The sequence below is a fragment of the Hemiscyllium ocellatum genome, chromosome 20 (assembly GCF_020745735.1).
Source record: "Hemiscyllium ocellatum isolate sHemOce1 chromosome 20, sHemOce1.pat.X.cur, whole genome shotgun sequence".
NCBI lineage: Eukaryota > Metazoa > Chordata > Chondrichthyes > Orectolobiformes > Hemiscylliidae > Hemiscyllium > Hemiscyllium ocellatum.
In genome coordinates this window covers 59,771,042-59,843,130 of record NC_083420.1, presented here as the reverse complement: position 1 = coordinate 59,843,130, position 72,089 = coordinate 59,771,042, and the positions used below count along the sequence as shown (strand labels likewise).

Sequence of the window (72,089 nt, the reverse complement as noted above, 5' to 3'; positions counted from 1 at the left end):
CGGTTAATATGACATAATGATCTGCAGTGAAGATCGCTCACACACAATATCCATCAGGAAAACAAACACTACTGCAATTTCAGTCCAGAGCCCAATCCTGTTTTCTGTTCCTTCCTCACCTTTCAAGATATCTCTACCCTTAATGCAGGAGAATGGAATCTCACAGCTGTTGTAGCTGTAACATTGTTGTGGAATTGACTAGTGCGCATTGTCTTCAGTTCCTGAGTCTCAGTTTGAATCCAGTTAATAAGATGAATGCTCCTCTTTCCTTCCCTGGCTATAGTTGAAAATGAAATCTGGTACACACTTACAGCAAAATTAAGCAATGCTTATCCAATAATTAGCAGTATATTGGCAGTTTCATGAGATAAAAACCCTGTGAAGTGTCATGTTGGCTGTGAGACAGGAATGCTTAACTAGCCAATGGTTCTTTTGACTGTCAGTATGTTCCTTAGCCTGAATAACAAAGAACATGTTGTTCAACCAGGTTTAAGTATGAAGTGAAGGTACAGGCCATACAAAATTAGGAATTAGCACAATGAAGTTAGATAAAATGATCGTATCAGTGACGTTTTCATCTTCAATGTACAATATGTGATCTGCAATGAAGCATGAAACACATAATAGCACAGAAAGTAGAAAAGGTCTCTCAGAAGCTTAACCTGTCAGTCTGCTTTTGTCCCTGGGTTTAACAGAAGTTAAGCCATGCACAAATCCCCTAGCTGTTAAACCTTTAAGTTTCAGATGGGGACATTCTCTTGAAGTTGCAGAATACAGTGCCTGTATCTTTTGCTGTATTCACCAAAGAAGAAATAAGCAATAAAAAGAAAAAGATTAAAAGACTATTGAAATGGAGGATAGAACGTAGTAGGAAAAGATACTATAAAGGGGGTCATATATATAGGAACAAAAGTAGAACATTCAGCTCTTGGAAGCAATCTTAGCATTTAGTTGGGTTGTGACTCTGCAACATCTTAATTCCATTCATCTACCTTGGTTCTGTCTCCCTTAATATCAGGTACAGTAACACAATGTTATAAAGCAGGATGAGTCATCCAGAGGCTGAATTAATGAGCAGGGACCTGAGCAATATTCTTTCTTATGGCTGCTTTGGTGATGGGTGGGAAGGGCATTTAGTCAATGGGAGGGTAGCAGATGGGTAGCTGTCGCCTCTGTCCAATTAAGTCTATGGCTGGAAGGCTCATAGATGACCTCCCACACTGCCACAAAGTAAAGCCCTCTTAGGAACCTCATCATGTCATCCTGCACATTACCACAATGCCAGACAGGGTCTCATCAGGCAAAAAGGCCATACAGCAAATCCTTCAGTGTTGCTAGTTTGTTCTCGGAGGGCTCCCTCGTGCAAAGACACTCAATGCCTGATTGAGGCACCTGGCATCAGGAAAGAGAAAACTGTTGAGAACCACTCGATATCACCTTTTAAAACTGGGGAAGATATAGTGAGAGTGAAAACTACAATGTGAATGAGAGCCTGCATTAGTTGACCTCATTCACATCGATACTGGCACTGCTGTCACTGTGTGCGCACAGGGAACATGAAAACACTGCTTACCCAAATATGCCTGGTCCAGGCCAACTGCAACAATGTTTGTTGCAGGATTGCTAAAGCTATAAATGAGAATAAATACAGTCCTGGAGCAGAATGTAGTGACTCGTCCAGTGTAGATGGTAGGGTACCCCTCTGGGTTGACTTGTTAATCGAGGGTGATGGAGAGAAGGTTGAAGTTATGGAAAGTAGGATTAGGGTGATAGAGGGAGGGTGAAGGTGATGGCTTGAAGCTTCCACGATCCTCAGATTTGGAAGGTGGAGTATGCTGATAGCAGCATCCTCTCTGATGGACAGACTGGCATTACTGGGTCACAGAGAGTGGATTCCTGTGTATTGCAGCTTGAAGATGGCATCCATACCTTTAACTACCATGAGCTGCAGTGGGATATGGTTGTTAGACAACTGGCTGCTTCTCTCAGCTGTGAATAGGTAATTGATAGCGTGATTCAGTGAGGCCACATTTGCACCCCCCCACCTTTCAAGCGGAATGCCACCAACTTCTGGTACCAGCATGTACATGGTGAGCCAGAGATTTCAAGTATAAGCAATCCGTTCTCTCTCTCAGCTCAATGTAAGAGACCACTTATGGGTCTATAAACTGAAATTAAAATTGGACTGCTATCGCTGAAACACCAGGAGAGTTTTGCAACTTGAAAAGCAATTGCTGCATATTGTTGAGCTATTCAATTCAATGTGGCTTTTTGGATGCAATAAAAGAGAGAGACCTTGAGACTGAGCAGCACTAAGTTAAGGATTCTGCCTGACAATGGCCCTCCAATTACTGCATTATATAAAAAAAATGAAACTGCCAAGAGCAGCAAAGGAAAGGAAACACTCAGAGCCTGCAAATAGAAAGCTTCCATCTCTCCCACTCTCCCTATCTCTGTGTAGGGAAACAACAGAGAGCGTATGCAAGTTTAAAGGAAAGAATCCTAAAACAAGAAGAGACCACGGACCACCTAATCAACTACTGAATCAACAAACAACCATCACCTACACAGAACAGCATAACATCATTGCTAAAATCACAAAGACTGTGAAAACATGAAATTCTTCCTTGTTGTTTGGACTTCAAATCTTTAAAATTTTGTTGACTCTGCCTATTCTCTTTTTCCACCCATAGCATATGCTTTAAACTATCGATCTTTTATCTGTATTCACAGAATCACAGTATCATTATGGTGCAGAAGGAGAGCATTCAGTTTACTGTACCAGCACTGGCTTTATTCCTTAGTGCCAATCTCCTGCCTTTTCCACATATCCCTGCACACCATTATTATCCATGAACCATCTATTGCAATCTTGACAATGCCTCCATTGAACCTGACCCCACCATACTTCCAGGTTGTACATTCCATACTCTAACTGCTTGCAGTGTGAAAAAGCATGTCTTTCCCTCACATCACTTTTGCTTCATTTGCACATCACTTTAAACTTAATTAGGACTGAGTGTCTGTTTGTATCTGTGTGTGTGTATTTGGAGTTTTGAGGGGATATAGTTTTTTTTTACATAAATAGAAATCCTTTATTTTCACAGATCTTGTTAGATTTAAATATAGCACAATAAATAGTTGTTTTCCTGTTCCTGACAAAACATACTGTGAATTGCTTTGGTCCTACACAGCAGTCAGGCAGGTAAGTTAGTCATTTGAAGTGATTTCAATGAGATTTTATATATTTATACATTTTGTGACAGATTGTGCAATAGTGTGTGATTATTGGCGCACTCTACCCATTAAATTATGACATCAGGGAGCTAATGAAATTTTTGGTCTAAATTTTATTCTCTACTATGCCACTCTCTTCACCATCCATTCCACCAGCTTACCCAGGATTCGGTAGTCACCATAGATTCGATTCACATGTTCCAATAAGCAATACCACATTCCTCTTCCAAAAGCCATTGCCTATATGCATGCAACTCTTTAGACACTGCTTTTGCCAGTGCTCTTCATGTTAATGTAACATAAGTCATTGGGTGAGGCAAGAGAGGGTATAGCAGGGGCCCTTGCAAAAATGTTCAAATCCTCTTTGGCCACAGGAGAGTTGCCGGAGGACTGAAGGACAGCCCATGTGATACTGTTATTCAAAAAGGGAGCCAAGGGATAAACCAGGAAACGTCAGTCTAACCTCAATGGTGGGGAAACTATTGAAACATTTCTGGGGGACAGAACTAATCTGCTCTTGGAGAGGCAGGGATTAATCAAGAACAGCCAGCATGGTTTTGTTAAGGAGAGGTCATGCTTGACCAACTTGACTGAATTTTTTAAATAGATGGCCAAGTGTAGATGAGGGCAGTGCTTTTGATATTGTCTAGTTGGATGTCAGCAAGAATTTGATAAGGTCCCACATGGGACACTTATAGCAAAGGTCAGAGTCCATGGCTGAGTGTCAAGTGAGGGGTAACTTCTCATTGGAAGGTATTGTACTATGGGGTCCCACAGGGGTCCATGCTGTTTGTGGTCTATAGAACATAGAAAAGTACAGCACAGGAACAAGCTCCATCATCCACTATACGTGGGCCAACAATGTTGCCATTTCTAAACAAACCCATTTGCTTGTATATGGCCCATATCCCTCTATTCCCTGCCTGTTCAATGTCTGTCTAAAAACCTCTTAACCTTTGCTATCATATCTGCTTCTAGCACCTCCTCAGGCAGCATGTTCCAGGCATTGACCACTCTCTGTGTAAAAAACTTTCCTTTAAATATCTCCTCTAAACCCACCTTAAATTGATACCACCAAGTATTGAACATATACCGGAGAGAAACAGATTCTGCCTACCCTACATAGCACTGCCTTAATTTTATATATTTCCATCAGCCTCTGTTGCTCTAGCAAAAACAATTCAAGTTAGTCCAATATCTCCTTATAATGAATATGCTCCTATCTGGGTAATATCCTGGTAGATCTATTTTGCACTGTCTCTGAAGCCTTCACATCTTCCCTATAGCGTGATGACCAGAACTGCTCACAATGTAAGAATGATTTAGACTTGAATGTAGGAGAGTTGATCAGTTATTTGGGGTGGGGGGGGCGTGCAGGATTTCTGAGGACAGGTCACTTGATCCGAAATGTTAGCTCTGATTTCTCTCCACAGATATTGCCTGACCTGCTGAGCTTTTTCAGCAATTCCTATATTTTGTTTCCTCTGTAATATGTTAATTTGCTCTCTGCGGGAAGGTCAGATGTTAATTATCACAGAATGTCCAATTGTCATCTGGGCCTGGAATGGAAGCAGATATTTGAGTTGCTCACTTGCAGTGGATATTACTATACGGGTACTGAGGTTTGCTGAGGGTCACCCAGTATTCCCCTCCTTCACAGCGTGCCACCTGCAATGGCTCATGATGCTGGTAGAAATTTCAAGGTTACAAGTTAGGGTGGTACTGAAAAACATTTACAGCTCTCATCCTTCTCCTGACAGATGACATTATTCTCTTAAAAAATCAGAAATTGCAGGAGAAACTCAGCAGGTCTGGCAGCATCTATAGACAGAGAAATGGGCAGCATGGTGGCTCAGTGGTTAGCACTGATGCCTCATAGCACCAGGGTCACAGGTACGATTCCAGCCTCTGCCGATTGTCTGTGTGGAGTTTGCACATTCTCCCTGTGTCTGCGTGTGTTTCCTCTGGGTGCTCTAGTTCCCTCCCACAGTCCAAAGATTAGGTTAGGTGGATTGGCCATGCTAAATTGCCCATAGTGCTAGGTGCATTAGTCAGAGATCTGCATGGGTTACTCTTTGGAGGGTCGGTGTGGACTTGTTGGGCCAAAGGGCCTGTTTCAACACTGTAGGGAATCTAATCTAATCAAATAGAGTTGACATTTGGAGTTCACTGTCTCTGAATGGGTTTCTGTGGCAATTTCTGTTTTTGTTTCAGATTTCCTGCCTGAGCAGTTCTTTGTGGCATAACAATATTCTCTACATCTATTCATAGAGTCATAGAGATGTACAGCATTTAAACAGACCCTTCAGTGCAACCCGTCCATGCCGACCAGATATCCCAACCCAATCCAGTTCCACCTGCCAGCACCCAGCCCATGTCCCTCCAAACCCTTCCTATTCATATACCCATCCAAATGCCTCTTAAATTTTCCAATTGTACCAGCCTCCACCATATCCTCTGGCAGCTCATTCCATACACATACCACCCTCTGCATGAAAAAATTGCCCCTCAGGTCTCTTTTATATCTTTCCCCTCTCACCCTAAGCCTATGCCCTCTAGTTCTGGACTCCCCGACCCCAGGGAAAAGACTTTGTCTATTTACCCTACCCATGCCCCTCATGAATTTATAAACCTCTATGAGGTCACGCGTCAGCCTCCGACGCTCCAGGAAAAACAGCCCCAGCCTGTTCAGCCTCTCCCTATAGCTCAAATCCTCCAACCTGGGCAACATCCTTGCAAATCTTTTCCGAACCCTTTCAAGTTTCACAACATCTTTCTGATAGGAAGGAGACCAAGAAAGGAATATTCACGCAATATTCCAACAGTGGCCTAACCAATGTCCTGTACAGCCGCAACATGACCTCTCAACTCCTGTACTCAATACTCTGACCAATAAAGGAAAGCCTTCTTCACTATCCTATCTACGTGCGACTACACTTTCAAGGAGCTATGAACCTGCAATCCAAGGGCTCCTTGTTCAGCAGCATTCCCTAGGACCTTTCCATTAAGTGTATAAGTCCTGCTAAGATTTGCTTTCCCAAAATGCAGCACCTCGCATTTATCTGAATTAAACTCCATCTGCCACTTCTCGGTCCATTAGCCCATCTGATCAAGATCCCATTGTAATCTAAGGTAATCTTCTTTGCTGTCCACTACACCTCCAATTTTGGTGTCATCCGCAAATTTACTAACTATACCTGTTATGCTCTCATCCAAATCATTTACATAAATGATGAAAAGTAGAGGACCCAGCACTGATCCTTGCAGCACTCCACTGGCCACAGGCCTCCAGTCTGAAAAACAACCCTCCACCACCACCCTCTGTCTTCTACCTTTGAGCCAGTTCTGTATCCAAATGGCTAGTTCTCCTTGTATTCCATGAGATCTAACCTTGCTAACCAGTTTCCCCTGGGGAACCTTGTCGAACACCTTGCTGAAGTCCAGATAGATCACATCTACCACTGCCCTCAATCCTCTTTGTTACTTCTTCAAAAGACTCAATCAAGTTTGTGAGACATGATTTCTCATGCACAAAGCCATGTTGACTATCCCTAATCAGTCCTTGCCTTTCCAAATACATGTACATCCTTTTCCTCAGGATTCCCTCCAACAACTTGCCCACTATCAGCATCAGGCTCACTGGTCTATAGTTCCCTGGATTGTCCTTACTACCTTTCTTAAACAGTCCCACCACGTTTGCCAACCTCCAGTCTTCTGGCACCTCACCTGTGACTATCGATGTTACAAATATCTCAGTAAGAGGCCCAGCAATCACTTCCCTAGCTTCCCACAGAGTTCTAGGGTACACCTGATCAGATTCTGGGGATTTATCCATTTTAATGCGTTTCAAGACATCCAGCACTTCCTCCTCTGTAATATGAACATCTATTTCCCTACATTCTATATCTTCCATGTCCTTTTCCACAATAAATACTGATACAAAATACTCATTAAGTATCTCCCCATCTCCTGTGGCTCCACACAAAGGCAGCCTTGCTGATCTTTGAAGGGGCCCATTCTCTTCCTAGTTACCCTTTTGTCTTTAATGTATTTTTAAAAACCCTTTGGATTCTCCTTAACTCTATTTGCCAAAGCTACTTCATGTCCCCTTTTTGCCCTCCTGACTTCCCTCCTAAGTATACTCCTACTGCCCTTATACTCTTATAAGGATTCACTCGATCTATCCTGTATATATTTGACATATGCTTCCTTCTTTTTCTGAACCAAACCCTCAATTTCGTTAATCATCCAAGATTCCCTATACTTACCAGCCTTTCCTTTCACCCTAACAGGAATATGCTTTCTCTGGACTCACCTTATCTCATTTTTGAATGCTTCCCATTTTCCAGCTGTCCCTTTACCTGCCAGGTAGATGCCATGAGAAGGAAATTCCTCTGGGACATGTATTTGAGAGCAGGGATGTCCTTTGGTAAATTGTTATCTCCCACGATTCTTGGATTCTTAAAGTGTTTAGCTACTCATGTTTGTTAAATTTGAATCAAACTTAAAATTTCATTTGAATATAAATATCATTATGAAGTCAACAAGCTCGTTTTGTAAATAGTTGTAGTTTGTTAATAAATACTAATTATTCTGGCAATTCAAAATTTGTTTTCTTTACAAAGAATTGAATAGGTAACTCCAGTGACACAGACCAACTATGTAGCTAGGCAATGTGTACATTTAATGTAGTTTAACAGCTTGCCTTGTTCAGGCTTCAAGCATTGAACAGATTGATTGCATTCTAATGTCAGGTAATGTTCATAGTAGGCAACCAATTGGACAACAAAGAACTCAAAAAGTGCTTAATCAAGCACAAGGTATATCCAAGAACACTGCAAGAAGCTAGAGAAGATATTATGGAGGCCCTGGCTGTTATTTTATCATTGTTAGCCACGGGTGAGGTCCCAGAAGACTGGAGGTTAGTGAATGTTGTGCCATTATTCAAGAAAGATCTGGGAACTACAGACCAGTAAGCTTAACATCTGTGGTAGGTAAGTTGCTTAAGAAGATTCTGAGGGATAAGATATACATGCATTTGGAAAGAAAGGGTTTGGTTAGGAATACTCAGCATGGCTTTATGTGTGTGAGATTATGCCTCACAAGGAAGATTGATGAGGGCAGGGCCATAAACCTAGTCTATATGGATTACAGTAAGGCCTTTGATAAAGTTCCACATGGTAGGCTGCTCTGGAAGGTTAGGTCACATGGAATCCAGGAGAGCTGGCAAATTGAATACACAATTTGCTTGATGGTAGGAAACAGAGGGAAATAGTGGAAGGATGCTTGTCGAACTGGAGGCCTGTGACTAGTGCAGTGTCTCAGGGGTTGGCGCTGGGCCCACTAATGTTTGTTCTCTATATCAATGATTTTTTAGATTAGATTAGACTTACAGTGTGGAAACAGGCCCTTCGGCCCAACAAGTCCACACCGACCCGCCGAAGCGCAACCCACCCATACCCCTACATTTACCCCTTACCTAACACTACGGGCAATTTAGCTTGGCCAATTCACCTGACCCGCACATCTTTGTGACTGTGGGAGGAAACCGGAGCACCCGGAGGAAACCCACGCAGACACGGGGAGAACGTGCAAACTCCACACAGTCAGTCGCCTGAGTCGGGAATTGAACCCGGGTCTACAGGCGCTGTGAGGCAGCAGTGCTAACCACTTTGGATGAAAATGTATGAGGCATGATTAGTAAGTTTGCAGATGACACAAAAATAGATGGTATCGTGGACAGTGAGGAAGGTTATCCGAAATTGCAGCGGGCCCTTGATGGCTTGGGCAATGGTCCAAGAAATGGCAAATGGAGTTCAATAGAGATAAGTGTGAGGTCTTGCATTTTAGAATGTCAAATCAAGGCAGGAGTTTCTTGATGAATAGTAGGGCCTTAAGGAGTGTAGTAGAACAGGGGGACCTAGGAGTTCAGGTGCACAGGTCTTAGAAAGTGGTGTTGCAAGTAGACAAGGCAGTGAACAAGGCTTTTGACACACTGGCCTTCATCAGTCATGGCATTGAGTGTAGAAGTTGAGAAGTTATGTTGCAGTTCTACAGGATGTTGGTGAGGCAACACTTGGAGTATTGTGTTCAGTTTTGGTCACCTTGCTATAGGAAGGATGTTATTAAACTGGAAAGCTTGCAGAAGAAATTTACAACAGTGTTGCCAGGACTCAAGGGTTTGAATTATAGGGGGAGGTTGGACAAGCGAGGACATTTTTCTTTAGAGTGTAGGAGAATGAGGGGAGATCTTAATGAAGTGTATAAGACCATGAGAGGCATGGATAGGGCGAATGAACTCAGTCTTTTTCCCAGGGTTGGGAAATCAAGGGCAAGAGGGCCTCAGTTAAAGGATAGAGGGGAAAGAATAAAAGGGAACGTGAGGGGCAATTTCTTTTACACAGAGGGTGGTCCGCATATGGAAGGAGCTGCCAATGGAATTGGTTGCAGCAGCTACATTAACAACATTTAAAAGGCATTTGGACAAATATATGGATAGGAAAGAATTAGAAAGATATGGGCCAAGTGCAGGGAGATGGGGTTAGCGTGGAGGGACATATTGGTTGGTAGGACCAGTTTGGTCAAAGGGCCTGTCTCCGTGCTGTAGGACACAATGACATTACATGGCTACATACTGCTATAGTATGGTTTATATAGTTTAGCCTGCAGTGAACGATACGCTAGATTTATGTGTGACTATTTTAAGTATAAAGAAAATTATCGTGTCTGTGAATTGCAACTTCAGCTACTGTAGTTCCCCAATCCCAACAACCCTGAGCTACAACTTGGCCATACTAGTTTGTTAATCATGATATTTAAAGTTCTACAATCCTGAATACAAGTGTTCCTACTGAATAGGCTCTCTTGGATCCCCTGGTTAACTGACTCATTTCTCTCTGCAGCCGCAGCTGCTCATTATATCAGCAACACTGAGAAAACACAACCAGCAGCAGTTGTCATTGGTCAGTCTTTATGATATTTTGTATTCCTGTACTCTTTGACCTGTGTCCAGTATTTCCATCAGCCATTCCTTTTCATATTTAAACAAGCATATGCCACACAAGACCATTGACAAGGAATTGCCAACCCTGGTTTGGAAGTAAGACCTAACCATTCCTTGAATACAGGCTATAAAGCTCCACATTCAAACACAAACATCACACACAATATAATCTGTTTCTCTCAGACAGAGAGAAAAAAAAAGCACATATTCTGAAGGAAGGAATACAGAAATAAAACAGTTATGACACACTAAATAACATATTGCTTTAAAACTATGCACAAAACTCCACAAGAGGTTAATTCATTTTTAATGATTACAAACATATGCAACTATAGAAGTTGCTAACCCAGTCTGTCTCTCTCTCTCACTTCAAAATGGAACAAAGCAATTCTTTCAACACAATATTACAGATTCAGTTGCAGTCTTTTCACAGTTAGCCTTCAGCGAATGTTCAGAACAAATTGATACATGTTGCCTTTTCTAAGACCAATTGCCCTTGATACTCTGATTTCATCCCAGATGTCTTTCCTCTGGTAGGGCTGAGCCTAGGTCTGTCATCAACAAGTTATTCTCTTAATCCCATTAAAACTGTGGCACTTTTAATTATTCTGGAAAATGGCCATCAAGATCTGCCCTTCTGACAATTACCCTCTCCATAAGATTAGCTATGATGCATTTTGGGAAAACAAATCTCAGCAGTACTTATACACTTAATGGTAAGGTTCTAAGGAGTGTTGCTGAACAAAGAGACCTTGGAGTGCAGATTCATAGCTCCTTGAAAGTGGAGTCGCAGGTAGATAGGATAGTGAAGGAGGCGTTTGGTATGCTTTTCTTTATCGGTCAGAGTATTGAGTATAGGGGTTGGGAGGTCATGTTGTGACTGTACAGGACATTGGTTAGACCACTGTTGGAATAATGCGAGAATTCTAGTCTCCTTCCTACCGGAAGATGTTGTGAAACTTGAAAGGGTTCAGAAAAGATTTGCAAGGATGTTACCAGGGTTGGAGGGTTTGAGCTATAGGGAGAAGCCGAACAGCTGAGGCTGTTTTCCCTGGAGCGTTGGAGGCTGAGGGGTGACCTTATAGAGGTTTATAAAATTATGAGGGGCATGGATAGGATAAAGTCTTCTCCCTGGGGTGGGGGAATTCTGAACTAGAGGGCATAGGTTTAGGGTGAGAGAGGAAAGATATAAAAAAGACCTGGGGGAACCTTTTATACAGAGGGTGGTACATGTATGGAATGAGCTGCCAGAGAAAGTGGTGGAGACTGGTACAATTACAACATTTAAGACTCATTTGGATGGGTATATGAATAGGAAGGGTTTGGAGGGATATATGGAGGTGGGACTAGATTGTGTTGGGCTATCTGGTCGGCATGGACGGGTTGGACCAAAGGGTCTGCTTCCGTGCTGTACATCTCTATGTCTCTATCATCAACCCTATTGTCTGTCCTGGATATAGAGCCCTTTTCCAACTGTGCAATCTCCCTCTCTTTTGCTATATCTTACCTTCGAAACTACTAATGCTTCTATAAGATAATGAATGGTCTGTCTGAATCTAGTACTCTGACTGTAAAACCCAGTAAATGGCCTTAATATCCTTGGTCTCTCTGCTCAGCTTCCCTACATTTCTCTTCAACCATTTCTCATCTGCCATACTCTTTTCCCCTTCACTTGAAACATCCATACAATGTGCCCTCAGGGACTCATACTCCCTAGCCCACCAACCCGTCTTCTCTGTAGGTCTGTGTAAAGACATTTCCATTGCACATTTGTGGTTGAGATTATGGTGGGGGGAGGGGGGGTGGAACACCCATTGCAGGCTCAGCATCTCTGTCTGGTGATTCCCCCACATCTTCAGATTCCCTTCTTCCTTGATCTCTGTCTCAACCCTATCTGCTTAGTTCTTCCCCATGTTCTCATCCAAACCATTTATTCAAATGTCCATTCCACCAGTTTGCCCTGGGCCCCTAGAGCCATACCAGACGTGCAAGATCCTCTTATTGAAGCCAGGCAGTGCTGTTATCTATCCTGCCTCCTGCAACATTTTCCCTGATCTGTTCTAGTGTCTCCCCCACATTTATAGGTTGTATTACCTCCCTTCACATTTACTATCCCTTCTGCGTACTAGCATTCAGCTTCCAATCCAATAGGGGAGCTCACAACTTTCATACCACAGCAGTGGTCTCTAACAGTCCCTCCTTCACTTTCAGTGGTCAGACCTATGGCAGTGACCACAGCCCAGTCCTCTGATTGACTTGAACAGACAGTCCCGAAATCATGAGTGCCTGGTTCCCTGACTGATCTCTGTGAAATTTCCCAAATGACTGAGCATGACTCCCCAGACCAGTTGAACTGAACATACTGGACTGAATGTGGCCCACTTTCCTGATGAAGGGCTCTGGCCCGAAACGTCGAATTTCCTGTTCCTTGGATGCTGCCTAACCTGCTGTGCTTTAACCAACAACACATTTTCAGCTCTGATCTCCAGCATCTGCAGACCTCACCTTTTACCTGAATGTGGCCCACTCCCTGGACTTAAGTGATATGGGTCCCTTGACCCCAAATAGCCAACTGACTGTATCCATGTCACTGGACTGATACAATATCAGTTGCTGCCCGTAATTTACTATGCTGGAATCCCCTGCCTGAAGGTTGTCTCCCTTGACCTGACTGAGGACTACTCATCCTCAACTTTGAGACATAGCCATTTGGCTAAAGCACATTGAGAATTTTTGCCGCATTTGCAGATGGTGCAAGTGTGAGATTGACATAGCACTGTGCGATACTAACATATGCACCTTTTTACTAATCACTGCTGCGTAATATGACAAGCTGCTTGGGTCTGTGACCACAGTAAGGTGAGACAGAAGTGTTGTGAACTTTTAACGTTTGGTTAATTGGACAAAACTGAGAAAGCAAGGGAAGGTAGCGATGCAGTGAGCATCCGAACAGGCACAAAGTGAAAGCGAAAAGAGCAAGTGAGTAGCCATGACATACACGCATTTCCAATCTGAGAGATGGGTGCCTGTCCCAGCACACAATTTATCCTGGCAACAGCATTCCAAATAAAGGGGGTGGAGTTCTCCAAATGGCAGCACTGACATGCCAATCTGTACTGTAAATGGATTAAAGATGTGCTATTAAAGTTTGGTAAGGATGGTACATGCTTGATGCCAAGCTTCATGGCTGGAGGAATGCAATTCGCCCACTGCCCATGGACACATTGGTGCTGGGTGTCCAAGGTTAAGCTCCAGATGAGCTCGTGTTGCCATGTTTCAGATATGAGGTCCGTGTTGTGATTTCTCAGCATCCACTTTCCAGCCATCTGCTGGTTGGTGTTGGTTCATCTAAAGTGACCTTAGATCAATAATTAACTTTTCTGTATCACTTCCCAACAGAAAGCATCTGTCTTTGTTCTCTTTTAAAACAAACCACTGTTCCAATCTCAATTCTTAACTTCAACCAGTCCCTGGCTGCCATAAATGCTTTCCATTGTAAGAGTAATCCCGCTGTTGCTGTGCACATGTCTAGTGACCATGGTCCCCTGAAATGCAAACAGGTTCACATTTGCTGCACATGTGCATAAAGATAGTTGCCAGAGCCACACTAGACTATAGGCCTGCTCTCACATTCGAGAGAGATGATTGATGGCATTGTAACCTGAGGGTCCCCACACCTCAGGTGAGGGTAGAGATTGAGAAGGAGAGTCCATCAGGTTAACCCTGGCTAGTGCAGGAATTGAATCCACACTGTCAGTAGCACAGATCCATTATATATATCGACGTGGTTGTGTCTCCTTTTTTGCCAAACAGTTCATTTCTCCTCTAGATCTGAGCAGTTCTGAATTCAGCTTCCATTTCTATGTCATAGAATCCCTACATTGTGGGAATGCTCAGTTTCATTGCTACAGGTGTTAAATGGCTGTAAGATCGATTGCAAGTTGGTCTAATGGTCTCACAGCTACCAAGGATCCCAAGCTGAGCGGCACAGTGGTTAACCATGCTGCCTCACAGCATCAGGGTCCCAGGTTCGATTCCACTCTCGGACGACCTGTGTGAGGTTTGCACATTCTCCCCGTGTCTGTGTGGGGTTCCTCCCACTGTCCAAAGATGTGCAGGCCAGGTGAATTGGCCATGCTAAATTGCCCACTGTCTTAGGTACATTAGTCAGAGGGAAATGGATCTGGGTGGGTTACTCTTCAGAATCTAGATATCATTTCCTCGCTTTGGCCAAAGGCAGTGGTCATCAGTAACACTATTTTCTGTTCAGAGCAGTCATCCTTTCCATTGCCTGGTGTCCTGCTTCATCATGAACTGCATCCCAACTTGAGGTTGCCAAGAAGGAGGAGATGCCTGCCTTAATCAGCTGAAGCTATACTGAGGTCCTCTTTTAAGATAGTCTACAATATACTAAAAACGTGCTGTATGCCAAATTTGCAGACAGTGCAAAAATAGAATCATAGAATCCCTGCAGAGTGGAAACAGGCCATTTGGACCATCGAGTCCACACAGACCCTCTGAACAGCATCCCACCCTATCTCTGTGACCCTGTATTTCCATAGCTAATCCACCCAGCCCACACACATTTGGACTGTGGGCAGAAACCAGAGCACCCAGAGGAAATCCACACAGACATGGGGAAAATGGGCAAACTTCCCTCAAACAGTCCCCCAAGGGTGGACTCAAACCCAGGTCCCTGGTGCTTGTGAGGCAGCAGTAGTCATCACTGTGTCACCTCAATGACACAGAAAGGAACTGTTCATTTTGTCGAAATCCAGAACCAAATCAGGGACCTTTTGATCTTCAGTCTAACACTCTCCCAACTGAGCTCTTTCAGCTAATACTTTTTATTTTAATCCTTAAAAAGCCTCAGCCAACTTGTCACTTCTACTCCAAGTTCTGCCTGCTGGATACCTATATGGTCTTCTACATATCTGTCTAGTTGTATAATTAACTTCTGTATCCATGTGCACCTACAGGTTTTGTTGTGAAGATCAAAATGAGATTAACATCTTTGTTAAGTAAAGATACTAAACGTTGTGAACCAGGATATGTTAAAATACGTCTCATCAATGGTCAAAGTAAATGATGGAAAGAGATCAAAAGAGTAAATCTCTTCCCTCTTCCTATTGCCTTAATATTGTGTCTCATTCCCAGCTTATCCGTCAATATTTTCTGGAAGGAAGCTGTTACATCCCATTAAGTGTTACTGTAAATGGTTTTGAGGTTTGCAAATTATTTTATGGCACCATTTAAAAAAAGCCTTGTCTCCATACAAATCTGCCTAGTGTCATTAACATCGAGGTTTTATGACTTAATTATCTAGGAACTTTCATGGTTTGAACTAGCTTTGTTGTAGCCATTTGCAAGTATTCTGTTGCACTATCGTGCCACTGACAAAAGGGGAATGGAGAAGAATTTAAAATGTAAATGTTTTCTCCTTCTTAAGCTTGAGACAGTGAGGTATTGTTTGAATTACTCCTTTCTGTTTTTATTTTCATCACTGACAGAGATAGGCCAAGTGTGCTGTCCATGGACATATAGAGATGTACAGCACAGAAACAGATCCTTCGGTTCCAACTTGTCCATGTTGACCAGAACTCTTAACCCAATCTAGTCCCACTGGCCAGCACCCGGCCCATATCCCTCCAAACCCTTCCTATTCATGTCCCCACCCAGATGCCTTTTAAATGTTGCAATTGTACCAGCCTCCTCCACTTCCTCTGGCAGCTCATTTCATACACATACCATTCTCTGCATGAAAACGTTGCCCGTTAGGTTTCTTTTATATCTTTCCCCTCTCACCCTAAACCTATGCCCTCTAGTTCTGGACTCCCTGACCCCAAGAAAAAGATTTTGTCTATTTACCCTATCCATGCCCTTCATGATTTTATAAACCTCTATAAGGTCACCCCTCAGCCTCTGATGCTCCAGGGAAAACAGCCCCAGCCTATTCTCTTCCTATAGTTCAAATCCTCCGACCCTGGCAGCATCTTTCTGAATTCTTTCAAGTTTCACAGCATCCAGAACCCTAGTTTTTAGATACCAATTTTTGAAATAAACCCACAGCAAACATTTCTAGATAAAACCAATGATAGGGTTATTAATAAACAGCTTCAGTGAAGAGAAATCAGAGTTAACGTTTCAGATCCAATAATCCTTCCTTCAAACAGAATTGCTGCCAGACCTGCTGAGCTTTCCCAGCATTTTCTGTTTTTGTTTGATTTCCAGCATCTGTTGTTCTTTCATTATTATTTAGTTCAGCAGATGTTGTTTCTCTTAGAGCAGAGAAGGCTGACAGAGGATCTGATTGATGTGTACGAAGCTCTGCAGAGCATAGTAAGGGAGACAGTAAAGGGGTCGATAACCGGGGAGCGCGGTTTTAAGGAGAGAAAGCAAAGTTAAGATTTCAAGACCTGTGACTCTTCTTCAGAACTGTTCTCTTCTCAGATGCTGCCAAACCTGTTGAGTTTCTGCAGCAATTTCTGTTTTCATCTCTCAGCCCTTTGCTTCAGCCTCAGCTGGAAAGTCAATACAATGCAGGGGCTTCCAAAATTCTGGAAATATGATAATGAGATCAGCTTTAGCTATTTTGTGAGTCCAATAACATTGTCAATTTTAAAAATAACCAGAAGTTAAACATGGAAATGTAGAATACAGTTTTCTCTGGGATTTTCCTCCATTCCTTCAGCCATAAGAGAAAACTTCCACATGAAGCAGGAAGCTTTCAAGCTAAAACTTTCAGTACAATTGTTGAGCAAACAATTAGATCTACTCTGATACTTTTGGAAAATTTACTGGATGTAGTTCTTACGCGATTGATGTATTGGCAATGCTGACATGATTTAAGAGAAAGAAACATTTAATGTACACATTTTATCTCAATCCATATGCATTGCTTCTAAGGTACAGATGGATGCTTGATGCAATTGATTTAGTGAGCATTTTAATTCTGTTCTAGTAGCAATTGATTTAAAGTAGAATATTTTTAAAAAATGAATTGTTCAACAATCCTTTCCTGTGCAATTTCTGAGAAGCAAAAAGATGGATTTCTTGCCCGAGTTTATTTGATTTGATTTGACTTATTGTAGTCACATGTATCTAAACTTTTCGCTGTACTTTGTTTTGCAAACAGTACAGGCAGATCATGGCATACCAGCACATACAGATCCTAGGGTGCTTAACTAAAGAGGCGCGCAAAGCAAGATCAACATTATTTGAAGTTAGAGAGTCCATTCATCCATCTAACAACGGCAGGGTAGAAGCTGTTGGTGCATGTGTTGATGCTTCTGTATTTTCTGCCTGATGGAAGAGATTGTAGGAGAGCATTACCGGGGTGGGAGGGTTCTGTAATTATGTTCACTGGGACAACGAGAAGTGTAAATGGAGTCCATGGATGGGAGGGTGGCTTCTATGATGGTCTCTGCTGTGCATACCACTTTCTATAGTTTTTTACAGCCCTGGGCAGAGCAGTTGCCGTACCAGACCATTATGCACCCAGATAGTGTGCTTTCTATGCTGCATCTGTAAAAGTTGGTGAGGGTCCTTGTGGACATACCATATTTTCAAAGCCACCTGACGAAGCGAAGGTGTTGCTTTGTCTTCTTGACTGTTGTATCTACATGGGACGTCCAAGACAAATTGTTGGTTATTGTCATTCCTAAGAACTTGACCTTCTCCACCCTCTCAACTCCATTGAGGTAGATGGAGGCATGCCCTCCTCCTTTCTTCCTGAGGTCAAAAATCCATGAATCTCAGGGGATTACAGCCTTATAAAATCCTTGACCATAAGAAATAGGAAAGGAGTAGACCCATTCAGCCCCTCAACTTACTTCACCATCCAATAGGATTATGGCTGATCTGACACCCTTCATATCTACTTTGCTGCCTTTCCTCTAAATCCTTGGTTCCCCAACTGATCACAAATCTATCTATCTCAGCTTTGTACTCTGTCCCACAGATTTCTATGGCAAGGAACTCCAAAGATTCACAACCCTCTGAGAGAAGAAATTCTTCCTCACTGAGGTCTAAACTGGCACCCCTTCACTCTGAGACAGTGCCCCCCTGTCCTAGACTCTCTCATAAGGGGAAACATCTTCTCGGAATTTACCCTGTCAAGCCTCTTAAAAATCTTCTATGTTTCAATGAGATCAACTCTCATTCTTCTAAATTCCAAATAGTAAAATCCCAAATTGTTAACATTTGTTCATTAAATAATCCCTCCATACCAGGAATCATCCTAGTGAACACGGTCTGAGCTGCTTCCTATAATTTTTTTTAAGAATCCCTACAGGGTGGAAACAGTCCACATTGACCCTCTCGAAGAGTCTCAAATCCATTACACTATATTTACTCCCAACTAATGCACCTAACCTACACATTCTTGAACACTATGGGAAATTTAGAATGGTCAATTCCCCTAACGTGCATGCCTTTGAATTGTGGGAAGATACTGCAGCACCCAGAGGAAACCCACTCAGACACATGGAGAATGTGCAAAATCCACGCAGATAATCCCCCAAGGCTGGAATTTGAATCCGGGTCCCTGGTGCTGTAAGGCAGCAGTGCTAACCACTGAGCCACCCATGATAGCTTTCTTTAAATAAGGGAACCGAAACTGCTCGCAGTACTCAAGATGTGGTTTCACCAGTTGTGGTAAGACTTCCCTACTCTCATACTGGGGCTGAAGAGACATATGGGTGGCATGTTTAGAGAGGTGATCACAATTTAGCTGGAGGGCCTAGATGAAAGGAAGGAATGGGTCACTACCCGGGCAGTCAAGGAGAAACAGGCAGGTAGTGCAGGAGGCCCCTGTGGTCTCAGTCTCAAATCAATTTTCTATTCTACAAGCTGCGAGTATGCTGGTACCTCAGGGACTGCAGACAGAGCCAAGTTTCCAGTGCCACAAGAGCCTGACTGTACAGGAGGGAAGGAAGAAAAAAGCAGGAGCCATAGTGATGGAGATTCTTTAGTTAGAGGAAAGACAGGTGTTTTCTAGGTTAGAGATGTGACTCTGGAATGATGTGTTGCCAAGATCAGGGATGTCACTGACGAACTACAAGGCACCCTGAAGGGGAAGTGTGATAAGACACAGTTTGTGGCACACATTAGCACCTATGATATAGGCAGAATAGAACATAGAATAGAGAACAGTAAAGTATAATACAGGCCCTTTGGCCCTTGCTGTTGTGCTGCCCTTTTATCATCTTCTAAGATCAGACTAACCTACATACTCTTCATTGTACTATCTTCCATGTGCGTATCCATGAGTCACTTAAATGTCCCCAATGTATCTGACTCAACTACCACGGCTGCACCCACCACTCTGAGTAAAGAAACGACTTCTGACATCTCTCCTAAACCTTCCTCCAATCACCTTAAAATTATGTCCTCGTGATAGACATTTCTGCTCTCAAAAAAAGTCTCTGGCTATCCATTTTATGCCTCTCTACATCTTGTACACCTTTATCAAGTCGCTTCTCATCCTTCCTTGATCCAATGAGAAAAGTCCTCGCCCCCCTCAACCTTTCTTCATAAGACATACCCTCCAGTGCAGGCAGCATCCTGCTAAATCCCTATCTTTCCTACAAAGAGGTTACCCGAACTGAACACAATACGCCTTCTTAACGCTATCAACTTGTGTGGCAACTGTGAGGCATCTATGGACATGGATCCCAAGGTCCTTCTGTTCCTCCACACTGCCAAGAATCCTGCCTTTAACCCTGTAATCTGCATTCAAATTTGACCTTCCAAAGTGAATCACTTCACACTTTTCCAGGTTGAACGCCATCTACCACTTATCAGCCCAGTTCTGCATCCTGTCAATGTCCTGTTGCAACCTACAACAGCCCTCCAACTTACAACTACCCATGACTCCACCAACCTTCATGTCATTGGCAAGCTTACTAACCCATCCTTCCGCTTCCTCACCCAAGTCTTTATAAGTATCACAAAGCGCAGAGGTCCCAGAACAAATCCCTGCGGAACACCACTGGTCACCAAGCTCCAGGCTGAAAGCTTTCCATCTACCGCCACCCTCTGTCTTCTATTGGACAGCCAAATCTGTATCCAGACAGTCAGATTTCCCCGTATCCCATGCCTCCTTACTTTCTGAATGAGCCTACCATGCGAAATCTTATCAAACGCCTTGCTGAAAGCCATGTACACCACATCCACTGCTCTGCCTTCATCACAACCTCAAATAATTCAATAAGATTTGTGAGAAATAACCTATCTCTCACAAAGCCATGCTATCTCTAATCAAACTATAATTTTCCAAGTACCATAAATCCTCTCTTTCAGAATCCTCTCCAATACTTTGCCCACCACTGACATAAGACTGACTGGTCGGTAATTCCCAGGATTATCTCTATTCCCTTTCTTGAACAAGGGAATAACATTTGCCACCCTCCAATCATCTGGCACTACTCCAGTGGATAGTGAGAATGCAAAGATCATCGCCAAAGGCGCAGTAACCTCTTCCCTCGCTTCCTGTAGTAACCAAGGGTATATCTCGTCTGGTCCAGGGGATTGATTTATCCTTACGTTTTTCAAAATTTTCAGTACATCCTTCTTCCTAACATCAACCTGTTCTAGAACATCAGTCTGTTTCATGCTGTCCTCAGAAACATCAAGGTTCCCCTCAGCAGTGAATACTAAAGCAAAGCAAAATACTCATTAAGGACCTCCCCCACTGGGTGGCACAGTGGCTCAGTGGTTAGCACTGCTGCTTCACAGTGCCAGGGACCTGGGTTCAATTCCTACCTCGGGCAACTGTCTGTGTGGAGTTTGCACATTCTCCCCGTGTCTAAGTGGGTTTCCTCCGGGTGCTCCGGTTTCCTCCCACAGTCCAAAGATGTGCAGGTCAGGTGAATTGGCCATGCTAATTTGCCCGTAGTGTTAGCTGCATTAGTCAGGGGCAAATGTAGGGGAAAGAGCCTGGGTAGGTTGCTCTTCATAGGGTTGGTGTGGACTTGTTGGGCCAAAGGGCCTGTTTCCATACTGTAGGGAATCTAACCTAATCTAATCATACATCTTTCGCTTCTAGGCGCAAGTTTCCTGATCGAGCCTATCCTCAAACTGGCCATCCTCTTGTTCTTCATATAAGTGTAGAATGCCTTAATCCTACCTACCAAGGCTTTCTCCAGCCCCCTTCTAGCTCTTCTAAGTCCATTCTTCAGTTCCTTCCTGGCTACCTTGTAACCCTCTAGAGCCCTGTCTGATCCTCGCCTCCTCAACCTTACGTACGCTTCCTTCTTCCTCTTGACTAGATGGTCCATGTCCTTGTCACCCAAGGTTCTTTCAAACTACCACTTTCCTTGCCTCAGTGGGACACTATCAGCTAGTGCTTCCTAATGAGGAATAAGGTCTTGCATCAGTATTTCAAAGAGTTAGGTAATAGACTAAGCTGCCTCAAAGGTAGCAATCTCAGGATTATGCCCAGTGCAAGTGTGAGTACAGAGAGAGGAGAAAAAAGCAGATGAACGTGTGGCTCAAGAGTTAGTGCAGGAGAAAGGGTTTTAGACTCCCGGATCTGAGGAACCATTTCTGAAGAAAGTGGGACAGTCTGTACCTGAACCAGCATGGCACTAACATCCTTGCAGGATGGTTTGCTGTTGCCTTGACAGGGGCAGGGGACAGAATTTGTTCGTTCAATAAGGCAGCATGGATTTAGCCATGTAGTGTCCCTAGGGACTAAGGCTGATCGCCTCTACTTTAATGACAGGAGTTTTTGAAGTAAGACGGGTGAGTTACAGTTTGGATTGACATATGAAACTGCAATTTGTTGCCATCACAGAGACATGGTTGAGGGAGGAACAGGACTGGCAACACTCCAGGATCTAGAATCTTCAAGTAGTTCAGGAGAGGGTGTAATAGTGGAAGTGGTGTCACATTATTAGTGAGTCAGTTTCTGCAGAAAGGAAAGATGATATCTTGGTAAGATGATCAAACTAAAAATAGGGTATCCTGGATATCAGTAAAGAGAAAGCAGAGTAACATTTCAAGTTCAGTGACCCTTTTCCAGAACCATTTTTAAGACAGCTTACTATGTTTAAAACATGAGCTCTGCTTTTTCTCCCACAGATGCTGCTAGAACTGCTTGAGTTTCCCAGCAATTTCTGTTAATGTTTCAGATTCAAAGATGTGCGGGTCAGGTGAATTGGCCATGCTAAATTGCCCGTAGTGTTAAGTAAGGTGTAAATGTATGGGTATGGGTGGGTTGCGCTTCGGCGGGTCGGTGTGGACTAGTTGGGCCGAAGGGCCTGTTTCCACACTGTAAATAATCTAAAAAATTTCCAGTATTATTTCAATATTTCAATAGCTCCTGTAGAAATCAGCAGCTATGACAGTGCATCACTTTCTAAGTACTGTATTTAAATGTCAATATATATACATGATTTGCTCCAGAGTGTGGCTGAACCTACAAACATTGATCTTGGAACAAAATAATACAATTAGAGACAAGCAGCTGACACTATAACGAAGAATATGGTGGCACAGTGGTTAAGCACTGCTGCCTCACAGCTCCAGGCACCCAGGTTTGATTCCAGCCTGAGTCTGTGTGGAGTTTGTATTTTATTGCTGTGTCTGCATGGGTTTCCTCTGGGTGCTCCAGTTTCCTTCCACAGTCCAGAGATGTGCAGGTTAAGGATTGGCCAAGGTAAACTGCCCTATAGTGTCCAGGGATGTGTAGGCTAGGTGCATTAGCCATAGTAAATTCAGGATTACACAGAGATAGGGTAGGGGGTGGGGCTCACTCAAGGAGCCAAATGGCCTCTTTACACACTGCGGGATGTGTGATTATAAGAATATGGTCTGAATGCTTCTGGAAAAAAGGTGTTTTAACAACTCAATCTAATGTAATGCACAAATTAAACCAAAACCTCACTGAATAAAGAGATATTCTAAAATCACAAACCTCCAGAATTTTGAAATATTTTTTGGACTTTCACTTCAATTGCTCATTAAATGCTTCCAATCTGAAAATGCACACTCCACATTCCTTGTCACAATGTTGTTTCCATGGTATCATTATCGCTTATTGAGCATGGGGAAAGCTTGGCTTAGAATTCTATTTATTACCACTTGATCAAACACCTTTCAGTATTCCATGTTCCACGTCAAACATGTTGCTGTTATGAAACCCCTCTCTTACCTCACAAAAAAAACCCCTCAAACTTAACTACAACTTGCCTTGGACAAACCCTTAATTCATCACGTCCAAGTGGCCATTAACTTTGTCCCAGATTATCATCTTCCCCTACACTAAAGTTAAACTAAGAAGTTGTTGAGCTATTCCTCACAGACTTTCTGAATAAAATTGTTTTTTTGCAAATCAACAGTCCTGATTCACCAATCTTGTACCTATGGAGAATTAAAAGGCATGATCAATACCTCCTCAATTTCCCTGCTGTCCCATATCCTCTGGTCAGTCTTCTGGCAAAATTTAACATTCAACTTTTCCAAAATATTGTGAATCCTGGATATGTGAGATAAAAGCAAAGTTTAAAAAAATCACACAACACCAGGTTATAGTCCAACAGGTTTATTTGGAAGCACTAGCTTTCAGAACGCTGCTCTTTCATCAGGTGGTTGTGGAGCAGGACCATAAGACACAGAATTTACAGCAAAAGATTATGCAACTGAAATGATATATTGAACAAACCTAGATTGTTATTAAGTCTTTCATCTTTTAGAATGAGTTGCAGGTTTCAGTTCATTAATATGTAAATCCCAGAATTTCTTGAGATAACTTTAAAAACAAGTAACATCTCAGCTCAGACAATACATCAAAGGTGTGAGGCTAGAGTCTGTCTGTATTCCAATCTTGAGTAAGATTGGTTCTATTTCCAAAGTGGAATTTATGAAATACTAAATAGATTGACTGCCTGCAGCATGTGCATTTTTAAGCAAAATAGAATGTATCTGGAAATATAATTCTGCAAATACAAATTCACCCCAGTGCAACACCAGCTCCTCTACATCAGAGATAAAAACAGAAGAGGGAAGCAGAGAATATTCAGAATGTTTATAGAGAGAGAAAAATAGAGTTAACATTTCAGATCATCACCTTTAACTTGAACTGAAAAAAATATAAATTTACACGTAAGATCTGCCTTGCATTTCTAAATCTGTAAAGCACACTTATCAACAATTGCAGCAATTGATGTCTTTTTTTCTTTCATAGTACATTGTCATAGCAATCAGGGCCAGAGTTTGTTGTCCATCCCTAAATGATCTTGAATTAAATGCTTAGTAGGCAAATGCTGGAATCCAAAATAGTCAACCAGGAAGCTGGAAATACACAGCAAGCCAGGCAGCATCAGGAGATGGAGAAGTTAATGTTCTGGATCTTCTTTATCATGGAGGAGAAAGTGAGGACTGCAGATGCTGGAGATCAGAGTCAAAATGTGTGGTGCTGGAAAAGCACAGCATGTCAGGCAGCATCACAGGGGCAGGAGATTCACGTTTCAAGTGTAAGCCCTTCATCAGGAATGTGGTGGGGGGAAGCCTAAAGGGGCTGAGAGATAAATGGGAGGAGGTGGGGCTGGGGGGGGAGATAGCTGGGAATGCAATAAGTAGATGAAGGTGGGGGGATGATCATGATAGGGCGGAGTGGAGGGTGGAGTGGATAGGTGGGAAGAAAGATGGTCAGATAGAACAGTTCAAGAGGGCAATGCCAAGTTGGAGGGTTAGATCTCACTGATGCCAACTCATGGACACGTCCTCCTACTACCCCTTCGACCAACACCTTACCTCCCATCACCAAACTATTATCTTCCAGACAATGCACGACCTTATCACCTCAGGGAATCTCTCATCCACAGCCTCCAGCCTCATCGACCAGGAACTCCGCACCATCTGGTTCTACCTCCTACCCAAAATTCACAAACCTGACTGCCCCGGTCGAGCCATCATCTCTGCCTGCTCCTGCCCCACTGAACTTATCTCTGCATACCTTGACACTGTCCTGTCCCCCTAGATCTAGGATCTCCCCACTTACATTTGGGACTACATCATGCCCTCCACCTCCTCTATGACTTTTAGTTCCCTGGCCCCAATGCTTCATCTTCACCACAAACATCTAATCCCTGTACACATTCATTCGCCATGATGAAGGCCTCCAAGCTCTCTATTTCTTCCTCCGCCACTGAAGCAACCTGAACCGTTCTACCAACACACTCATCCGGCTGGCTGAAGTGTTCCTCACCCTCAACAATTTCTCCTTTGAATCTTCCCACTTCCTTCAGACCACAGAGGTAGCCATGGGCACCCGCATGAGCCCCAACTATGCCTACGTCTTCATCGGATACGTGGAATAGTCCATCTTCCGCAGTTACACTGGCATCATTCCCCAACTTTTCCTCAGCAACATTGACGATGGTATCAGCTCACTTTGGAGGTTGAACAGTTCATCAACTTCACGACATCTTCCACCCTGACCTCAGATGCTGGAGGTTAGCGTCAAGAGTGTGGTGCTGGAAAAGCACAGCAGGTCCTGGAGAATCAACGTTTCATCAGGATTCATTTCATTTAATTTCATTGATTTAATCTGCCTGGCTTTCTCAGCCGAATGGAAGACTTTCCTTTAAATGTTTTTTCAGCCCTTCGCCTTTCCCAGCTCCACACTGTTTCACTGACCTGGAATAAAATCTGTTCCTCTATCCATAGGATACCACAGTAACTGAGTGTTTCCAATGTTTGTTGTTCCTAATTATGAGAGTTGATGTTATTTTACCTTTGGTGAGGTTTAACAGTTGATTTGTCAACGTTATTCTACCCGACTTCAGAAATGTTGAAAGTACTCTGCTGCTGCGCCTGTTATACACGATAAAGATTCCCATCGGGGGCAACCTGAGGCGGCGCACATCTCCGGAAGTGACGCGACTGTGAATACGGTCTATTCCCTTCAGTGTCGCCGGGTGATGACGCAGGGCGAGGGGATGGCGGCTATGGCGACAGGTTCGGGATCAGGACCAGGATCAGGATCGGGATCGGGATCGGGGACGGTGTCGGTGACAAAGAAGACCCTGATCAAACAGGAGGACTGCTCCTTCCTCCCCATCGTCCACGACATCATCAAATGGTAACGAGCCGCTTTATAGTCACATGGCCGAGAGTCTGGGGACGGAGTAAGGGGGGGGAGGGGAATGGGGATTGGATGGAGGAAGGGGGAGGGGGAGAGGGGGATGGGGGATGGGGGATGGGGGTTGGGATGGGGATGGGGATGGGGATGGGGATTGGAGTTTGGATGGATGGATGGATGGATGGAGTGAGGGAGTGGATGTGAGGAAGATGTTTCCATTGGTAGGAGAGACTAAGATCTGAAGGCACAACCTTAGAATAAAGAGAAGGAATTTTAGAACAAAGACAAGGAGAAACTTATCTGGCCAGAGAGTGGTGAATCTGTGGAATTCATTACCACAGAACGCTGTGGAGGCAAGGTCATTGAGTATATTTAAGACTGAGATAGGTTCTTGAGTATTGGGGGGATCAAAGGTTACAAGACAATGGTGTTGAGAATCCTACAAGCCACAGTTGAATGACTGAGCAGACTCGATGGGCAGAATGGCCTAATTTCTGCTCCTCTGTCTTATGGTATGGCGAGGAAAGTGTGGGAAGAGGCAGGGGTGGGTATAGGGAGGAAGCTGGAGGGTATGGAGCGCGGGCATGAATGTTACAGTGGGATGGAGGGTACAGAGGGAAAGAGGTTGGGGTGAGGAGGGGGAGGAGGTTAAAGGAAGTGTGGGGATGAAGGTTGGGGGATGGAGTATTTATATGGTATGCAGGCAGAGGAGTGGAGGGTGTGAGCAAAGGAGGTGACGCATGGCTGGGGCAGGGGGAAGAAGAACGAGAGGGAGTGGTGAGCGCAAGAATGGAATGGTGGGTGGAGGGGGCAATGTTGTGAAGGGAAGCTGAATTCCCATATTTGTCCCTCAATCAATGTCATCTAAAACAGAGGCCTGGTCATTACCAAATCACTGGTTGTCTATGTTGCTGAGTTTAAATGTGTTTCCTACATTCCAGTACATTTGGCAGTTGAGTCTCTGACCATCTGAGTTTGAAGGCTTGAACCACAGCATATGGATTTTTGCTCAGTGTGCTGTGTTGTTTTCAGTAGCTCTTTGCTTGTTATTTGGTATTATAATCTGGATAGGAATTATTCACAAACCTTCCTGTTACCTTGTAAATGTACTGGACAGTTGCAGTATTTTATGCATCAGCCTGAAAATTCCTTTGAAGCAAAATGCTATAATAAAGTCAGGTGGTGTTGTAGTAATATTGTCACTGGGCTAGAAATCAAACTCCTAGGTTAATGTTCTGGGGACCCGGGCTCAAATATTCCAGTGCTGAAAATGTGTTGCTGGAAAAGCGCAGCAGGTCAGGCAGCATCCAAGGAGCAGGAGAATCAACACTTTGGGCAAGGGGTGAAGTTTGAATTCAGTTTTAAACTAGCTAGCCTAATGGTGACCATGTAAACACTGTCAATCATCATAAAAACCCATTTGGGATCACTGTTCTTCAGATAATGAAATAGGTCATCTTTTCTTAGAAGATGTCACAAGCAATATAAACAAATAATCCTGTAGATGTAGTGTATTAGGTTAAGATGAAACCTAACCTTTCAGAAAGCTCTGGTTAGGCCCCATTTAGAATACAGTGTTCAGTACACCTTCCTGTACACCTCAGGAAGGACATACAGGTACTCGGGCGTGTCCAGTGGAGATTCACACGCATGATCCCTGGAATGGTAGGCCTAACATATGATGAATGGCTGAGGAACCTGGGCTTGTATTCATTAAAGTTTGGAAGGTTGAGGGGAGATCTAATAGAAACTTATAAGATAATGCATGGCTTAGAAAGGGTGGAAGCTGGGAATTTGTTTCCATCAGATGGGGAAACTCGGACTTGTGGGCACAGCTTTAGGATTAGAGGGGGTCAATTTAAAATGAAATTGAGGAGACATTTCTTCAGCCAGAGTGTGGTGGGCCTGTGGAATTCATTGCCACGGAGCGTAGTGGAGACTGGGACATTAAATGTCTTCAAGGCAGAGATTGATATAATTCCTTGTGAGATTAAGGAACTTGGTATATGGGGAGAGCACGGGTAAGTGGCGATGAAATGCCCATCAGCCATGGTTGGATGCTGGAGTGGACTTGATGGGCCGAATGGCCTTACTTCCTGTCTTATGGTCTTATTTGATAAACTGCTGCATGAAAGGTTAATATACAAGCGAAGATCGCATGAGCTTATGGGGGTTGAGGGAGTTGAGATAAATTTCTGGTTGGCAGGATGTAACTAATGGGGTTCAGCCCTCTAGCCTCAATATTTACAATCTAGATTCATGACTTGGATACGGAGTTAGAAAATACTACAGCCAAATTTGCAGATGACACTGAAACAGGTGAGAAACTAAATTGGAATGAAGAAATAAGGAACATAAGAAATGAAAGTGGATAGGTTAGGTGAGTAGGCCAAAAATTGGCAGATGATGTTTTTCATAGATAGGTGTGAGTTTATCCATTTTGGTCAAAGTATTTAACGGCAACTTATTATCTAAATGAAAAGAAACTTCAGAGTGCTTCAATGCAGAGGAATCTGGCTGTCCACAGAGAACTAGTGTGCAGCTACAGCAGGGAATAAAAAGGGCAAATGGAATTTTGGCATTTATCGCTAAAACAATAGAGCATAAAAGTAGGGAGGTGTTGCTGCATTTCTACAAGGCATTAATGAGGCCACACTTGAGTACTGCATACAATGTTGGTGCCCTTAATTGTGTTGTATTGGAGGTAGTTCAGAGGAGGTTCACTAGATTAATTCTACAATTGAGGGTTCTCTCTTATAAAGAGAAATTGAACAATTTAGGCCTAAATTGCTTAGCTTAGAAGAATAAGAAATCTAATTGAAATACTTAAGATGCCAAAAGGGATTGACCAAGTAGACGTAGAAGAAATGTTGTCTCAGGTCTGGCCTACAGTGACTCCAGAATCAGAACAATATGGTTGACTTTTAACTACCCCCCTGCCAACTAGATCAAGGGGCACTTAGGAAAGGGGAATAAATTCTAGCCCAACCAGTGGTTCCCACATGCAATTAACAAATACAACAATTATGGGCAATGTCATCAATCCAATTATTCTGTAGCCCTAGTCAGTTTGTCTACAATTGCCGTTATAAATACTTTGTAAAAGTATTAACATTGTATGTAATGATTTGTTTGTTGGTTTTTATTGTTGAGTGCAGCATGGACAAAGACAGCCAAGATGTACACCAAGAGCTCAATAAACTGAAAACGAAGCTGCAGGAGACTCGGGAAATGATTTTGGCAATGCCTGGCATTGACCTCAGTCCTGAGCAGCAGCAGCTTCAGCTTCAGAATTTGCGAGACCAGGTTCGCACAAAGAATGAACTTTTACAGAAGTACAAGAGCCTTTGCATGTTTGACATCCCCAAAACATAGGAAATGGCCAGCCACCAGCATCAAGGGACATATCCATTGTAAATCTTTTTTTATGCCTGAGTTCATGACGACAGAAATACAGGCAAGCCTGTGTGCTTAGTAATGGCTTATTGAATATACCATCTTTAAATTATAAGCCTAATGTTTAATTTACTACATGGAGTTATCTATTGATTTATCGGAATATTTGTGCATTGTTTTTCTAGTCACTAGTATATCTGATATGAGCAAATATATTTACTGAAGGAAAGCTTATTACTGGTAAGGCTTCCACGAGTAATGTATGAAATGAAAAATTTACTGTCTGTAATGCATTTGTCCATGCAATAATATATTGTTTTAGCAGTAAACTAATATGGATTTAGTTAGCTGGTGTACAAATGCAGATTAAGTATATCCCTTCAACCCAAGAACTGGAATACAGAAGGTCTAGTGTGGTGGAACCTCATTCCCATATTATCTTTTGACAGTAGATTTGTATTTTTATTTAAAGTTAAAAGAACAATTCTCTTATGCTTCCAAAACTGGGTGTTACGAAAATGGTTTGACATTCAAAATTGATGAACAAATAATGAATTCAAGAACAATTCATTGGTGTTGAAGTTTGACTCTGGTCTATGTACTCAAAGTATATGCTAAATGTTCTGTAAAACATAGTGAAGTGCAGGTGTCATGTGTATTAAATTTCTGTTAATGATTAACACAGTGTCCCAGTCCCATTCATGCTTTTCAGCAAAGTGTATTTTGAACATTTTTACGTGTGTGATACTCCAGATACTGTTTGCTGTTATGTGTCACTTACTCTCCTGAGTAGTGTGCTGTAATGTCTCTCCATAATAAATGGAATGTAGTACAAACATGTTATCCATGAGAGAAACCTCTTTAATTTTCAATACAGGGAAAACATTAGGTCACCTCGTATTTTTGTACTGTAAAACCATGTTAATTGTGCTTGTCTTTTCCCCTTAATCTACCCAGACTATTGGAAATTTAGAACAATTTTTTAATGTCTTGAGAGACTGGTGAATGAACTAAGTTGTATTTTATATTTTGATTTTATAAATCTATATATTTTTAGTGAATATATAGTGATTTGGTGTCTAGTTAGTGACTTAATTTATGATTTGGAGATGCTGGTGTTGGACTGGGGTGTACAGAGTTAAATATCACACAACACCAGGTTATAGTCCACCTGATGAAGGAGTGTCGCTCCGAAAGCTAGTGCTTCCAATTAAACCTGTTGGACTATAACCTGGTGTTGTGTGACCTTTGGCTTAAGTTCAGTAGTGATGTTTTAGATATTAACCTTGTCTCAGTGATAACACTTATTGTCTTGCCAGAAAGCCCAAATCTTACTCCAAAAATTTAATCTATGCAGTAGTTACTGTATTGCAGTATTGAGAGAATACTCATTGTGTAAGTGTTTTTTTGGATGAGGTTATTAAGCAATCCATGTCTTTGCTTCCAAACACTTTCCAAAATAGTGGGGTTCTCAATTGTCAATAGACATTCCAGGATTTATTAACTGTATAATAAGCGCTAACAATAGTTAAAAATAACAAGAACAACACATGGTAAATCCTTGAGTGAACCAGTGATGAAGAGATGATTAAAACCAGTTTAAATTTCAGTGCTAGCTTCATTAGACTTTCATAAAAAAATTTAGATACCTTGCTAAACACTTGTTTCGCTATTTCAATATTGCAATATTCCTGGACTACTGTCCTCCTTTATCCCATGTCAAAACCTTGGTTTTCAACTTCCCAGTGTAGTTTCCATTCTGAGTGAGCTATTTATCAGTGATTAGGTTGAAGCTGTTCATATTTCATAACAAACTATGTGAATCTCTTATCACTCGAAACATATTCCTTTGACAAATGTGGTGTTTGTTTCTCTGATTAATCCATTGCTGTCCTGTCATCACCTTTTGTAACCACTCTTCAACCAAAAAGGGCATTTTCTCCTTCCTTGTAAAGTTGAAAAATAAACAAGATGCTGCATTGTTCAAATACTAATGTCTATAAACGCAAATTGTTCTGTTTCAGGTCAATTACAAAATCTGTCTAAATTGTAAGGTTAATTGGCCTGGTTGTGAGCATAAATACAATGGTGTAGAGAAGTACATAACAGTACCACTCAATTAACCTTTTGCTAACAAGGATCTTAAACCGCAGCCTGTTCTCAGCTGGATGAAAGAAGTCCCTTTCGCATTGTTCACAGAAGGTCTAGATCAATATCCTGATCGATATTTATCCATCACGTAGTATTATTAAAATCAGATAATCTTTGTATTTTATCTAAAAGTTGCTTGCAGAATTTCAACATGTGCTGTTTACTGTTACTTTTTCCTGCATTGCAACAGTGATCACACTTTGAAAGTGCTTCACTAACTTCAGTAAATTTGAAATGTTCTAAGGTTGAGCCATGCTGTATAACTTCCAAGCATGTACTTCGTCAGTGCATTTTGTAAATAGATGTCTGGTGAGCTGCTCATGAATGGGGTGGCACGATAGCTCAGTGGTTAGCACTGCTGCCTCACAGCACCAGGGACCCAGGTTTGAATACCACCTCATGCAACTGTCTGTATGGAGTTTGCACATTAGAACATTACAGCGCAGTACAGGCCCTTTGGCCCTCGATTCTCCCTGTGTCTGGGTTTCTTCCAGTTTCTCCAGTTTCCTCCCACAGTCCAAGGATGTGCAGGTCAGGTGAATTGGCCACGCTAAATTGCCCACGGTAAATGTAGGGTAGGGGAATGGGTTGGTGTGGACTTGTTAGGCTAAAAGGTCTGTTTCGATACTGTAGGGAATATGTTGAAAATGTGTCTTATCAATGATTCTATTAGTCACTGTGGCAAAGGAGATTTGTTAGAGATAAGTGGATGGGTTTAAGCTCGTCTGGCAGGGAAGTGGAATCTTCAACAGGAGTGAAACAAAGGGAAGGAGGAGGCTAGCACAGAAGCCTCTCAAGAAAGATATCTAAGAATACAACAGAATCTTGTCAACTGGGCTGAGGAATAGCAAATGGAGTTTAAAGCAGATAAATGTGAGGTATTGTATTTTGGTAAGACAAACCAGGGCAGAACTTACATTATTAATGGTAGGGCCCTGGGGAGTGGTGTCAAAGAGGTAGAGCCAGGGATGCAGGTAAACAGTTCTTTGAAAGTGATGTCACAGGTAGACAAAGTAGTGAAGGAGTTTGGTACATTTACCTTCAGAGCTTTGAGTACAAGAGTTGGGACATCGTGTTATAGCTATACAGGGTGTAGGTTTGCTCACTGAGCTGTAGGTTTGATGTCCAGACGTTTCATTACCTGGCTAGGTCACGTCGCAGTGATGCGAAGCTGTTGTGTCCTGCTTTGTACACCTATGGAGAGGTTCCCTAATTTATGACAGTTCCAGTCAGGATTCTCTATGTTATGTTTCCAGCTGTAGAGAGATGAACTGGCATCATTTCTTTATCCACTCACCCCTCGGTTAGTCACAAGGTTAGTTAAAAGATTCTCTTCTCTTGTGGCTGCCTTGCTGTCTGACCAAGTTAATTTATGTTTTCAAATGAGCCAGTTTAACCAGGCTTTCTTAAAGAGTGAGTTTATTTGGTACAAAATTTGGAAAGGAGTCATGAAATAGGCATTTGGTATGCTTTATTTTATTGGTTAGAGCATTGAGTATAGGAGTTGGGAGGTCATGTTGTGACTGTACAGGACATGGGTGAGACCACTTGGAATATTGTGGGCAGTTCTGGTCTCCTTCTTATCAGAAGGATATTGTGAAACTTGAAAGGGTTCAGAAACAGTTTACAAAGATGTTGCCAGGGTTGGAGAGGCTGAATAAGCTGGGGCTGTTTCCCCTGGTGGGGGGAAGGGGGAACCTTATAGAGGTTTATAAAATCTTGAGGGGCATAGATAGTGTCAATAGACAAGGTTTTTTCCCTGGCATGGGACAGTCCTGAACTGGAGGGCATAGGTTTAGGGTGAGAGGGGGAAAATTTGCAAGGGACTTAAGGGGGTGCATGTATGGAATGAGCTGCCAGAGGAAGTAGTGGAGGCTAGTACAATTGCAGCAATTAAAAGCCATCTGGATGGGTATATGAACAGGAAGGTTTAGACAGGTATGGGCCGAGTGCTGGCAAATGGGAATAGATTAAATTAGGATACCTGATCGGCACCGATGAGTTGGATCAAAGGGTCTGTTTTCGTGCTGTACATCTCTATGACTGAGTAAAAATGTAGCACCTGTAACACAAATTAGCAATGAGAAAATGATGGAAGTGAAAAGACACATGATCAGTCTCTGGGTTGTTGATGAAGTGTAGATAGTGGCATGTTGCAGCTATTACATTGAGAGATACTGGAAGTGTTGACATTGGTGGTTGAATAGCAGATCTCACCATTCTTGACTTTGCAGGTTCTTCTGTCCTGTTTCCTCTCAGTAGTGACTGGCTTTCAGTATGCAAAGTAAATAATGTATTTTATCTTGAACTGCCATGCAAGGATGTTTAATGACTGTCCTCAATTTATGACATTCATAGCACATTAGTCTCCTAAAACACATCGATTAGGGATTGAAGTTGGTTTTAATCCCTATTTGCATATTGCTAGAAAGGTATAAAACAAATGTGTCCTTTGACTCATCCACAATCTGAAATATCAGCCAGAAGAGAGGTTTTCCTGTTTAGAGGAGATAAGTAGATTGCCTTAACCCTCTACATTTTGAAGTTTATCTCTACCTTGAGCTCTATCTCACAGAGCAGGCTCAAGGAGCCAAGTGGCCTAGTCTTGCTATGTTTTTTTTCCCCTAAATTTCTCTTTGAAGAGTCCTTGGCACCCTACAAGGTACACCATTCAAGGGGTTTACACAAGAATCTTTTGGCAGTCAGTAAAATCCATGCTTAGAATTTACATTATGAGCCAGACTTGGCTTGCAATCTTTGTTTTTCAAAAAAGCAAGTCTTGTCCAGAACTTCAATACACTTATAAGTCATTCAGGGCTCTAATTTGTCATCATGATAGATACAACCTAAAATGCTCAAATGGAGTGTCCACTATTACCCTTGAGAAGAAAGTCAGCCTTTGATTGGATGCATTCTCAGGGCCTCCAAAACCATCGAGATCTAATGGTTTAGAAATGAAAATGCACACAGCTCACAGGGGGAGAAATGAAGTAACTGTTGCAGATCATGACCCATCTTCCTCTGTAAGAGTATTTTTCTTGTACATGGCCAAGTGAACTAATCACTTCCCTCATTGAAGAATGGGAAATTAGTGGGGAGTGGATCTGAATGCTGTGTGTATATCATCAGGAAGAGGAAAACTTGAACATGTTACCATAGAGGAACAAATAAAATATATTTGTATTCTGCCAACTCAACTGGTTTACTGATGGCCCCTGGGAAGAAATCCTGTTCTACTTACCTGGTCTGGCCCATATTGTTCCAACATGGCTTATTTAACCTGTCTGCTGATGTAGCCTCAAACTTTACCTCAGTGGTATTAAACATCTGTCAGCATCTTGGCCTAAAGGACTAACATCAACTAGGAATAATAAAAAGTCAGCCTGTCAGAGATGCCCACCATCCTGAGAATTATTTTTTTAGAAATTGATGAAGAGGTGAGAAAGGAAAGGTTCAACAAAACAAAATTAAGGACCAATCCTGGTGATGTGTGAAAGTCTTTACTGAAAGAACATTGACCATTATCAATATCCAACTCCTATATGAGCTGAACCTCAAAACTGACAAGTTGCTATCATGTTTCCAGTTACTTTGGTCAAGTGTTTGGAGGAACCTTATAACAAAAGTAGACTCGTGATCAGAGTAAAAATACTTTATACTAACACAACTATACTCTACTGCACAGAGACAGGCAGCTTAACACATGACAAATTCAGGAGAGTACAGGAGATGGCCATTGTCTGTTCCCTCAGTACATCGTAAGGTCAGAGTAGTGCAATGAAAAAAGACAAATGATTAGTAGTCTGGTGGTATATGGAAAATATATCAGTAGTAATGGCTAAACATACCCTTTCATTCACTCTTACTAAACTAAACATACCATAAGATATAGGCGACAGAACTTGGCTCATCCTCCATAACCACCTCTGAAGGAACTTGGAAATTTCAGCACACAGCATGATCACTAGTTATTTGGTCAGACTAGAATTTCAGACCTCTTTGACATCATAACCAACCTATTCAACACATCTCTTAAAATGAGTGATTTTAGGCATCAGTTTCTCCTATAAATGTAACTTAGTAGCTGGTCGGTTAATTCGGGTTGGCTGGATGTTGCATGATACCAACAGCGTGGGTTCAGTTCCTGAAATGCCACAAAATCCAACCATCCTAACCTTGCTCCTTGCCTGAGACATAATGACCCTCAGAGTTGAAGAGTGTAGTGCTGGAAAAGCACAGTCAGTCAGGCAGCATCTGAGAGCAGAACAGTCAACGTTTCAAGCCACCATTACTCTTCTGTCTCTCTGTAATGTGAGTGGGACTCTGGAGATTTAACTGATACAGTACAACTTAATGGAATCCATACATCTTTAGAAAGCATAAAAGAGGCTGGTCCTCCATCATCTATTTTCATGTGAGTTGGGAGCAGGAATAGGCTGTTCAGCCACTTGAGCCTGTCCCTTCATTCGATAAGATCATAGAACATAGAAAAATACAGTGCAGTACAGGCCCTTTGGCCCTCGATGTTGTGCCAATCCAAGCCCACCTAACCTACACTAGCCCACTATCCTCCATATGCCTATCCAATGCCTGTTTAAATGCCCATAAAGAGGGAGAATCCACCACTGTTACTGGCAGGGCATTCCATGAACCCACGACTCGCTGAGTAAAGAATCTACCCCTAACATCAGTCCTATAGCTACCACCCCTTAATTTAAAGCTATGCCCCCTCGTAATATCTGACTCCATGGATGATCTGATTGTAACCTCAAAGTGGCACTCCTGCCTATCCCTGATAACCTTTCATCCATTTGCTTAGCAAGAATCTATTCACCTTGAAAATATTCAAGGCTTCTACTCCCTCCATCGAAGACTTTCTGAGGACTTGTCTTGCCTCATTTTTGTTTGAACTGAGTGATACCTGAATTTTACATAATGATCCTTCTGCTTATAGATTTTTCCATAAGTGGAAACATCCTCTTATTCTATGCAATGGGCTTAAATTTGTCTCTGACCATTATCTGACAATTATCCCCTTTCATTTCAATTTTATTTTTGTGTTTTCATATATTCCCACCAAAACTGGGCATAATTTTCTTAATGTGATCTGACAGCCACACCTTAACATAATTAATTATTGCATTATACTGATTGCACAGAAACCTTGGCAAATGCCCTCTATAAATTAATGTCAAATGTGTATTTTAGAGATAAAATAGTGTTTTCCTGAAAAAAATATTTGGTGCATTACATTGTAGTCTGTTTCAGTACAAAGACAAGGAATGACAAGGTGAAATTGTGAGAAAATGGTGCCTAAATTGCTTGAAATAAATCAATTTATCAGACGTGACTCATCGGTTATTGCAGGGTTTGTTCAGAATAACAAGTGGCACAAATGAGAGTTTTCACAGATGTTTTGTCAGAGTGGGCTGTTCGTTTGAGATGGCATATCTGTAAGCAAAGCACTTGACCATCCCAAGTTCATAACGTTCTTGACAAGGGCACTACGATTCTGCAGCTCAGGCTCCTTCCTTGGGTCCATGTGTACTTATTAAATAAATGAGCTCAACTGTTTCTGGTGGAGGTTATTGGTTTTTGATTTGGTTTTCACAACGTGGCTCTAAGATATCGATTCCAGACCAAATTACATCAAACAGACTGATGTTTAACTGTATGGGCGTGAAGTTTTAACAGTAACTTGTTACAGCATTTCTAAGAAGCGTACAACAGTCTTTGATGAGAACCTCAGCGTTATTTTACGGGCAGACTTCTCAAGGGTGCTACTTTCGCAAATACACTTTAAAACGCCTTTGATATAACTGTGTAGTCTGTTATACTTTGGCAGGAGGGTTGAAATGACGAGTAAAGCATTTTTCTGAACTGGAATACTAGTTTATTCAGAGATTATTCAATGAGATTGAAATTCGCGATAACACATCTGGTGAATGTTTTCTCCTCATTTAGATACAACTGCAACATCTGATTGTTATTGGCGCTTAATGCCTTTTTGATTCACTTTACAAACTCTGCTGGTTTATAGCCCAAGGAGAAATACTTTAGCAGCTCTAAAATGGAAACAAAAATAAATGATTTAAAGACACGCACACCCTTCACAACAAACTAGAATGGACTGCATGTGGTATAGAAAACGCCCCAGGTGCCTTACAGGGTAGGAGAGAGAAGGGGAACATCGAGGAGGAAGGCTGACTGAAAAGTCTGATCAACGAAATGGTTTTAAAAAGGGAGGGGAGGGAAGTGAGGAAGGTTAGGGAAACGGTTCTAGAGATCGGCAGTTAGCGAGAACATTAATGATCAACGATTGAGAGTCTGCCCAAAAGACTAGATCGGGAAGGGCAAAGATAGTAGGACAGTGAAAGTTAGGGGAGTGTGGATCTGCAAAGGGGTTTGAGGACTTAGATTTAAAGCTTAATTTAATTGACAGGAAGTGACCTGTACGTATTTTGGGACAAGAGCTAATACTGAATAAGCTACATCTTATTTAATACGGAGTGTGAGGTTCGGAAAGAAGACATTAGAAATAATCTAGTTTGGAAGTGACAGGAACATTCAGAAGGATTGTAACTTCACTGAGGTTGCGAGAAGAGGGAGATAGACAGTTGCATGAGTTAGTACGTGGTCCTGGTAAGGTGTAGCGCTGAATGGTTTATTGAACATTCACGCTTTTCCGCATTGTCTGGCCCAATTATTGGGAAGGAAAAAGTCTTTGCAAGGGAATTAATGTTAATAAAGGGCAATAAGGTCAGTCTTTGGTCGCAGTGCATTTTGGCTCGGCTGTTTATTCAGGTAATCTGTCAGTTTAAGGGTGACCAAAGAAAGAGGTGCATGTCGGGATAGTTATCATCAGCAGACAGCTGAACGCGTTTCCAATATATACAGATATTTGACAGGACACTATTCCACAGGATAGTAAGGCTTCCTGTCCTTGGGAACACTACACCCCACACCCCTGCTGACTGACAAAACCCCACAGTAGAAAAACAGGAGGCTGGAGAAACACAAGCCAGGCAACATCAGGGGATGAAGAGGTTGGGTATAACCTTTCTTCAGTACTAGATGTGGGGGTAAGGGGAGCATCAGATAAAGATTGGGAGGGGGAGGAGAGAGTGCTAGTTGGGTTGGGGAGAGTTCCAGAATGGTGAGGTAGTGGGTATGACCTGGTTGGTCCATGGGAGGAATGAATCCGGTTGTAGTTTGACTGGTCAAAACAATTCTTGTTGCACCTCATTTACCTATTCCCTGATGAATTGTTCACCACACCTACTGCCTGCATTCCATCTCAATACTTCTGTATGGATCAATCTTCCTTAGTGAAATTCTCCAGGAGATAGCCACTGAGGAATGGGAACACAGGAAGTCCCTAACTAGTTCCTTGTGACAAACCCTGTCAGTTCAAAGGCAGGCACTGAACTACCCCATGGTGACAGTGCTCCCTGCCAAGTTGGTTTAGGACACAATGTGTCCTGTGCTGCCTACTCCAACCCCACCCTGGTTAGGGCATTAGTACAAAGACTTTTTGCACTTGTGACGTGACACAAACTGTACATTACTGAGGAGTGTCTCCCTTACCAGAGACATTGAAAGAATGGTGATACATTACCATGGGTAATGTCTTGGGGGTAGGGAGGTCTACTTGAAGGTGGAGGTGTTCCCATGTATCTGCTGTCTTTGACCCTCAAAAGCGAAGAGGACCTGGGTTTAGAAAGTGCTAACGAGTTTTGGTGAATGTCTGCAATTCATCTTTTAGATGATACACACTGCTGCTAGAGATGATGTTTGTGGATGTGATGTCAATCAAGGGGTCTGTTTTGTCCTGGATGGTGTCAAGCTTCTTGAGGATTGTTGGAGCTGTACCATTCAGGCAAGTGATTAGAATTCCACCACACTTCTCACTTGTGCCTTGTAGATAGTGGCCAGACGTTGGGGAGGCAGGAGGTGAGTTTCTCACTGCAGTATTCCTAACCTCTGACTTGGTCTTGTAGCCATTGTGTTTATATGGTGAGTCCAGTTGAGTTTCTGGTCAATGGGTAACTCCCAGGATCCTGATAGTGGGCATTAGTGATGGTAACACCATTGAAAATCAAAGGGCAGTGGCTAGATTGTTTCTTATTGGAGAGTCTGGTATTTGTATACTGTGAATGTTACTTGCCACTTGTCAGACCAAGCCTGGTTATTGTCCAGATTTTGTTGTATCTCAACATACTTCAGTAATCTGAAGAGATGTGAATGGTGCTGAATATTTTGCAATCATCGATGAACATCCCCACTTCTCTCCTTATGATGGAGGGAAGGTCATTGATGAAGCAGCTGAAGATGGTTGGGGTGATGACACGACCCTGAGGAACTCCTGCATCCATGTCCTGGAGCTGAGATGTCTGACCCCCAGAACAGACAGAATCATCTTCCCATGTGTCAGGTAATGACTCCGACCTGGATTGGAAGCCAGAACGTCAATGTAATTCTGAAAAATTCATGTAAGACTTAACTTAATTCTCTCTCGACAGGTCTGCCCCCAGTCCTGCGGTATCTCTCCTGCACCTTCTATGTGTATATTGGAAATGTGATGTGTCTTACCACTATCGAAAGGAGAGAGGGGAAAGGAAGAACAAAAGAAAGATCTGGGATAGGACAGAAGACAGACAGCATGGAACAGAAAGCAATGGAAATAGCAATGATTATAAGTTTAAAGAAGCATTTCATCCCGAATGTATATGATAGAATAACTAACAGCTCTGTCTAAAAGCAAAAATGTGAAAAATAAGGTTCAAGACTGCACGTGGCAAAATGGAATGAGTTCATTGCATGTAACTGGTCAATTCAATGCTGAATCCAAAGGGACTGGAAAGTGCTGAGTTGGGAGGTGAGAGTCCTGTTCCTCATATTTGCTGTGAATGAATTTAAGTGTTGTAGATAACCGGACAGCTACTGAAAATTATTTGTATTTACCGAACTCATCTCCACATACTTCGATACTGTCCGATCCCCCCAGTCTGGGAACTCACCACAAAGGTTTAGGACACCACCCACGCCCTCCACCTCCTCCAAGACTTTTGCTTCCCCAGCCCCTAACACCTCATTGTCACCATGGACATTCAGTCCCTATACGCCTCCATCCGCCATGACCAGGGCCTCCAAGCCTTCCATTTCTTCCGATGTCTCTACCAGTACCCTTCCACTAACACTCTCATCCATTTGGCTGAACTGGTTCTCACCATCAACAATTTCTCCTTGGAACCCTCCCACTTCCTCCAGATGAAAGGGGTAGCCATGGGCACCCACATGCCTGTCTTTTTGTCAGTTATGTGGAACAGTCCATATTCCGCAGTTACACCACTCCCCACCTTTTCCTCCACTACATTGATGACTGCATCGGTGCCACCTCGTGTTCCCATGAGGAGGTCAAGCAGTTCATCAATTTCACTAACCCATTCTATCCTGACTTTAAATTCACCTGGACCACCTCTGACACTTCCCTCCCCATCCTGGACCTCTCCATCTCCATCAACGGTGACCGACTCAACACTGACATTTTCTCAAAACCCATTGACTCCCACAGCTTACCTGAATTACACTTCCTCCCATCCAGCCTCCCTTATATCTAATTCCTCCGCCTCTGCCACATCTGCTCCCAGGAGGACCAGTTCCACGACAGATCAGACCAGGTGGCCTCCTCCTTTAAAAGACTGCAATTTCCCCTCCCACATGGTTGATGATGCCCTCCAGCACATCTTATCCACTTCCTGCACCTCTGCCCTCGAATCACACCCCTCCAACCACAACAAAGACAGAACACCCCTGCTCCCACACCTCCCCCCTCACCTCTGTACAAGGTGCAAAGGAGCCTTCCACATCCATCGGAGTTTTACCTGCACTTCCACGTGTTATTTACTGTATCCGTTGCTTCCAATGCAGTCTCCTTTACACTGGGGAGACAGGATGCCTACCCGCAGAGTGCTTCAGAGAATATCTCCAGGACACCCACACCAGCCAACCCCACTGCCCCATGGCCCAACATTTCAACTCCCTTCCCACTCTGCCTCCTCCATTGCCACTCCCTTAGCACCAATACCTGGGGGAAGAACATCTCATCTTCCACCTCAGGACCCTCCAACCCCACAGCATCAGTTTCACCAGTTTCCTTATTTCCTCTCTGCTTTGACCAGCAACACATTTGCAGCTGTGATCTCCAGCATCTGCAGACCTCATGTTTTACTCCTTATTTCCTCTCCCCCACCTTTTTCCAGTTCCAACCTTCCAACTCGGCACTGCCCTCATGAGCTCTACTACCTGTCCATCTTCCTTCCCATCTATATCGCTCCACCCTCCTCTCCGACCTATCACCATTACCCCCACCTCCACCCACCTATCACATTCTCAGTTACCTTCTCCCCAGCCCCACTCCCCTTCCCATTTATCTCTCAGACACCTTGGCTCACAGCCTCATTCCTGATGAAGGGCTTATGCTGGAAACATCGATTCTCCTGCTCCCCCATGATGCCTGACCTGCTGTGCTTTTCCACACTCTCGATTTGTATTTACTTTGCAACATTCAAGACCTCAGTGTGTCTCAAGGTAGTTTACAACAAAATTATTTGAAGTATCGTTTTTTCTGTCAAGGCAAACATGCAACTAAATTGCACACTGCAAAGAACAATGACCAGTTATTGAAATCAGTCATGTTAATTAAGGGATTCAGTACATATTGGCATGAATTCGTTGCTGATCATTGTTTAGGCATATGGCTTCATCCGCTTTGTCACTTTCTCCAGTATTTTCTTTTGTGATACAAGTTGTATACTGGACCTTTCTGTTCCACCAATCCACACCGGTGTTTATGTTCTGCCGGAACCACTTTCCATCCACTATTCTAACTCTGTAGTTCCTTTCACCCATTGGCCTGGCTAGTTTCCCCTTAATATCAAATACACTGTTCACTTCAACCGCTCCCTGTGACAGTATGTTCCACGTTTGCACTGCTATCCAATTAAAGATCTTTTCCCCTGAATCTATTGCATTTTTCAGTGATTAGTGCTGACCTTTAGTTTATTATCTTGAAGTAACATTCTTTCTGTAGCTACTTTATTAAAAAAAATGTCCTTATCTTAAAAGAACTTTATTATCCTTGTTTGACCATTGGTAAGATATTCATGAACTGATGTAGTGGAGAAATATGAAACGTTATTTGAAAGCAGCAGGGGTCGCAACACGAGCTTTATTTCAAAACATTTATTAGAAAACTAAGACTTTGTTCATTGTTCAAGTACAACTTTTGATTGCCAGTGTACAAAAAATGGCAATTGTAAACAACTTCTGACGTCCATTGCACTACATGCTGCACACATCAAGGTTACAATACGCTGACTTTTGAAAAAAAAATCAAGTACAAATATTTCACAGTCAAAACGACAAAAAAAGGAACATTCCTCAGGAGACCTGTCGCAGCAGCCTCTCAATTTTGTGTGTGTTTCTGTCAGTCCTTGCGCCTGTATCTGTCCCTGTGTGAGAGCTGGCGTCCACTTCCACGAGAGATCGCCTCATCAGCGGGGTGTGTACCGACACTGTCCTCGCTAGAGGGCTCGCCAGTCTTTAGCAAACGCCGTCACTGGGGCTTGTTCGCGCCCCAGGAGGAGGAGGAGGAGGCAGGAGTGAGTGACCTTTGCTGTCCACTTGCCGCCAGCACACACACGCACACACACCCCGTCCCCAGACCTTTTAGCCTACTCAGCTTGAAGGGGGCAGGCCGCTTTAGCTGATGACACAGCGGTCCTTGTCCCGGGCGTGGGTGCCGCCGAACGCCTTCTCTTTGATGTACATCAGGTCGCTGTGCACACTCGGTCTCCGGGCGAACGGCGCGACGATCCCGTACGCATCGTCGTCCTTGAGCTTGCGGCTGCGGAAGGTTTTCCGGTGCAGGATGTCACAGTACTGCACCGAGACTTTCCTGTGCAAGTCCGGGCTCATCTCACTCGGCAGCTTGGCCATGGTGAACAGGGTCTGGAACATCTCGTCCACATTACTGTTCCTCTTTGCCGAGATCTCAAAATAGGCGCATTTGGAGTCACCATCCAGCAGCCGCTGGATCTTGTCCCTGGGCACCTCCCGGTAGAAATCCCGGTCACTTTTGTTACCGCAAATGACGATCGGGACGTCAATATTATCCTTGGTCTTATTCTTCAGGCACGACTTGGTCTCCATGATCTGCTGCTTAAGCCGCTGAACTTCCTCAAAGGAGTCCTGGTTATCCAGACTGAAGACCAGGATAAAGACATCACCTGTAGCAGACACAAGACAAGAACACCGCTGAGTGCACGCCGACAGGCAGGAGACACAACAACACTGCAAATGTTTCACAACATTTCCCCTTTCCCCGCTGACTGACACTCTCCCTCCAAAACGCTCCCCTTTCCAACTCAAAATCCCAGCTTAAACAGACCGGATCTCTCTCTCCTCACGGAGGAGTTTAAAGACTAAAAACTACCAGCTCCTGCCCCTCAACAGAGCAACAACACAGAACTAACGCTAAATGTTGCGCCTCAGGTTGGAAGTTGACCGGCTGGGATGGAAGGCTCAAGTTTAAACTCAAAACACAAGAGGGTGACTTTAAAGAGTCACTGGACCTGAAACATTAACTTTGCTTTCTCTGCATGAATGTTGAGTCTCGCCAGCAACTTATGTTTGTAATTCTGATTTCCAGTCGTTCTTTCGGGTTTTTAAAAAAAAATAATTTAAATCAGTTTTTGGCTGTGCGGGGATTGGAGGTGGAGGGAGAGTGTGGGGGGCGAGTACACTTGCTCGGTCCGGTGGAAGGTGGTTTTACCTGTCAGGATGGAGAGGCGCCTCATGGCCGGGAACGGGTGGTTTCCCGACGTGTCCAGGATGTCTAGCTGGTACACATCGCCGCGGATGCTGTAAAACTTGCGGTGGAAGTCCTCGATGGTCGGCGTGTACTGGTCCTCGAACTTGCTGTTGAGGAAACGCGACACGATGGCGCTTTTGCCCACCTTGGAGGAGCCCAGGATGACCATCCGGTAGCAGTTCTTGGCGGGAATGTTAACCTCTGGGTCGCAGGGCGACATCTTCATCATAACCAGAGGGACAGGGACAGCGAAGCTGAGCTGGAGGGCAGTGCGGATGGTACAGACACACAGAGACTGTCAGGAGGTGTTAGAGACACAGGGAGGCCAGGCAGGAGCAGGAGCTCAGCAACACAACGAGACAGTACAGAGCTCCGCCGCTTTTTATAGCGCCTGCCACTGGCGTCATTGCAGGACGCAACCGCGTGGAGCTGGTAAACAGAGGGACAGTGTGTGTCTGAGAGAGAGATACAGCACGTCAGCAAGCCCTGGCCCCAGTCTCTGCAAAGGCAGCCCCAGACACTGCAGCGTGTTTGCAACTGCCCTCAGCCCGGACAGACACTCTGTTCCTCAATTCAGTCAAACCTCACAATGTTCTGACAACTACTGACCTCCTGTCCCTCACTCACACGGAATGGGGTGGGTGGGGGGTGAACAGTGCCAGTGTGTGCACAAGGTTGAAGATTCACCTTCCCCTCACCGCCCCTCAACCCCCAACCCTGAGATCCGAATCCTGCCCAGGATAGAGGAGCTGAGAAACCTTTCCCGTGACTGGCGAAGTGATCATTAAACAGTGAGGGGTAAACTGAATGGACCTTGGGAGAAATGGTCCGGGGTTGGGGTTAGAGCTGGGGCTGAAGGACCTGCTGTGTATGAAGTTAGCACAAGATGACAGCGAGTTCCCAGTCCGTAGGACTGCGGATGCTGGAAACCAGAGTTAAGGTCAGAATGGTGCTGGAAAAGCACAGCAGGTCAGGCAGCATCCGAGGAGCAGGAGAATCGACCTTTCGGGCAAAAGCCCTTCATCAGGAATGGACGACAATATCTCTCCCAGTCCGTGAACAGGCGGGAGGACTGCACTCAGTGGCACTGAATTTGGGAATCGTTCCCTCACGGAAAGCCTTTCTCATTCACCCAGCGCCCACCGAACATTCCTTAGATTCTGTTTTAAACTGTATTCTCCTTCTTTTCCCCACATTTTATTTTACAGGGGCCTCTGACTGGGGGAGGGGAGTGATAGCGAGGAAGATCTGATCCGCCACCACTGCACCTGAAGTGTTCACTCTGACAAACAGCCTGGCAGCGGAGATTCTGCTCAGGGTTGTTGGGTTACGGAGGACATCATAACTCCATCTCCCATTCCCGCCCGAACCCTCCACGTTAGCGAGTGAGTGGTGTTTGGGACCCCATTAGCTCGAAAGATTTGTCAGTGAATTGTTGTGGAGCGTTTTGACATTGTCCGGTTGCGCATCTGTACAATGTCCTTTTATGTAATTTCATTCTGATTGAGGATACAGTGACAATATCTCAAAGACAATATCGGCGGATTTTCACAGATCTTCTTGTTGACTCAAACTCAAAAAGTCAACCGCAAAAGGAGCTCATTCACACACACATACAGACTGTAAACATTGCATTCCGGGTGGACCCCACACCAATTCACACGGTAGCGACTGGATCCTTGATCAAATCTCCCATGTCATTACTCAAGGAGATGCAGCTGAATGTGTGCTCCGGTAAGGGGGAAATCGATGTGGAGGTGCCGGGGTTAGACTGGGGTGGACAAAGTTAAAAATCACACAAACAGGATGTTATAGTCCAACGGGTGTATTGTACTTGGTGTTGTGTGATTTTTAACTTTGTAAACTGGGTCCGTCACTGTGAACAGCAGACTCTTGGAGTGAGAGACTGTAAAAGATTGGTTTATAGTCTGCAATCTGTTTATACAAGAATGGGTATTTTTTTTCCCCTGAAGACTGCAAGTAAACACGTTGAGAAGCAGGTGACCCGGGAAGATTACACACGAGGTATTCCATTTGACTTTGGAGAAGGTTGGGGTTGAGACAAGTGTCTCAACTCTGTCGCCTAAACGAAGTGCTGTTATGAATATTGTGAGTGTCCATCTCCCCTGTCCCCGGGGTTGAATTTTAAAACCGTAGCAATACATTAAAGGACCTTGACATTGCAGTAGGATAAGGAAAAGTATTGTCCTTTTAATGTCTCATGTATTATTTACAAATACGATGAGAATGAACACCGCTAAAGTAAATAAAACACGCAGAGAGTCAGTTGTTTTTAAAAAAAATAGTCTCGCTGAATATGCACTGAAGAAGTCCTATTGATATTGCTCGAACTCCCTCACACCTGCTAACATCGAGTGTCACATGAAATAATTCATTTTAACGCTGGATTTTTCACATCCGGTGGGGCAGTTCCTGATAATTCTGGAGTTTTTTTGGCCGGTTTTGAAATAATTGTGTCGTTTCGCATGTGAATCTTAATGAACACATTAAAAGAAGCCAACACATAATCCGCTTCATTGAACTGACCTGGATTTTTTAAAAAAAATGTCTGCACGGAATATGATTGTTTTTTTTTAATCAAAGATGCAGACAGAATTGAGATAGGTTTTTGTTGGTGTGCAGGAATTGAAGTGAAGACAGGGATCTCTTTTGGGGCCAAACTGGGAGGATCTTTGAATCGCTTGCCTGAAGGACGTTACGAAGGCTGTTTGCAGTTTATAACTTTCATCATCATTTTTCCCGCTTGCCAAGCGTTCAAAACACCACTTTTATTGAAATGAGTTTCTGCAAAACTTGATGAATGCAATACCTCCGGTTGTTGTATCCCCCTCCTCTCTAACGAGTCAAACGGATAAAAAAAAACACGGTACAACAAGAAATCATTAACTTTCCGAAATGATACGGTGCTCACACTGATCGGTGATCTTGCCTTGGCGCCGCAAGGGGGCAGCAAAATCCACCGCCTGGCGAGAAAGACCCAGTCCTAGCGTGACCATTCATTCCCATTGCCCCAAGACGATACAGCTTTTATGGTGCATGTTAAAAGACATTTAGACATGGGGTGGTGTGTAAGTAACGCTGATGCACCGCATCCGGGCTGGGTCGAGGAAAGAGAAAAGAATAATCTCAAGGTTTATTAATCTGACTCAAAGTTAGGAAGGAGGTAGCTAAAAAAAATTTAAGACGGTTTCAACATGAGACGTAGTTGGAGAGTGTTGTGTTTTGGGATCATAATAGAGAAGCAAGGGGGTTTTAAAATCAACTAAAACTTAGAACTTGGTGGATCACAATATAGCCATTTCTTTGATGCCTTGCTCAATTTATTCAAATCCACTCCGGAGATCCCCAGGATTGACACAGACTTCCCCAGAAAGCATTGGACAAAGAAGAGACCAGACAGACTGTATAAACAGTGACAATCCAGGGTACCGGACTACTCTCTCATTACAGTGATAACTGGTGGGGAGCTTAACTTGAGGGTCACCATGCCTCAGGGTAAGGGAGAGGTTGCAAAGGTAGGATCTTTGTGGTCACCTCTGCTGGTACAGGAATCGAACCTGTGTTTATTGGTGTCTCTCTGTGAGAGAGACCATTTGTCTGTCTCTCTGTCTCACCATTTGTCCAGCAGGCTAAAGCCATCAGCCCTCCTCCCCTAAGCTAGAGGATAGTTGATCCTGTGAGTCTATAATGTGAGGCTTCCCTCCAGCAGGGTACTGCACCTGATTTGCCTGATCCCTCCTGTAATGTAAAAAAAGACAATAGGCCTGGGATATGGTAATATTGAAGAACTTAATAGATATTTATTACAACCAGCTATTACATACAAATAGTACATTCATTGGCATGGCAATAGCTGGGTAACTAAATTATCCAGAGCAACATGCTGTGTCTGCCACGTCATGCTTCCAAGTGGTCATAGGTAAGATGGTATCTAAGACTTTTATACAGTTAGGTCACATGCTGCGATAGTGATAATACTATGAGCATCTCTCTAAAAGGTATACCCACTGTGAGGCAAAAGACAACAATCTTTACCTGCTTCATTCCTAATTAATGCACATGGTAATGACAGAGACTGGTGCGCTGTCCAACATTAATTTGAAATACATTTAGGCCAAGGTTTTGGCATTTTTACAATATGGGGCTATGGGTTAAGAGCTTGAAAGTCAGATTAGCCTGAATTCAGCTAGTACAGACTAAGGGGGCCAAATAGCCTCCGGTGCTGTACATGCTCTTTGTATAAATAACCTTAAAGCGAAGAAAAATGAAGTGTTGGAATCAAATCACGATCAAACCTGCTTCCAATTACTTAGGTAAAGCTATCTCTCATCTGCTCTGAGTGAATGAATTATGAAGCTCTTATTGCTGATATCTATTTCAAAACAATTGTAATGACTTTTAAGTGCAGCTGTAAATATATTTTAATTGTTTTTAATTTGATGTTCCCTTCCTCCTCCCTTAGTTGTTGTTGGCCCTGAGTCAACCGAGTCCAGTTGTAATGAGCTGTAAATCACTTGGTGGGCCATAGAAAAGCTGAATTTGGACAACACTGCTGAACTGTCTCACTGAGCACCGTTGGTCCGGTGTTCTGGATCATCAATCAGTCTACATGTGGATACACCCTGGTTCATCCCATTTCCCCCTGCCCTGTCGATTGCCTGACAGACTCTGGCAGCTTTGTCAGTTCCCTTTCCAACACAGTCCCCTGCCAAAGCCTCCCCTAATTTAGTCCCTGAGGGATTGGTCATTCTGAAAAGCCTTATACCAAATATTATTAAAAAGAAATGCAGGAGGACATATGCTCAAAAAAGCTTCAATTTTTTGTAGTTATCTCTCTACTTCAGTTAGTTGGTTCATAGGTCATCGTTTCACTTGCTATTCAGTCTGTCGACACTCCACTCACACCATTTGTACTATCTTTTGACCTCTCCACTATATATGTGCCTGTGTGCTTCCCTCCACTTCACCTGACAAAAAGAGCAGCTCTCTGAAAGCTTGTGATTTCACATAAACCTGGTGTCGTGTGATTTCCGATCTTACCGTACTCCAGTCCAGTACCTGCACCTTCACATCAGAAATGTACTGCAAAGCGGAAACTGTCACACAGAGTGTAGGACAAGCTTACAGCACAGAAATCTCACCATCTCCAGGTGACATTTTACACAGTAATTCTAGAAATTCAAAGAACATCACAACCCATATGAGGAATTTAATATTTGGGAATTCGACCAAAAGATATAGAAGCAGAATTAGGCCATTCGGTCCATCGAATTGATTTCTACGCAGTGTTACCCGGGTGTATGAGACAGTGTTCCCTGTCCACGGTTCACGTGTTACTGGCTTTGCCTTGACATGCATCACTGTAATTTCCTGAGTACCTCTCAGTTGGAATATTAAGTCTGAAAAAGGAAAGGCAAGAAAATAAGTTTAAAATTCAAACATTTTAACAATAAATTACAAGATTCAGATTCAACTGGTTACATTGTACCCTTTATAAATCTTTGCACACCAAAGATTCTTGATTTTAAAGGCATCAAGGGACAGAAAGTAGAAGCGTGATATTGAGATTGAGCCATGATCATATTGCGAGCAGGCTCAAGGGGCTAAACGGCATATTGCTGCTCCTAGTGCCTATCCATTTAGAATCCCTCAATGAAATGCTATGTACACAACTCGTTCTGAGCCCTAACAGCCAAGTGGAAAATGTGTCAGGCAGTTAATGTGTAAATCCAGCAAGTTTGTAAAAATAAGGAACCTCAAAGACAAGATATTGTTTGTTTGAGGCAAACTGTAAAATTTGTTGGTAACGTCTGAAGCTTTGTAACTCTCAGAATTCATGTACTCTCCCTGAACTGTTTGCCAGATTTGTGTATTAATGCATTGTTTACGTATCTGTCACTCTCCATATCTGGCCCAAAAAATGAGAATTACTATTTTTTTTCTCAGAATCCTTTCCGCCTCCTTTTCCTGTCACACAGTCATTCTGACCTCCATTTCTCCTAACTGAGGTTCATTCATGAGTCCTCACCAAGACAGCACTGTACCTTGGTCTCGTTACTGTTTACTACTGTCTCAGGATCTGAAGCATCTCAGACAGTAAGCTGCCTTCTGTGCCTTCACAATGAATGCTCCCCAAAGACGGTACTTCAGCCCCCTTTTATTTCTCATGAAATTGTTGCCCCTTCGCTTCATCAACTTTTTTTATCCCTTACGGGATGTGAGTGTTGCTGTCTGGACCAGTGCTTGTTGTTCATCCCTAGTGGCCCCTTGAGAAGCCTTCTTGAACTGCTATGGTCCATGTGTTGTAGGTTGACCCACAATATCCTTAAGGAGGAAATTCCAGGATATTGAATCACTGAAAGGACACTGATACATTTCCAACAAAAACAGAAATTGCTGGAGAAACTCAACAAGTCTGGAAGCATCTGTGGAGAGAAAACAGTCAATGTGACCCTTTTTTCAGAACTAATTGTATGCCTAGCTCTGTCTAAGCATCCTTTGACGTATATGTCCCTATTTGTTATGATCTGCTCCACAAAACTCTGCAAAACAAAACTTCTCACTGTACTTAGGTGCATATGACAACAATAAGTCAAATCACAAGGAAACTGTGGCATATCTGCAGAAATGAATGATAGGTGGAGCCCAGACAAAACAGTAGTTAGGCAGAAAAGAATGATTTAGAATGAGTGTGGGAGAATGAAAACCTGCTAATGGTGAGCATGAGTGGGTGAGAATGGGGTGGGCCGTGTTTAAAGCAAGGCCAGGGGTTGGATAATAAACCCAGAAGGAGATGTTCTGGCCCTAAGGTTATTGCACTTGTTATTGAACCCAGTAGGCTGCAGGGTCCCCAGGCGGGAAAATGAGGTGCTGTTCTTCCAGCTTGCACTGAGCTTCAGTGCAGCACTGCAGCAAGCCTGAGACAGAGATGTTGGCCAGGGAATTGGATGGTATGTTTAAAGTGGCAGGCAAATGGAAGTTCAGACACACAATAGATGTCCTGCAAAGTGGTTGCCCAATCTGTGCTTTGTCTCCCCAGTATAGAAGAGACCATGTTGTAAACAACAAATACAATAGACTAGATTGAATGAAGTGCAAATAAAGTGCTGCTTCACCTGTGTTTGGAGTCTTGGATTGTGAGGAGGTAAATGAGCAGGTTTTGCACCTTCTGTGGTTCCAGGGGAAGGTGCCATGGGTTTGTGGTGGGAGTGGGGAGGGGGTTATTGAGAGTGAAGGAAGAGTGGACCAGGGTATCCTGGAGGGGAATGGTCCCTATGGAAGGCTGACATCATCCTCTGCACTGAGTGTCTCCTTATCTTTAATTATCTCCATCCCGATTCATTTTACTCTGAGTTCACTAGCCTTCCGAGACACCTCCATCCATAAAACTCCTGATCATGTTCATAATCATCACCTTGACATTATCACATCACTCTCATTATCTCAATTACAGATATGTTTCACCCTGATAACTTCCTCATATTCCTCACCACCCACTGACCCCATTTCAAACCCAATTCCCCTGGAGAATTACACTTTGGTTTTACAATTGGTAAAATAGTTTTGCCATGACAGATTTGTTCAGCACCTTCCTCACCTCCATTTTTGATGCAATGCTGATTTGTTACTTCAATCTCTATACTGATTGGACTAACCAAACTGGTAGCAATGTGATGGAGGGGGATTTCCTGGAATGTATGAGGGATGGTTTCCTTGACCAATAAATTAAGGAACCAAAAAGAGAGCAAGCCATCCCAGACTGAGTATTGTGTAATGAGAGAGGATTAATTAACAACATTGCGGAGAAGAGTGACAATAATTATAGAGTAATAGAGATGTACAGCGTGGGAACAGACCTTTTGGTCCAACTCATCAATATCCTAAATTAATCTAATCCCATTTGCTAGCATTTGATCCATACCCCTCTAAACCCTTCCTATTCACATACCTATCCAGATGCCTTTTAAATGTTGTAATTGTACCAGTCTTCACCACATCTTTTGGCAGCTCATAGACGCACCACCTTCTGCATGATAAAGCTGCCCCTTAGGTTGCTTTTAAACCTTTCCTCTCTCACCCTAAACCTATGCCATTGTGTTTTGGACTCCCCCACCCCAGGGAAAAGTCCTTGTCTATTTGCCCTATCCATGCCCCTCATGATTTTATAGCCTCCAAGGAAAACAACCCCAGCCTGTTCAGCCTCTCCCTGTAGCTCAAATCCTCCAATCCTTGTAAATCTTCTCTGAATTCTTTCAAGTTTCACAACATCCTTCTGACAGGAGGGAGACCAAAACTGCCCACAGTATTCCAAAAGTGGCCTAACCAAACAGCCACAACATGACCTCCCAACTCCAATACTCAATACACTGAAACAATAAAGACAAGCATGCCTTCTTCACTATCCTATTTACTTGTTATTCCTCTTTCAAGGGACTATGAACCTGCCCTCCAAGGTCTCTTTGTTCAGCAATAGTCCCCAGGACCTTACTATTAAGTGCATAGGTCCTGCCCTGAATTGCCTTTCTAAAATGTAGCATCTCACATTTATCTCAGTTAAAATCCATCTGCCATTCCTCATCCCCTTGGCCCATATAATTGAGATCCCATTGCACTCTGAGGTAACCTTCTTCAATGTCCTTTTGTAGAATTCTTTATTAAGATGGAGAGTGACACAGTTAAATCTGAGACTAAGGTCCTGAACGTAAAGCGAACTTTGATTGGTATGAAACAAGCATTGGCTAGGATAGGCTGGATAAGGATACTTAAAGGGTTGACAGTGGATAGGCAATGGCAGACATTTAAAGAACGCGTTGATTAACACCAACGATTGTACATCTCGGTCTGGCGTAAGAGTAAACCAGGGGAGATGGCTCAACAAGGGAAATCAGGGATAGTGTTAAAGCCAAAAAAGGAGCCATATCAATTGGTCTGAAAAAGCAACAAACCTGAGGACTGAGAGAAATATAAAATGCAGCAGAGGAGGGCAAAGAGTTTAATTTGGAAGGGGAAAGTAAGCTTGTGGGAAACATAAAAACTGACTGCAAAAGCTTCTAAAGATATGTGAAGAAAAAAAGACTGGTGAAGACAAATGTATTCCCTCCCCCAGTTAGAATCAGGTGAATTTAAAATGGCCAACAAAGAGATGTCAGACCAGTTGAACAAATGCTTTGGATCTGTCCTCACTAAGGAGGACAGAAATAGCCTTCCGGAAATGCTAGGGGACAGAGGGTCACACATGAAGGAGGAACTGAAGGAAATCCTAATTAGTCAGGAACTGGCATTGGGAAATTTGATGGGATTAAAAGCTGTTGAGCCCCCAGGGCCTAATGTTCCGCATCCCAGAGTACTTAAGGATGTGACATGGAAATAATGGATGCATTGGCGATCATTTTCCAACATTCTGTAGACTCTGGAAGAGTTCCAATGGACTGGAGCATAGCTAATGTAGCCCCAATTTTTTAAGAAAAGGAGGGAGAGAGAAATCGGGGAATTATAGGCCAGTTAGCCTGACATCGGTGGTGAGGAAAATGCTGAGTCAATTATTAAGGGTGTAATAACAGCATTTGGAAAGCAGTGTCAGAATCAGTCCTAGCCAGCATGGGATTCACTAAAGGGCATCATTCTTGGCAAGTCTTCTGGAATTTGAGAATGTAGCGAGTGGAGTGGACAAGGATGAATCCGTAGATGTTGTGTATCCGGAGTTTCAGAAGACTTTTGACAAGGTTCCACACAAGAGATTAGTAAGGAAAATTAAAACTCATGGTATCGGCAGTAATGTATTGACATGATAGAGAACTAGTTGGCAGACAGGAAGTAGAGAGTTGGAATAACTGGTCCTTTTCATAGCAGCAGGCAAAAAGCAAAAGCTGCATGTATCATCTTCAGTGCTGCGAACACTCATTCACTAATTCAAGCCCACCTCTGGCACACTCTATCCAATTGAACCAGGCTGCAAGATGAGGTATTGCTCCTACAATTTGTGTTCTGATTCGTTGTGGCTATGGAGGAGGCCAAGGATGGTGGTTGCCGGAAAGGGAGTGGGAATGGGGAATTAAAATGGATGGTGACTGGGAGGTCAGGTCGCCTCCTGCCAACCAGATTCATTGAGATCAGTGAGATACCTATGGGGATTAATACTGGAGATTAACACTGGGCAATGGTGCAACGCTAGTCATGGGGTAAAATCTGGACATCAGTGAGATGCCTATTTCCAGGGATTAATACACAGCAGTACTGGAATGTATATTTATGGGGCCTAATGCTAGGTATTGGTGAGATGCCTATTTTTGGGGATAAATGCTGTGCAGATGTGACATACCTGTTCTCCGGGATTAAATCTAGGCAGCAGTGAGTTATTGATGTATTAGACTGCAGTAAAATGCTTATTTACTGGGATTAATGCTGGGCAGCTCAGCAGTAGTGAGATATCTATTTACGAGGATTAATGATGGACAGTAGCAAAACATCTGTTTATGGGATCTTTCATATGCAGTACGTGGATGTCTATTTACGGGGATTAATGCTGGGCAGCAGTGAACTGCCTATTTATGGAGATTTTACAGAGGTTTTCAAAATCATTCGTGGGCTGGGCGGAGTAGACGGGGAAAAAGGGTCCTCACTTGCAAAAGGAACAAGAATGAAAGGGCATGGATTTAAAGTGAATTGCAAGAGTAATGTGAGAAAAAACTTTGGTCACAGCACCATGAAGGATCTTTCTGTAATAAAGGCACTGCATAAATTTAGCTGATGTCTTTGAATTCAATCCGCATTTTATGTTATTACTTTCTCAGAATCCTGAGATCACCATGTTGAGTAGGTCTGTTCCAGATTAAGAAAGCTTGTCATAAAGTGAACATATTCCCCAGCCCTCTCACACAAGTTAATTCGTGACACTCCCTTGGGATAACCAAACACATCTCTGTGTAATTCTGCTGCTGGCAGACGTGAACAGAGAGAATGTTGTCTATGACGAGTAAGATGAGAAGTGATGTCATCAAGACGTGGGGAAATGATGTTTCTATGAAGTCTCACTTCATTATGTAGACCGTGCTTTATAAATGAAAGTTATTGTTGTGGCATTCTGCCTGAAAGCATTTTTGGGCATCAGGAAGTATGTGTGCAGGGCATTGATGAAGGGCTTTTGCCTGAAATGTCAATTTTCCTGCTCCTCAGGTGCTGCCTGACCTGCTGTGCTTTTCCAGCACCACACTCTCGACTCTAATGTCCAGCATCTGCAGTCCTCACTTTCGCCCTGATAAAGGTTACTGTAGGACAGGTTGCCCCTATTCAATGGCTTGTCTTGCTGACTCTCATTTCATTTCATTTCTTCAAAAGCCCTTTAACGCTTTTAATTTTCAGCTGATGAGTGTGATATTAAAAACTAACTGTGCTGGGACACAGTGCTGAGGGCTTTTTTGTTGTCATATGTCATTAAAGCAAGGAAGGAAGGTGTCGAAGCTCTGTTTACCTTCACAATCTTATAGAAATATTATTGAAAATGTACCTGCAACTGTGTATTCTGCAACTTCTTTCCAATAATTTGCTTTCAGCTCTTCTGCTGCTGGAACTCCCATCTTCATCATTGTTACCTCTCCCTTTGAACTCCACTGTTCCCCTGGCTAATCTTCCACTCTGCCCTTTAACCTCAAACTCATCCAAACATGGTTACTTTTATCCTAACTCGAACCAAGTCCTGTTCACCTGTCACCCCTGGGCTCACTGACTTACATTGCTCCCTGTCTGGCACTGCCTCCATTTTAAGATTCTTGCTCATTTCCAACTCACACCCCTATGGCCTCAATGACCTCTCCCTATCTCTGAGATTTCCTCCAGCCCTACAATCCTCTAAGATCTTCCTAAGCCTCTATTTCTGGTCCCTTGCAAATCCACCATTTTAACCACTGGCAGCTGTGCCTTCTGTAGCTAAGGTCCTTGGCTATGGAACCCTCTTTAAACATATTTCTTTACATCTCCATTAAGACACAGTGTTATATAACATACGTATCACATACTGTTTCTCCTAATCTCTCGTTCCCTCCATCAATGGCACTGGCACTCTTCCATCTGTGTAAGATGATGGTATGCTGCAAATCAAATCCATTAGCAATGGGCAGGCCGCAGTTCATTGAACGGCTGAAGTGCCATTTATGAAGTGATTGTCAGGTTTTGTTGGTGCTGGTGATCGCCATGGTGATTCATACTGTCCCACAGGCATGTCACCATTTCCTTCTCTCATTGGCTCAAGTGGGATGATTGGTGTTTAGGTTCTTTTATCCAAATAACGGAGAAGTGAAGCTTTGGGCCTCATACTGGTTTTCACTGAGACGATCCTTAGGTTTGAGATCATAGAATCCCTACAATGTGGAAAAAGGCCATTCAGCCCATTGAGTCCACACTGACCCTCCTAAAAGCATCCCAACCATACCTACCGTACCTACCCTATCCCTGTAACCCTGCACTTCCCATGGCCAATCCACCTAGCCCGCACATCTTTGGACTGTGGGAGGAAACCAAAGCACCCAGAGAAAATCCATACAGACATGGGGAGAATGTCTCTACACAGACAGTCCCTCAAGTGTGGAATCAAACTCAGATCACTGGTGCTGTGAGACAGCAGTGCTAACTACTGAACCACTGAGCCAGCCAATAGATTCCCTTCCTGTGAACATACCTGATTCAGCATATCCACCTCAACTAGATAAATGCTGACATACTCAGGAGATTTGCCTTTCAGTGGACTACCGCAGCCATGATCTTCAGATGCCGAAAAAGTTCCCCAAAGAGTGAGAATGCTAGCTGCTGAGCTTCATTTCCTGGAGGCATATCATGCAACAAGGTCTTGAGAACACAAGCCCTCCAGTCATCATCTTGGTGCTCAGAGATACCTAGATCTTATTCTGTGTAAGTCTCCTGAGCCAACCAAAGATGGCAGCTGTTTTCCTGATGTGTGTTAAATGTTCTGCATCAAGGACCAGATTGTCTGTCACTGTCAACCCAAGGTTAGCACAGTTTGATCATCATTTCTAGTTTGGGTTATTGAGGGTAGCAAAGGTTACAGAAATGCCCCGTGACCATCATTTTCTTGATATTCAAAGTGAGGGAAAGCAAGACAGAGACAATCCAGCGGTCTCTGTCACTAAGTTTCTCAGAAAGTGTCTAGCATGGTATCATTGATATCGTGGTGCTCTCTGATGAAGATCAGTTGTGTTTTTTTTAAGATTAGACTACTTACAGTGTGGAAACAGGCCCTTCGGCCCAACAAGTCCACACCGACCCACCGAAGCGCAACCCACCCAGACCCATTCCTTACATTTCACCTAACACTACGGGCAATTTAACGTGGCCAATTCACCTGACCTGCACATCTTTGGACTGCGGGAGAAAACCGGAGCACCCGGAGGAAACCCACGCAGACATGGGGAGAATGTGCAAACTCCACATAGACAGTTGCCTGAGGCGGGAATTGAACCCCGGTCTCTGGCGCTGTGAGGCAGCAATGCTAACCACTGTGCCACCGTGCCAACCGTTTTGCCGTTGTTTTCAGTCTGGACAAATGGTGGAGCTTGCCTTGTTTGGCTTTCACATCTGTAGGCAGGCCAAAGATCAGGACCATGAAAAGCAAGATGGGAATAGGGCACAGCCTTGCTTCGTCGCACTCTTCATTCAGAAATTGTTGGAAGTGGTGCCACCAAACTGGAAAGCTCAGGGCACATTGTCACTGCTGTGAAGGAACTTGGCATCTTTCAATGTAAGATGAATGTGGTTTAAGTGCAATATTGTGATGATGCAAGAACATTAAGAAAATCGCGGACATTCCTTACACGTTACTCGAAAATGTTGACTTCAGAGAGAAAGGAGGAGGACATGCAATCATTGACATCAACGGAGCAGAGATTGAGAGGGTGGAGAAGGTCAAGTCCCTTAGAGTGACAATAACTGACAACCTGTCCTGGACTTTCCACGTAGATACGACAGTTAAGAAGGCACAACAACTGCCTCAGGCAGCTCAGCAAATTCAGCATGTCCATAAGGACCTCAACAACTTTTACAGAGGCACCATAGAAAGCATATTGTCCAGGGGCATCATGGCCTGGTACAGCAACTGCTCTGCCCAGCATCATAAGAAACTACAGAAGGTTGTGAGCACAATCCAGACCATCACTGAAGCCAACCTCCTATCCATGGACTCCATTTACACTTTGCGTTGCCATGAGAAAGCTGCCAACATCATCAAAAGTCCCTACCATTGCCAGCAAGGCTCTCCTATAACCCCTTCCATCAGGCAGAAGCTACAGAAGCTTGAACACATGCACCAACAGGAACACTTTCTTCCCTGTTGTTATTAGATTGATGAATGGACTTTCAAACTTCAATTATTGTTAACCTTGTTTTGTCCATTTCCTGTGCAGTGTAACCTGTGTGCCTCACTCTGTCATGGCACCCCATGAACTGTATGTCCTTGTTTGCTATGATCTGCCTGTACTGCTCGCAAACAAAGCTTTTCACTGTACTTAGGTACATGTGGCAATAAATCAAACCAATTGATCAATCAATCCAACCTGACCCAACCTGATCAGGATCTGAATACAAATGTTCACAAACTGCATTTCTGTCACATTGCTTTCTGAAGATCAACGGCTGCTTTGTTGGCATCACTGCCAGCAGCACCTGGGTTCACTTGAACTGCACACAATCTCCAACTGCAAAATGTTGGAAAATTACCCACAATGTATATCAAATGCACCCTCTCAATGAGCTAGGCTATTACCAAAAACATGGAGTTAGAAAACATCCTCTGTCATGTTTCTTCCCACACATTGCGTTTAGAATTCTTTCCTTCCCACTTCTTTCTCTGGGGGATAAGTTAAACAACTATTAAATTGGGCAGTGTGTCAAACAAAGGAAGGCTCTCACGCTATTTCTTTCAGGCTGTGTGTTTTACCTTTTGTTCTTCCACACTATTTCTCTAACTTGCCCCTTGCTGTGCAATTTTTCTGTTTTTATTATTTCTCTTTCATATTCATTTAATCCTTTTTTCTCTCTCACTTCATCATTTTTCTCAAAAACTCTTTTTTTCCGTTTTGGACTGCTTCCTGTGACTTTCGCCCTTGACGTTTTCAGTTTCTCTGCCTCGTCATTTCTCTGAATCGTTGATCACTTTGCTGTTCCCTCAAATCTTTGTTTCTTTATGACTTTTCTCTGAAAATCTTTTCTCTCGCTTTGCACGGTTTCCTGTGATTTTCATCTTTTGACATTTTCAGTTTTTGTGATCCCTGTCCGTTCTCTGAATCTTTGATCTCTTTGTCGTTTCATCAATTCTTTACCTCTCTCCACTGCTTCTCTGATCCTTCTTTCTGTCCTATGGTCTTTATTTCCTTTTACAACAACAACCTGAATTAATATAATTGTCTGAACCAAGGAAGAGCTCCAGAGGTGCTCAACAGATCTATTCACATGCAGAAGCTGGCATTAAGAGCTGAAGATTGGGTGAGATAACCAGAAACTTTGTCAAATAGATAGGGTTAAAGGACAAGTGGGCAAGCTAAGAGGTTTAGTAAGAAAAACTCCAGAATTTAGGATTAACTGGAAGATTACTCGAGTGTTAAAGCAGAAAGTAAATATTATTTTAATTCTATTTACCGAAGTTTACTTTACTGTCTAATCTGGAGACTGCATGCTGTCAGATTGGTTCATGTCTTTGGTGTACTGTTCTTTACTTAATTACCTGTGAAGTATAATTGCAATTCAGGTCAATCTCCTCATGGTACCATGGAGGTGTCAATGAACACAAGGGAGTTCCTCTTGAATTGGACAGGAGAAAAGGTGGTGGCTGGCTTCAAAAAGGCAATAATGATGAACTGGTAACTATACACCCATTCATTTTAGAGTCTGTATGCCTGCAAATTATAAATTTATCTATAGGAAAACAACTCTCTCAATGGCGGTCCCAGTTTCAAATCCAGCCTTAGGTTACTGTCTATGTGGAGTTTGCACATTCTCCCCGTGTCTGCATGGGTTTCCTCCGGGTGCTCAGGTTACGTTGCACTGTCCAAAGATGTGCAGGTTAGGTAAATTGGCCATGCTAAATTGCCCATTGTGTCCAAGGCTGAGCAGATTAGGTGGGCTGGCCATGGGGAATGCAACTTTACAGGGATAGGGTAGAGGGGTGGGTCTGGGTGGGATGTTCTTCAGAGGGTCGGTGTGAACTCGATGGGTTGAATGGTTTGCTTCCAAACTGTCAGGATAATATGGTTTTATGACAATTATTCCAATTTGAAGATTCTGCATGTCCAAACTCAACTGTCTGCTCCTCCGTTCCTGACCATACTCTCCTGCCAATTTCCCAGGGGCTAACCTCTTCAATTTCCAACCCGTAGCCCTCAACACTGTCATCATTCTCCATTGGAACTCTATCAGGGCTCTCTACATCCCTCTTTCCTCCAAAACCTCCCTTCACAATGTCTCTTCATTCACAGAGCCCAGAGATTAGGAGCATCGGGTCAGCACAGTTGAAGCTGGTTTCTCATTCTTCTCTTCTGTTCTGCCATGTTGAAACACACAAGCCACCATTCATTATGGGATGGAAGACCATTTACATATCTGCTTGGTCCAGGAGCGTGCAGCTTGGGAGAATGCTTGTTTCTACTCACTGTCGATGTGATCCATGGGGATTCTGTGGTTGTATACCAAAACTCTTCATTCATTGGTGATAAAGGATTTTGGGCTAATTTGTGTTTGATGTTGCTATTCAATTAAATTCAATGCATTATAGCAAATTTCCATCTGGTGTGTGGATTAAAACCACTAATGTGGCAGGGGAATAGGGCACAGTGTGGCTGGGAGCAAGGCTCAGTCAGCTATATAAGGAATGCTAAGATAGATCAGCAGGCGGAGAAGACATGGGCAGGATAACGCACATGGGAGGACCAGAAAGCTAAACTTTATTAATTTTAATGCAGCCAACTGTTAAGGTGGATGAACTTAGAGTATCAATCAGCAAGTGGGAATATGATATTGTTGCAAAATCACTGAGACTGGTTGGAGGAAGGACAGGACTGGCAGCTCAACATTTCAAAGTATAAGTGTTTCAAGCATGATGGGGCAGGGGGTGATATAAGAGAGCCAGGGACATTGCATTATCAATAAAGGAGACCATCACTGCAATAATGATGGAGGATGTTCCCAAAGGGTCTTCAAATGAAGCCATCTGGGTCGAGCTTAGATTTTTAAAAAGGGGCAATTACCTTGCTGGGATTATACTACAGACCTCCCAACAGTCAGAGGGAGATAGAGGAGCAGATATGTAGGTAAATTACAGGAAGGTGTGAGTTGTGTAAGGTTATAGTTGTAGCAGATTTCAAATTTCCTAATATTAACTGGGGTTGCCTTTGTGTTAAGGGGTTAAATGGTGTGTAATTTTTAAAGTGCATCCAAAAAAGGTTTTTGTGCCAGTACGTAGATAGTCCAACTAGAGATGGGGCAGTGCTAGACCAGTAGGCAGTCAAGTAGCTGAAGTTTCCCTGGGTGAACATATTGGGATAGTGACCATAACTCTGGAGGTTTTAAAGTCATTATGGGAAGAGTAAGGATAGTGCAGAAGTTAAATGTCTACGTTGGGAGAAGGCCAATTTCAATATCGTTAGATAGAGTCTGGTAAACAGAGATAGGGAACAGTTACTTGCAGGTAAGATTATATTTGGAAAGTGAGAGTCTTTTAAAAGTAGTATAGTGAGAATTCAGGGCCAGCAAGTCCAGGAACCCAGGATGTTAAAGGGATAATGAGAGTTTGGTAAAGAAAAAGAAAAAAGCATATGTCACATCCAGTGCATTGAAACAATGGAGGCCTTTCTAAAGTATCGTGTATTTAAAAAAGAAATTAGGAAGGCAAAGAAGTATCATTGCCAGATAAGATTAAGGAAAGCCCCAAGCCATATATTAAATTTATTAAGAGTGAAAAGATTATCAGGGAAAGAGTGGGGCCTATAGTGATCAGAGAGGCAATCTGTGCTTGGAGCTGGAGGATGTGGGGGAGGTCTGAAATGAATATTTTTCATCTGTACTCTCAAAGGAGAACACCTTTGCAGCTGGAGACTTTACTCGAGATGATGAGGTTCGAGGTTATTTTAAGATTAGTAAGTGGGATATATTAAACGTTTTAGCAGGCGTAAAAGTGCATAACTCCTCAGGACCTGAAGAGAGGTATTCCAGGAGGTAAGAGAGGAGATTGCTGGGGTCCTGGTGAAGATATTCAATACTTTGCTGGCTACAGTGCCTGATGACTGGAGTATAGCTAATGTGATTCCTTTGTTCAAGAAGAACAGCAGGAATAGGCCTGGTAATTACAGATCAGTTCATCTGACGTCAATGGTAGGGAAATTATCGGGAAAACTCCATACTTGGAAAGATAGGGATTGGTCAGGGATAGTCAGCACAGATTTCTTCTGAGGCGATCCTGTCTGACTAACAGAGTTGTTTGAAAAGGTGACTAAATATGTTGTTGAGGTGGTGCAAAAAATAACAAGAAAGAAAAATCACAACTGAGCTGGGCTGAGCTCGGCTAGGCTGGGCTGGCCTGATCTGGGCTGAACTGGCCTGGGCTGGACTGAACTGGGACTGGGGTGGCCTAGTGTGGGCTGTGCTGGGCTTGACTGGGCTGGCCTAGACTAGGCTGGGCTGGTCTGGGCTGGGTTGGCCTGGGCAGGGCAGGACTGGTCTGGTCTGGGCTGGGCTGGACTGGGGTGGGCTGAACTGGGCTGGGCTGGGCTGGCTTGACCTGGGCTGAACTGGGCTGGGCTGGTCTGGGCTGGCCTGATCTGGGCTGGGTTGGACTAGGCTGGACTATGCTGGTCTGGGCAGGGCTGGCCTGAGCGGAGCTGGACTGGCCTAGTGTGGGCTAGGCTGGCCTGGGGTGGGATGAACTGGGCTGGGCTGGTCTGGGCTGGCCTGATTTGGGCTGAACTGGGCTGGGCTGGGCTGGGCTGGGCTGGGCTGCACTGGACTGGATTGGACTGGGCTGGGCTGGGCTAGGCTGGACTGGACTGGGCTAGGCTGGGCTGGGCTGGGATGAACTGGTCTGGGCTGGACTGGGCTGGGCTGGACTGGGCTGGGCTGAGCTGGGCTGGACTGGGCTGGGCTGAGCTGGGCTGGACTGGACTGGGCTAGGCTAGGCTAGGCTAGGCTGGGCTGGGCAGAGTAGGGCTAGGCTGGGCTAAGCTGGGCTGGGCAGGGCTGGGCTGAGCTGGCCTGGACTGGGCTGGGCTGGGCTAGTCTAGGCTGAGCTGGCCTGGGCTAGCCTGGGCAGGGCTGGGCTGGCCTGGGGAGGGCTGGACTGGGCTGGGCTGGACAGGGCTGGGCTGGCCTGGGCTGGGCTGGGCTGAGCTGGCCTGGGCTGGCCTGGGCTGGACTGGCCTGGGCAGGGCTGTGCTGGTCTGTGCTGGACAGGGCTGGGCTGGGCTGGCCTGGGCTGGTCTGGGCTGGGCTGGCCTGGGCAGGGCTGGGCAGGGCTGGGCTGGGCTGGGCTGGACTGGGCTGGACAGGGCTGGGCTGGGCTGGCCTGGGCTGGTCTGGGCTGGGCTGGCCTGGGCAGGGCAGGGCTGGACAGGGCTGGGCTGGCCTGGGCTGGGCTGGGCTCGACAGGACTGGGCTGGCCTGGGCAGGACAAGGCTGGGCTGGCCTGGGCAGGGCTGGGCTGGCCTGAGCATGACAGGGCTGGGCTGGCCTGGGCTGGGCTGGTCTGGGCTGAGCTGTTTGTTTGGCGGTGATCAGGCTATGACTTGAGTTAGCAAGTAGGCTGAAGGATGAGTCTGAGGGCACATCGTAGGAAATGGACACCTCTTCACAAACATGTGCATGCGATGGAGCTGATCTCCTGAATCAATACAACATGAGATTGAGAGAGACAGTATCAGAGCCAATGAGAGAAAGAGTGTATCAGAGATAGGGAAAGTATGTCTGGGAAGGAGAAAGAAGGTGTCTGTGCATCTCATAGAGTCATAGAGATGTACAGCATGGAAACAGACCCTTCAGTCCAACCCTTCAATGCCGACCAGATATCCCAGCGCCCGGTCCATATCCTCCAAACCCTTCCTATTCATATACCCATCCAAATACCTCTTAAGTGTTGCAATTGTATCAGCCTCCACCACTACCTCTGGCAGCTCATTCCATACACATACCACCCTCTGCGTGAAAAAATTGCCCCTTAGGTCTCTTTTATATCTTTCCCCTTTCACCCTAAACCTATGTCCTCTTGTTCTGGACACCCCAACCCCAGGGAAAAGACTTTGTCTATTTATCCTATCCATGCCTCTCATAATTTTGTAAACCTCTATAAAGTCACCCCTCAGCCGCCGATGCTCCAGGGAAAACAGCCCCAGCCTGTTCAGCCTCTTCCTGTGGCTCAGATCCTCCAATCCTGGCAACATCCTTGTAAATCTTTTCTGAACTCTTTCAGGTTTCACAACATCTTTCCGATATTGCACGCAATATTCTAACAGTGGCCTAACCAATGTCCTGTACAGCCGCAACATGACCTCCCAATTCCTGTACTCAACACTCTGACCAATAAAGGAAAGCATACCAAACACCTTCTTCACTATCCTATCTACCTGTGACTCCACTTTCAAGGAGCTATGAACCTGCACTCCAAGGTCTCTTTGTTCAGCAACACTCCCTAGGACCTTACCGTTAAGTGTATAAGTCCTGCTGAGATTTGCTTTCCCAAAATGCAGCACCTCGCATTTATCTGAATTAAACTACATCTGCCACTTCTCAGCCCATTGGCCCATCTGATCAAGACCCTGTTGTAATCTGATGTAACCCTCTTTGTTGTCCAGTACACCTCCAATTTCAGTGTCATCTGCAAACTTACTAACTGTACCTCTTATGCTCACATCCAAATCATTTATGTAAATGACAAAAAGTAGAGGGCCCAGCACTGATCCTTGTGGCAGTGGTCACAGGCCTCCAGTCTGAAAAACAACCCTCCACCACCACCTTCTGTCTTCTACCTTTGAGCCAATTCTGTATCCAAATGGCTAGTTCTCCCTTTATTCCATGAGATCTAACCTTGCTAATCAGTCTTCCATGGGGAACTTTGTCGAACACCTTACTGAAGCCCATATAGATCACATCTACTGCTCTGCCCTCATCAATCTTCTTTATCACTTCTTCAAAAAACTCAATCAAGTTTGTGAGACATGACTTCCCACGCACAAAGCCATGTTGACTATCCCGAATCAGTCCTTGCCTTTCCAAATACATGTACATCCTGTCCCTCAGGATTCCCTCCAACATCTTGCCCACCACCGAGGTCAGGCTCACAGGTCTATAGTTCCCTGGCTTGTCTTTACCGCCCTTCTTAGACAGTGGCACCATGTTTGCCAACCTCCAGTCATCCGGAACCTCACCTGTGACCATCGATGATACAAATATCTCAGCAAGAGGCCCAGCAATCACTTCTCTAGCTTCCCACAGAGTTCTCAGGTAAACCTGATCAGGTCCTGGGGATTTATCCACCTTCAACCATTTCATGACATCCAGCACTTCCTCCTCTGTAATCTGGACATTTTGCAAGATGTCACCATCTATTTCCCTATAGAGTGTATCTTCCATATCCTTTTCCACAGTAAATACTGATGCAAAATATTCATTTAGTATCTCCCCCATTTTCTGTGGCTCCACACAAAGGCCGCCTTGCTGATCTTTGAGGGGCCCTGTTCTCTCCCTAGTTACCCTTTTGTCCTTAATATATTTGTAAAACCCCTTTGCATTCTCCTTAATTCTATTTGCCAAAGCTATCTCATGTCCCTGTTTTGCACCCCTGATTTCCCTCTTAAGTATACTCCTACTTTCTTTATACTCTTCTAAAAATTCACTCGATCTATCCTGTCTGTACCTGAAATATGCTTCCTTCTTTTCCTTAACCAAACCCTCAATTTCTTTAGTCAACCAGCATTCCCTATACCTACCTGCCTTCCCTTTCACCCTGACAGGAATATACTTTCTCTGGATTCTTGTTATCTCATTTCTGAAGGCTTCCCATTTTCCAGCCGTCCCTTTACCTGCAAACATCTGCCTCCAATCAGCTTTTGAAAGTTCTTGCCTAATACTGTCAAAATTGGCCTTTCTCCAATTTAGAACTTCAACTTTTAGATCTGGTCTATTCTTTTCCATCGCTATTTTAAAACGAATAGAATTATGGTCGCTGGCCCCAAAGTGCTCCCCCACTGACACCATGGATACGATTTTGAAGGGAATAAGAAGTTTTTTCTCCAATGTGAAGGTGAACATTTACCTATCAACAAAAATAGCTGGGAAGAGCAGTGAAGTTCTACATTACAGTAAAGGCACAATGAAGATAAATTGCTCCTGCAGTTTTTGTCATATTGCAATTTTTGGGAGCTGCCTGTGCACTAATTGTTGTCATAATTCCTATATTATCACAGTGATTACACTTCATACATACTTCAATCGTTGTGAAATATTTACTACATTATAATGTTGTGAAAGTCATCATATAAATCAATGATTTTTAAAGAAGGTTGCAAATACGTAGTTCCAAATGAGTTTCAGTAACAACAACAAGATACACTTATAGAGCACCTTTCAGAGGAACGTGGGGCATCTGTAGCTGAAAGCCTGCAGTGGTCGAGAGACTAAAATTGGGCTGTCAAATAAAGGAGAATCTGTGACAGGGAAACAAAGTTGTGGTTTATCTTTGCACTCCAGAATAGTCCTGGGACAATGTGCAGTTTTAATGGACAAGAGCAGATTCCAGTAACCTCTTGTGTAGTTCAGCTGATTGTAACAGTAGATGGCAAGACGGGTTGTTTTTTCAAGTTTGCGTTGTTTGGTCATAACAGAGCGGAGGTGTAGGTCGTACTGACTGCCAGAGTGGTTATCAACCATATACTGAAAATATTTCATAAATGCAAGGTTATTTTCAACACAGTAATTAAACCGTGGGATGTATCATAAGGGGGTTTGACTACAAGTCAAAATAGATTATTCTAATCCTTATTTTTGAATTCCTCCATTGCCTCATTCCCGTCTTATCTCTGTAAATCTGTGACAGCTTTCCAATCATCAGAGATCGGTGCATTCCCCTGGCTCTCGTTTCCACAGTATCCCAGTTTTAACTACGCTTCAGAATTGTCTTCTGAAACTACTTTGCCTCATGTTCCTCTTTTAAATCACCCCTTGAAGGCCGTACTTTGGCCAAGTAGTCTTAGTCATCAGTCTTAATATCTTCTGGTATGGCTATTTGGTAATGGTCCTGTGAACCACCTTGCAATATAGAGGCACTATATAAATGCAAATTGTTGTTTCAGACATCATTTGGAAAGCCATGCTTGGGATAATATCGAAAGAAATGATTGATTTATATTGTGTTTTTCACCACATTACAATGTACCAAAATATTTCATAACCATTGACATACATTTGAAATGTAATTCCTGAAGAAGGGCTCATGCCCGAAACGTCGATTCTCCTGCTCCTTGGATGCTGCCTGACCTGCTGCGCTTTTCCAGCAACACATTTTCAGCTCCATTTGAAATGTAATGACGAATAATATAGTCTGCCTCTGCCTCTCAAACGTCTTCTCTGCCTTTAAGACATGCATTGAAACATGGCCCTTTGACCAGATTTTCAGTCATCTGCCTTAACATCTCCTGAAATGTTTTGCTCATGCATTTTCGAGGAGAAAGTGAGGACTGCAGATGCTGGAGATCAGAGCTGAAAATGTGTTGCTGGAAAAGCGCAGCAGGTCAGGCAGCATCCAAGGAACAGGAAATTCGACGTTTCGGGCATGATTCCTGAAGAAACACATTTTCTGCTCATGCATTTTGTTTAATAATCTCCTTATGAAGTGTGTCAGTAATGTTTGTTACATTAAAGGTGCTACATTAATGTAAGTTATTGTTATAATATACAAGGTTCCTTTCTTGTTGAATACTCATTGTGTCTGCACATTTCAGACTAAACATTTTCTAACATCCTCAGTTTATTCATGTGTATTTGTTAGAATCACCCCCACACTAGCCAATTGATTTAGCAACACCAGCAACCTCAACGTTATTATCATTATTATCCATATCATAGTGCGAATAACAGGTACCACGGCCTTGCGGAAAACCATTAGTCACTTCTGCAGACAGACAAATGATCCAGTGCCCATTTATTATTGGTACTTTTTCACAGGCAAGATAGGCTCACAAGTCAGTGAATCGATTTTGTCACAAATTCAGTCTTGCATTTTCTTTTCCACCCAAGATTGGAAATTTGCAGAAAATAACTCTCGAAAGACAGATGGGAGAAAATTATTGGACAGCCAGAGAAGTCTTTTTTAAACAATAAGAGAAAACTGATTGTGTTGTTACAATATCTTGGGCACAATTTAAGAACTAAGATATAGGTTTAGGAAGAGGTCATTCAGCCCTCAAACCTGCCCTGACATTCTATAAGACAGACCTGCTGATCTGTCCCAGGTCTTAACTCCTGTTAAGTTCTAGCTTCTTGGAACTGGCAGAAAGTGAGGGCTGCAGATGCTGGACATCAGAGTCAAAAGGTGTGGTGCTTGAAAAGCAAAGCCGGTCAGGCAACTTCCAAGGAACAGGAGAGTCGATGTTTCGGGCATAAGCCCCTCATCAGGAATGTGATGAAGAAGTTATGCATGAAACGTTGACTCTCCTGCTCCTTGGAGGCTGCCTGACCAGCTGTGCTTTTCTAGCACCACACGTTTTGACTCAGTGCCTCAGAGCCCTCAATTCCCCGATATATCAAAAATCTATCTCCCTCCTTTTTAAATACTTTCAGTGATCTCGCTTCCACAACTCTCTGGAGTAGAATATTCCAGATATTTTGATCTATTTGTATCCCTCATTATGTTCTAATCACAACATGCTCTCCCACCTAATTTTTGAATCCTCAGCAAATTTGGATATATTACCTCTGGGTCATTAATATAAATAGTAAATTTTAAAAATCCCAGCCCTATGTGTTCACAAATCCTCACTCCATGCAAAAATATTACCCCCAGGTCTGTGAGCTCCTATTTTGCACAGTAATCTTTTATGTAACACCTTATCAACTGGGTTCTGAAAGTTCTAGTACACATTTACCAGCTCCCCTTCTCAACTCTGTTTTTATATCTTCAAGTGAAAAGTGTATCATGTGGCCACATTCTGGCGCCATATTGGATTACAGAATAAATTGCTGAATAAATTATGCAAATCGCAAAATACTGAATAAATTAATGTTAAATTGATCTAACTAAAACTGAAACAGCTTCAAATGTTCACCTTTCCCTCTCTGTAGCCTTCACTCTTCCTGCTCCTCTAGCTGCCACCATCCGACATCATCCCTGGGGTCCTGGCAATGTACTCCTTTCCTGCCACCATCGACACCATCGTTTACGACAATCTTCAGCGTAGTTTGTTCCTATTCTGCTGCCTCATCCCCCTTGGCAGATACCTGCATTTGGGTAACATCAAATTTCAAGTTCACCACTGACAGATATAAGTGAACTCAACATATGAATTAAGAGCAGGAATAGGCCATTCAACCCCTCAAGCCTGCTCCAGCATTTAAAAAGATTCAAAAAGGTTTATTTTCGGTGTAAAAGACTTCTCTACTGACCTGACCAATCTTGGAAATTGCACATACTTTGGCCACAATGATGCAACAATTCATGTAATGTGCCTTCAATATATAAAACGTCCCACAATAGTTGCAAGAGTGTTGCCAAACAAAGTTTGACACCATGCCAAATATGACAATATTGGAACAAACTTGGCTGAAGCTGGCAAAGGAAGCAGCTTTTAAAGAATGCCTCAGAGAGATGGAGCAGTTTATGAAATGACTTTGAGGACACAGAGTGTAGGCAGTTCAAAGCAGAGACGGCAATGGTTCAGCAATTAAAAGGGGTGTCTGAGAGGTTTAAATTGGAGCAGCACATGAGGTTGTGTCACGAGGTTGGAAAACCCAACACATACTGTTATGTGGAAAGGGATAATAGAACAACCTTATTATCCGCAGTTCATTAGACAGTGGAAAAGAATTTTTCAAACATGAGGGTCAGGATAGGGGTGCAAAGAATGCCAAACAGGCGTGTAGTCAATCAGCTGCTGACTTGTCACCACACCGATGTTTCTCGAACCTAGTTATTTTCCACTGACTTGGTAAACATTGTCAAGAATTTCAACACAAGTAAAATGGGCACCAAATTAGGAAGTGAGACTTTAAACTATTATTCTGTCAATTTCAGTAAAAAGAAAAGTGGTGAAAAGTCAGCTGCTAATTCAACAGACATCTATTTCATACAGCTGACATTAATATCATCCCCATGGTGAAACTAACAAAAAAACATCATTGCTTCTGATTGCACTAGTGCCTTATGCTTAAAATTGACAAACTAAAATATCTATCTCTCTATTCTTATACCTGAAATAAATAAATTAATGAATACACTTGGTTTAAAGCATTAAGATCCCATGTAATCAGCATCATATCTGAAGCAGTTAAACAATGCAATTTCAGCATGTACAATGATAGTTCTCCACTAACCTGAGAACATCACACAATGATCCAAAATTGAACAAAAGCTGAATAAGAACCAAAATAATTCAACATTTTTTAATCAAAATATCCAGTAAATTGCTCAGTGTGACCAATTTTCACAGAATCACTCCTAAAGTACTAAATTAACGTACAAAAGAAGTGACATTCAGACTTGCTTGCATTAGTTAGGAACATAGATTTATTGAATCATTGAGTTTAATGGCAGGAGTAGGCCATTTCGCCTTTTTAGCCTGCTCCATCATTCGCTAAGATCTGGTCAACCTGGTTGTGATCTCAGCTCCACTATCCTATCATCTCATATCCCTGAGTCATTTTGTTGATCAAAATCTATCCACCTCAGTCCTGAGTGAATTTAAAGACCCAGCCTCCACTTTCTTCAGGGTAAGAGAATTTCATACTTTAATGAAACAAAAAAAAAGCATCTCTACCTTACTCTTAAACTATGTCCTCTGGTTCTAGTTTCCCAAAAAATGGGATATTTCCCTAAGAGGAGCACCTTCTAGGCATTCAGCTTATCCAGTCCCCTCAAAATCCTGTTCACATCAAGAATATCACCCTCTGTAATGTGTTGGACCACATTGAACATGATTAGGGCTGTTAATCTGGTCCAATCAGGGAGGAAGTGAGGACTGCAGATGCTGGAGATCAGAGCTGAAAATGTGTTGCTGGAAAAACGCAGCAGGTCAGACAGCATCCAAGGAGCAGGAGAATCGACGTTTCGGGCATGAGCCCTTCTTTAG

The 72,089-nt window shown here is 43.4% G+C and overlaps 2 protein-coding genes across 2 annotated transcripts; one reads left to right on the top strand and one right to left on the bottom strand.

The window, feature by feature from the left end:
• Positions 1-26,145: 26,145 nt before the first annotated feature.
• On the top strand, positions 26,146-30,403 carry med9 (mediator complex subunit 9). The gene is made up of 2 exons (XM_060840382.1): positions 26,146-26,327; positions 29,486-30,403. Exons 1-2 carry the CDS (start codon positions 26,167-26,169, stop codon positions 29,700-29,702), a joined length of 378 nt encoding a protein of 125 aa, XP_060696365.1. The 5' UTR covers positions 26,146-26,166; the 3' UTR covers positions 29,703-30,403.
• Positions 30,404-43,103: 12,700 nt separating this feature from the next.
• On the bottom strand, positions 43,104-45,106 carry rasd1 (RAS, dexamethasone-induced 1). Its single transcript, XM_060840381.1, has 2 exons — positions 44,710-45,106; positions 43,104-44,164 (listed from the first exon to the last, which is right to left on the bottom strand). The coding sequence occupies exons 1-2, from the start codon at positions 44,975-44,977 to the stop codon at positions 43,638-43,640; spliced, it is 795 nt and encodes a 264-aa protein (XP_060696364.1). The 5' UTR covers positions 44,978-45,106; the 3' UTR covers positions 43,104-43,637.
• Between the last annotated feature and the right edge of the window lie 26,983 nt (positions 45,107-72,089).

Coding starts and splice junctions, on each gene's coding strand:
- med9 (XM_060840382.1), top strand. CDS start 26,167: ATGACGCAGGGCGAGGGGATGGCGGCTATGGCGACAGGTTCGGGATCA. Junction 26,328..29,485: donor GTCCACGACATCATCAAATG/GTAACGAGCCGC, acceptor TGTTGAGTGCAG/CATGGACAAAGACAGCCAAG.
- rasd1 (XM_060840381.1), bottom strand. CDS start 44,977: ATGATGAAGATGTCGCCCTGCGACCCAGAGGTTAACATTCCCGCCAAG. Junction 44,165..44,709: donor GCGCCTCTCCATCCTGACAG/GTAAAACCACCT, acceptor TGTCTGCTACAG/GTGATGTCTTTATCCTGGTC.